Consider the following 71,446-nt stretch of genomic DNA (forward strand, 5'->3'; position numbering starts at 1 on the left):
AAGACTTTTGGAGAGGAGTTTTGTAAGCCCGAGCATAGATGACTATCACTGTAAATAAACTCCAACGTGAAAATCTGAATGTATAAAGCACAAATCAGGAACAGCTTTTCACTCAATCAAAAAGGCATGTGGTGTTTCAGTAATAAAAAAGCATGAAGTGTGGAGACACGCGGCAGCGTGGGTGCGATTAGACCCGCCCCTGCTGGTGAACAAGCCCTGGCCTTTGTCCCTCGAAAAGGCTTTTGTCTCAAAAAGTGGGTTTTTCTTGGGAACGACTTGGTCATAGAAGGAGAAATAGCATTCTGTGTGAATCGGTGAGGGCTGCCAGAATGAAGCACCGCAGACCCAGTGCTTACGTAGCAGAAACACTTCCTCACTGTTTTGGAAGCAGAAGTCCAAGGTGGAAGGTATTGGCGGGGCTGGTTTCTCCAGAAGCCTCTCTCTGTGGCTTGTGGATGCTGTCCTCCTCCTGGGTCCTCACATGGTCTTCCCCTGTGCCTCTCCGTGTCCTCATTTCCTCTTATTAGAACACTGGTTATATTGTTTTAGGGCCCATGCTAATGACCTCATGTTAACTTAATTACCTTTTAAAGATCCTGTCTCCAAATACAACCACAGTCTGAGTTACTGGGGGTTCGGACTTCACCTTGTGAATTTTGTTGGCGGGGACACAAGTTCCTCTACACCACATTGCTTCTCCCAGCCCCCAGAATGGTTTCAGCCTGACTTAGCAAGTGAGGGCTCTGAAGTTCAAACAGATTTTCACATAGAAACATGCACTGGCTCTACAGGTATAAAAATAAACCTAAATAGGAAAAAAAACAAAAACACAAAAAAACAAACAAACACGAACTGGCCTTGTCTAGTTGACACTGGAAACCAAAAAGTATGTGAGAGAGATTTCAATCAACTTTGAAGTTTATTTTGCCAAGGTTAAGGACGTGCCTGGAAGAACAAAACCACGGGATCACAGAGGCGGTGTGTGGTCTGTGCCTTTCTCCAAGGGTGATTTCCAGGGCTTCACTGTTGGAAGGGGAGAAGCGGGCTGGAGCGGGGAGGGGAGGGTGTGGTCATTACTGAATCTACAGGCTGCAAGGGAAAAGGAGCAGACAGGGAATCGTCAGTTACGTATCGTATGGTCTCGTGCTCAGTAAATCTGCGCTTCACCCAAGATAAGGTGAACGCAGAGCTGCTACCTGAGGAGATTTTAACCTTTTCTCTGTAGCTCTCTGCTGAGGAGCAAAAGGAAAGGCAGCTTCCTGCATGACTCAGCTTTCAGCTTCATTTGTTTTCCTTTTGGCAGAGTGAACTGGGGTCCCAAGTTTTTCTTTTCCTTTCATGACACCGTCTGAACACCTGTGTCGTCTCAGAGTAGTGACCAAAATGCCAAGGCCTCATTCGGAGGATAAGCACTCATCTGCCCAGCCAGACCCAAGGTTTTCAGAACACTCCTTAGCGTGGACTCTGGGTCTGGAGCAGAGTTGGGGTGGGCGCCCACCCAGGTCCCGTCCCCTGAGTGCTGGGCCACTGGCAGGCTCAGCATGAGACTCAGACGCACAGCCCTTAGATCACCCACACATCGGATTCTCCTGCTTAACGCTCTGTCCCTGTCCCTCCCCCAGCACAGTTGGGGGTCTTCGTCTGGTTCCTGGTCACTCTCAGCTCAGCTCCAGCCCCCAGGGGTTGTCCCCGCCTCACCACTGGGTCTCCAAGCGCCAGGACTGTCACCACTGGGGCTCCAAGTGCCCAGAGGCCGAGCTTCATCATGGGTGGAAGATGAACTAATTTTGTAATTAACAAAGCATAAAGGGGGATCACTCTCCATGCCATTTAGTGGGGGAGCTTTAAATATCTTGCTCTAACACCTGACTAATGTGCCATGCTTCTGTGAGCAAAAAGTGGGTTGTTTGTGCCTCATAAACCGGATTCCTAATCCCAGAATACTCAGGCAGAGGGCTTCCTCTCATCAAGGAAAACACGTTCCCGAGTCTCCTGTTGATTTTGACTCTTCTTGTTACAAGGCTGAATCATCTATATTCCCCTTCATAGCCTGCAGTTATTTCTTGTTAAAATAGCCATAGGTAGTTGGGCTTTCAGTCAGATTGTTGCTTGTCTTTAGGGGGTAACTCAAATGGTTTATTTAATAACTACAAGCTTTGTTGCAAATATCATTAACTGGTCAAGATGTTGAATAAAATAAACTGTTCAGATGGCTGGTATGTTTGAAGAAAGTAGCTCTGGGAGGAGAGCAGCAGAAACTCCTTTGCTGCAATGAACATGGGAGGAGGTGCCTGAGGACCCTAACGGGGTTGATAGAGGCTCCAGTACAAGAATGGGAGATTTGCTGTCACATGGAGAGGAAGCCACATCTGGATTTAGCACCTCAAGAAACAAAGACAATTTTTCCAATTGAAGTCACTTTAAAAATAAACTTTGGGCTGGGCGCAATGGCTCACGCCTGTAATCCCAGCACTTTGGGAGGCCAAGGTGGGTGGATCACGAGGTCAGGATATCGAGACCATCCTGGCTAACACGGTGAAACCCCGTCTCTACTAAAAATACAAAAAATTAGCCAGGCGTGGTGGCGGGTGCCTGTAGTTCCAGCTACTCAGGAGGCTGAGGCAGGAGAATGGCATGAACCTGGGAGGCGGAGCTTGCAATGAGCTGAGATCGCGCCACTGCACTCCAGCCTGGGCGACAGAGCAACTCTCTTTAAAAAAATAAAAATAAAATAAAATAAATAAACTCTGAAGATGATGGAGCTTTTGCTGGCAACGTGGCTCATGCCTTAATCCTAGCACTTTTGGAGGCCAAGGTGTGAGGATTGTTTGAGCCCAGGAGTTTGAGACCAGCCCTAGCATTGGAGTGAGACCTCTTCTCTACAAAAAAATAAATAAAAAAAATTAGCTGGAAGTGGTGGCATATGCCTGTGGTCCCAGCTACCTGGGAGGCTAAGGTGGGAGGATAGCTTGAGCCCAGGAAGTTGAGGCCACAGTGAGCTATGATTGCATCACTGCACTCCAGCCTGGGCAATAGAGTGAGATCCCGTCTCAAAAAAAGACAAAAAAAGTCCCTGGCATTCATATGGTGTGACTTTGAAAAATATCTGCTTTTCCTTAATTGCAGTGTGGGGAGGGGGGTGGTGGGAAGCAGAAGTGAAAAAGCTACAAGATGCAAATGAGTGGACAGTGGTTCTATCTTGTGACTTAAAGAATGCTCTGTCCCATTGAAATATATGTCTTAAGTCTTTGTCCAGGCAGCAAAGAGTGGCTTATTTGGTTTCAAGCTAACTTTATTTGTTGGCTTCTGTATTTTTCATCTCTAAAGAAAGTGGAGTATATTTCTTCTGTTGGTTTATGAAGTATAGGAAAAGAATGAAAGCAGGGATGACTCCAGAAATATGTGCTTACCCAGCATGGTGGAGTTCTGAGGTGGCTGGGCAGGGCCAATGATTGGCTTTTGAAATGATTGTGCTAAAAGTCACTCATTGAATTTACGATTAGTTGTTATTTCTTGGCAATCACTAACATACTTGTGAATTCTCATTGTGTGAGAGAATCTAACTTACAAATCGTTTTCAAATGTAGTGAGATTTTTATGTATACTAAATTTAGCAATTAATGAGGAATGAACACAGAAATTAATCATTTATTGAGTCTGATTTTGCTATTTCCATAATTTGCAGCCAATAATTTTTTCAAGTCCTAAACATTCTCAGAGGTCGATGAAACCCTTGTCGGCCTGCGGCTTTGTGCCTTAGCGTCTCAAGAATGAAATGTGTTCAGGTCCCCCGTCCCCCAAGGAAAATCCCAACTCTATTATGTTGCTTTTTACAATTGGTTTTTCCTGGTTATTGAAGGGGATCCCCATCAGGACCCCATGAAGTGGACAGAAGTAGGATTAACCCCCCTTTAGAGGGGACTGGCCTAGAACTAAGATGCCAGGGGCAGCCAAGTCCTCCTTCTGCCCAGGGTCCAGGCCCACCCACCTGGCCTCTCACTCCCGTCCCTCTCAACTCTTCCATCCAACAGCATTCCCCGTATCTGTCCCATTTTCCCGTTCTGGCTTTTGGTGAGGCCAGAAGTCCCCACAGGTGAAAGAAACTGGATAGGTGGGGCTGGGTTGATGTCCACTGTTTCCTGGAACCTTCGTGCTTTCCCCGAGGCTGGAGCAGGGGTCACACGCTTTCCTGTGCTGAGTTGGAGCCAGTTGGCCTGGGATATGGAATGGCTTTCTGGGCACATGTCCCACCTCAAACCCCAGTCCCATTCTCAAATCTCACGTAAAGTATTAGCAGGGCATGAGCAGGAGAGCCACACAGCGTCCATGAAGTGCCCTGGCCGTGGGGCCTCAGGGCTGCAAGGACATTTGGGTTGGCATAATATTTGGGCTTAGGTGAAAATGCATTTACCCAGCACCTGCTAAGGGCTGGAGCCCCTGCCATGTATGGGTTTTGCAGCTAATTAAGTTCTCATCCCAGTGGCAGGAAAGGCTGCTGTCATTACCCCTGTGTTATGGAGGCACACCTCCTTGTCCAAAGTCCTGCGGGTGGAAAGGCAGCGACTGTTACTGGGTCCTGGCAGTCTGACTCCAGAGCCTTGGAGCCCAACTCCAAAGGAAAGGTGAAGAGGAAAGTGGCTCTTGGGGAGGGGACAGTGATGAGTGGGAGAATTCGTTCCTTGATTCTCTTTTCTTTTCTTTTTTTTTTTTTTTTTTGAGATGAAGTCTCACTCCGTTGCCCAGGCTGGAGTGCAGTGGTGCGATCTTGGTTCACTGCAACCTCTGTCTCCCAGGTTCAAGAGATTCTCCTGCCTCAGCTTCCCAAGTAGCTGGTACCACAGGCACAAGCCACCACTCCTGGCTAATTTTTTGTACTTTTTTTTTAGTAGGCATGGAGTTTTACCATATTGGCCAGGCTGGTCACAAACTCCTGACCTCAAGTGATCCGCCCGCCTTGGCCTCCCAAAGTGCTGGGATGACAGGCGTGAGCCACCGTGTCTGATCCGTCCTTGATTTTCAACTGGAGAAGTGTGTAGGTGGGGCAGCCTGTTAGGAATGCTGGAATAGGGTTTTTGAGAAAGGTTTCACAGGAGACTGCTTACTAAGGTATGGAGAGGGCTGACAGGAACCCATGAAGGAGGGTGCAGACCCCTGGGCTGGCTGCGGTGGGGTTTTATGTCCCACAGCCTGAAAGTGCAGGAGAAGCTGTCACGGGGATCCGGAGAGATGGCAGGGCTGAGGAGAGGGCTCTTGGTGATAGCTGTGGCTTTGGTACAGGGGTAGCCAATCCCCACATCCCCCCAGGGAGGTGACTGGGGGATAAATACCCTCCTTCCATTTGTCTTCCATCCTGGGATCTTCCACCAGGGTCTTGTCCTGGCTGAGCACAACCAGAATCTGGAGAGAAGAAATCCTCATGATACACAGGTCAGCCATACTGGGCTCAGAGCATGGCAGAGCAAGGAGAGGCTAAAGGAATGCCCTAGACAAAGAAGTTTGAAATATCCAGCACACGGCCATTCAATGAAGACACGGTGGGGTCCAGCACGTGACCATTTGACCATTTGGGTGAAGATGCGGTGGGGGAGACTCATACCTCCACATATTCATATGCATGCTCACAGTGCATATGTTGTTTCTGGAATGATACACAGAAAAAACTGGTAGAAACCTCCCAGGAGGAGAAGTTGGGAGGAAGGCTGCCTATGTCTCATTGTATAACTTTTTTCTACTATTTGATTTTCACTTGTGCGTTTATTATGTATTAAGTCCACCCATCAACCAATCATGAACAAGAATTGGTGTCTGAGTTCTTTGGGCTTGGGGTGTAGCCAATAGGGAATGCTTGTGATCTAGGCTGGGCCCATCACAGTGCTCCCCTCCTGGCCACAGAGATTTGCCCAAAAGGGTTGGCACATGACCTGCTCTTGACGGATGAGAGCCTTCTCTGGGTTTTTCGGCTTGGCTCTGGGAGAGAGAGGCTCTTTCCTTCTTCCTCTGATTAAAAAGCTTATTAGGATATGGGTCTAGAGTTGTAGGTGCTGGTAGTCACTAACATACGTGGCACTATTATGTTGAAACATGTTAGCTACTGATAATCTCAAATTTTCATCCCCCAAATGGCAATTTCATCTAGCTCAACCCCATACATGCCAGGCCTCAAGGAGAGTGGATTATACAGGGCGTGTTCACCAGGAGGGTGGGGATTTGGGGGCCGTCTTAGAATTCAACTTGTTTTCCACACGCTAACTCATTTACTCTTCATAACCATGTTATCAAGTGGAAATTATTGTTATTAACCTCATAACCATTATAGATAGGTGAAGAGAAAGAGAGATTAATTAAGTTCCTAGTCCAACACCACACAGTGGTCCTGCTTGCCCGGCTCTCTCAGTCTGCTGTGAGCCCAGCATGGAGCCTGTCTACACTAATGGGGTGAGGAGGAGAGGAAGGCAGAGTGCCAGGGTTCCCAGGGGCTAGGATCCTGGTTCTCCTCCTCTCTAAGGCCAGCACCACCTCAGCTCAGCTCTCAATTTAGTTAGACCCAGTAGGCGAGGCCCCCGCCAGGCTTATACAATATCAGGGTGATACCTGGCCTTTGCAATTGAGGTGACCTGACTTCGAAATCAGTCATTTCCCTGGTTGTAGTCAGTTGAATAGTGAGTGACTCCCAGAAAGATATGTCCATGTCTTAACTCTGGAACTTACAAATGTGGCCTTGTTTGGAAAACGGGTCTTTGTAGATGTCATTAATTTAAGGATCACAAGATGTGAGCATCCTGGATTTAGGGCGGACCCTAAATCCAATAACTGGTGCCCTTAAAAGAGAAAGGCAGAGGGGAGTTTGAGACACCAATGCAGGGGAGAAGGCCGTGTGAAGACAGACAGAGATTGGAGGGATGCTGCCATCGCTAAGGAGCGCTTGGAGCCACCAGAAGTTGGAGGAAGCAAGGAAGGATTCCCTCCTAAAAGCTTCAGAGGGAGCAGGGTCCTGCCAACACCTTGATTTTGGACATAGGGTCCCCAGGACTGTGAGACAAGAAATTGTTGTTGTTTGAGGCTACCAAGTTTGTGGTAATGTGTTTCAACAACCCTAGGAAATGAGCACACTTATTACCTCTTTTCTTGTAAACCGAGTGCAAAGGGGGCACCAGAAATGGGACAGAGCCCTGAAGCAAGACCTGGGTTTGGTTTTCTTTTGATTCCGAAAATAACAGCCCTTTAAGGAATCAAGAGGTTGGGGAGAGGTTGAGGCTGAAGAACGTTGAAGAACAGTGAAAGAATCTTGGCTCATCTGGAGGATAAGAGAGAGTTCTAGAATGGAGAGAAGATAGACCTGCTCTAGAAAAATTTTCTGGCTGGGCACAATGGTTCGTGCCTGTAATCCCAACACTTTGGGAGGCTGAGGCAGGCGGATCTCCTGAGCTCAGGAGTTCGAGACCACCCTGGGCTACATGGCAAATCCCCGTCTCTAGTAAAATACAAAAAATTAGCTGGGCGTGGTGGCGCACCCCTGTGGTCCCAGCTACTCAGGAGGCTGAGGCACAAAAATCGCTTGAGCCCCGGAGGGGGAGGTTGCAATGAGCTGAGATTGCACCACTGCACTCCAGCTTGGGCTACAGAGTGAGACTCTGTCTCAAAAAAAAAAAGGAAAATTTTCTAATTTCCACAGGTTTTCAATGAGTTTCTACTGCAGACAGAATCCTAAGGTGGCTTTCAAGATTCCGTCCACTGGTGGACACGCCCCATTGAATCTCCTTCCTTGAGTGTGGGTAGGTCTGTGTACAGTCAGGTACACAGCGGGACAGTACACGGTGGGACAATTACCCCCTCAATTGTGGTCTGTGACGTGACTCAGCAGTAGCAGACTAGAGAGGGGTTCTCACACTGGCTTTGAAGACATAAGCTGTCACTGCGAGGGCACCAGGTGCTGAGGACATGAGGATGGCCTCTAGGATTTGACGGTGACCTTCAGCCGACTACCAGCCAAAAAACGGGACCTCAGATCTACATTGCCAGGAGCTGAATTCTGCCAATGGCCTGGATGAGTTGGAAGCGAACCTGGATCCTCTGCTGATTGCAGCCTCGGCCCATGCCCTGACGAGGTTTCTTGCCAGGTGAACAGAGGACTCAGCCAAGCTAGGCTTGGACTCTCCACCCATGGAGAAGGTCAGATGATGAATATGGATCATGTTGCTAAGTTTACGATACTTTGTTATACAACAATAGAAAAGGAATGCAGTTTCTGACCAAAGTTCCTCCCAAATTGCAACTGAATAGGAATGGGTGAGCTTGAGCCTTGATTTTGTGCTTTTTTGCTGATTTGGTGGTTTTTTATGACCAAGTATTAAAAATGGGTGTATATTTTAAAGTCATATTTTGAGACAAATCACACAGTTTAAAAAACAAGTTTAAAAGTCTCTAAAGAAAATAGAGAACAGATGAGCAAAAGTTGATCAGTGTTAAACATAAATGTGTTCCAGATGGGAATGGAAATTGCTTGCTTATTGTTGTTGGTGTGGCCAGCAGCTCCCTTCAGAAGCCTCTCAGGTGGCTTTGTAGCAGAAAACCTCCAGAGAGACATCTTTCCAGGGACGCCTTTCCCTGGTGCCATCTAGAGGGCAGACTTCTAGCAAGTTCCGCTAGCATGGCACCACAGCCACTTCTCTGCAGTTTTACAAGCCACAGTCACACCCTCTTCAACAAGACCTGGATCTCAGCTCAGGGCAAGGGGGTTTCTCTGGGTGTACCATTCCAGTCCTTGGGGTAATGGTGGTTGTTCATATCTGCTATTCATATATTCTGTAAAATTCTCTTTACTTCTTGCCAGCCAGTTCCTCGTACCCCGACCCTGTTGTCGTTACTGATTATTTATGTAAAACTTTTCATGTTCAAATCACTCTATGGTTTCTCTCCTGATTAGACCCAGACTGATGCACTGTTCCCAGCAGCAAGTGGCACTATGTGCCAAGCACCAGGTGATAATTTCAGAGAGCTGAAGTGACACAGGCCTGTCTCCAAAGAGTAAACATAATGCCCAATTCAACACTTGAGAAAAGAAGGGAGAAGTATACAATAAAATATAAAAATAAATAAAAAATAATACCCAAGTTAAGCAGACAGAGCACGGGGCTACAGGGTAAGAGACTGGGTTCCAGACCTGATTCTGCAACTAAGTATGTGATTTGGGGAGGATTGTCCCATCACTCTGTTTCCTCATCTGTAACTACAGAAGGTAATGGACTCAGAGGCTTTCTATTAGAGTAAAGCTAAGCTGCAGTAACAAAGTAACAAATCACCCAGTGGCTTAAAGCACATAGAAGTTTATTTGCTCTCAAATACCAGTCCTCAGATGAAGGGTCCTTGGTGATGGAACTGCTGTGCTCCACATGATCATTCAGGGATCCAGGTTCTGTCCATCTTGTTGCTTTGCCGTCATATGGACTTTCACCCTCATCTGCATGGGTGCAGTTCATAGGAAGGTGAAGAGCAGGGAGGAGGCCAGTGTCTTAAGGCCCAGACTTGGGAGTGGTGTCTGTTACCTCCCCTTACATGCCGGCAGGGGGTGCGCTTAGCCACGCGACCACATTGAATTGCACAGCAGATTGGGAAATGGAGTCTCTAGCTGAGCAGCCACATGCCCTTGATCACATGGAAGAAGTGAGAGCGTGTTGGGGGGCAACTTTCAATGTCCCCAACCCCTGTTCCAGCTCTGCCAGACCCCTCTATGTGTTGCGGGGCATGATTGCATGTAAACTCCAGACCATGTAGGTAAAGAAGGAAAACATCTCCGGCAAGGTGGGAAATACATGCCTCATCATTCTGCTTTTGCATTTCAGAATCAAGATCTGAAGAGCTTGCAAAAAAGTTCTTTTAGTGCTGAAAAGTAGGAAGGTGGCAGATGTGACTAACAAAACAGTCCTTGTGCATCTGCTAGGGAATACAGATTTTCTTTTTTTCTCCAATATAACAAATTAGAATCCATCTGGGATTTGAGAAGTCTGAGCTAAGGTTTCTGGATCTGTTTGCATGTGGAACAATGATGAAAAGAAGAAAATGATAAGTCAGTTTTAAAGAACTTTTCTTGTGTTTCAAGTGGAAAAAAGGCTTGAGAATTTTTTTACATTTTACTCTGGTGTAGAAGGACGGTGATATTTAAAGAGTTAGAATGAGCATTAAAACAAAGACATGAAAATAATTGAACCCATCAATTGTATTTTTATATGCTGGCAGTAAGACCTTAAAAATAATAATGTATCTAATTCTCACAAAAATATGTTAAAATGAGGACTATCATGTCCATTTTAAAGAGATGAAATGGAGGCAGATAATTTGTGTAAAGTCAAACAGTTAGTAAGTCTTGGATCTGGGAGTTGAAGTTAGATCATTTGGCTCGAGTCTATCAGAGACCTGCAACCCTTTTCTGTAATGCATCATATAGTAAATCTTTTGGGCTTTGCAGACATGCAGTCTCTGCTGCAGCTGCTCAGCTCTGCTGTGTAGCATGAGAGCAGCCATAGACAATATGAAAATGAGTGAGTGTGGCTGTGTTCCAATAAAACTTTATTAATGAACACTAAAATTAAGTTCATAGAATTCCACATCACAAAATATTTTTCTTTTTGAATTTTTTCAACTACTTACAAATGTAAAAACCATTTTTACCTTGTGGGCCATTGTTTGCTGACCCCGGGTCTATGCGGTTAACCTTGACCTTTTTCAACATGTTAAAGAGGTTAACCCACATTTACCGAGAGCCACTGCCCCGGGCACTGTGTGGGGTGCTCCATGTCCTGGTCCACGGACTTGCTACCTTCATCTAGAGGTACCTCCTGCTACCGTTATTCACACTTTATAGATGAAGAAAGCAAAGCAGTCCTACTACAGGTGGAACAAGGACACGCAGCCAGCCAGGAACTGGGCTGACATCTGCTGATGGACAGGAAGGAAGGATTTGGGTCAGCCATCAAGACTCTCTCAGGACCTGAGGAAAAGGGCGGGAAACTTAGGAGCAAGATGGCAGGAGGGCAGATGCTCCGTGAGGATGGCAGGAAGAGGACATGTATGCTTAATATTCTGGAAAATCCTCTGGGGTAAGGCCAGGCATGGTGGCTCATGCCTGTAATTCCAGCACTTTGGGAGGCCAAGGCAATTGGATCAATTGAGGTCAGGAGTTCAAGATCAGCCTGGGCAACATGGTGAAATCTCGTCTCTACTAAAAATACAAAAATTAGCTGGGCATGGTGGCGGGCACCTATAATCCCAGCTACTTGGGAGGCTGAGACAGGAGAATTGCTTGATCCCGGGAGGCGGAGGTTGCAGTGAGCCAAGATCGTGCTACTGCACTCCAGCCTTGGTGACAGAGTGAGATTCTGTCTAAAAAAAAAACTATTCAAAATCCTCCGGGATAAAACTCTTTGTTGAAGGAAGCTTTGATCAGCAGTGAGCACATTGGGCACACTCGTTGCTGCCCCTTCTCATCCCTCATTCCCTCTGCTTTGGTCAGGTGGTGCCCTCCTTCCATGGGTAGAGCCAGAGATGGTGGGTTCTGGCTGGTCGGATGGGAGTGGACAGAGACCCGGGGTCCTACCGGCTTCATGACTGTACGTGGTGGGCCCTGCACTGTGTGTCTCCTGGGATGGATCAGGTGCAACCAGAGAAACCTTGAGCCTTCTCCAGATACTTGAGTGGCAGCTGAGTTCCTGCAGCCTCTGTGAGCTCCCTTCTGAGCCTCTGGCTCCCAGTTTCCCAGTACCCCTTCTGTATTAGCTTCCTGGGGCTGCCCCGACAAAGTATCACAAACTCAGGGCCTTCCGCAACAGAGATTTATTCTCTTACAGTCCTGGAGGCTAGAAGTTTTTGGACTTCTAGCTTCCTGGACTTGATTGGCAGGGCCACACTTCCTCCTAAGGCTCTGGCTGGGGTGGGGGGTCCTTCCTGCCTCTGCCAGCTTCTGGTGACTGCTGACAATCCCTGGCATTCCTTGGCGTGTGGGTGCATTACTCCAATCCCTGCCTCCCTCTTCACATGGTCTTCTCTGTGCGTACGACTGCGCATCCTCTCCTCTCGTAAAGGGCAGCAGTCGTTGGACTTAGAGCTCACCCTACTGTGGTATGATCTCATCTTAATTACATCTGCAACAGCCCTGTTTCCAAATAGGGTCACATTCTGAGGTTCTGGCTGGACATGAATTTTGGGGTGGGGAACACTCTTCAAGCCAGTAAACCTTCCTCCCCAAATCTTGCTAGGTTTCCCATGCCTAAAAGAAGTGCTAATTGGAGAAAATAAGAACAGTTTTCTACTTATCTCAGGAGTGGGAAAAGATGGCAAAATGGCATGGCCAATTTTGGAAAGAATATGTAGGGTGTTGTAAAGATATGTGATGATTATGAGGATGATGTTTTCACCAATATTTGCAGCCTCTTGTCCACACAGAAGGATTAGGAAGATTAATGCCTTCGAAATCAGCTATATTTTAGCACTCTGTTTTTACTGTTGTCATGATTTTCCTGGTGTCCTTGTTTTTGAGGTGGCTGCTATAATTATGGTAACGTGTGTGAGTATGTTAGAAAGATGTTACAAGTGATTAAGCTACAACTTAGTCACTTTGGAGTGTGTAATAGTTCTTTCAAGTCCCCAGCATATAAGGGAAGGTGACACTGGTCTACAATGACTGTCTCCATGCTTCCATGCAGAAATTGAGACCCAGAGAATGTAAAGACTTGCCCAAGTTCTGTGAGTGAGTCAGTGCTAGAAAAACCTTGAGCCCAGCCCTCCAGATGTGATGACTATTCTCTTTCAAATATTTCTACAGGATTAGAATGGTGGCTCAGGCTTGGCTCAGACACCCCACATCTTTAGGTGAGTGGCTTTTAAATTGCCGCTTGGTCACGCCCACTTGGCAGAGCTGCAAACACGGGCTGCAGAGTTCACACCCGCACCCTCCTCTCTGGAAGTGGAACGAGAACAGGGTGGGCAGAGGTGGGGCTGCCACACCTGCTTCCCTGGAAACCTGAGGGAGAACACAGGACGCCAGGCTGGGACTCGGCTGGCAGCTGCTCTGGGGGCAGCCCCGCCGACTCTTTAGGCCCACCCTTGTTTGCCGTCTCACCCTGTGACTATTTCCTGGGCACCATGGGAGGGGAGGCCTCTTGCCTGAGCTCCTGTCCCTACTGTCTCCTCTCACTAAATGCACGGCACAGCTTTGCGGTAATAGGCTGGGACATGTCAACTCTTTTTTTTTTTTTTTGAGATGGAGTTTCACTCTTGTCCAGGCTGGAGTGCAATGGCACGATCTTGGCTCACACAACCTCTGCCTCCTGGATTCAAGCGATTTTCCTGCCTCAGCCTCCTGAGTAGCTGAGATTACAGGCATGCGCCACCATGCCTGGCTAATTTTGTATTTTTAATAGAGATGGGGTTTCTCCATGTTGGTCAGGATGGTCTTGAACCCCCAACCTGAGGTGATCCGCCTGCCTCGAAGTGCTGGGATTACAGGCATGAGCCACTGCGCCCAGCCAACATGTCAACTCTTTAGGAGAGCTTGAAGACAAAAATAACCCATGTCTGAGCATGGGAGGTGCTAAAAATAGGAACTTCTTAGCTTCCACAAGAGCAGATAAATGAATAAATAGGCTATAAACCAATGTAGTTATTTCAGCTGGGGGATTTTATTTTCTTTTGATTGTCCCCTGGAGCTACGAAATACACAAATATAGATTGACGGATTTTTTTCATTAATTCGAAAAGCATTTAATGGCTGTCATCTATGTGCCAGGCAATTGATGTGCAGCCAGACTTCCAGGAGGCTGGAGGGGGATCCAGAAGAACCTCCTGGGGAAGGATTGTCAGGAGGGGACTGGAGACCAGGGCCATCCTGAAAACCCCATTTCTGTTCCAGGAAATTCCTAGGATCCCCTGGGAGGCACAGCCTGGAGAATCCTATTTTTGGTTGCTGAATGGATGCACACATTGGAATTGAGACTGCGTGTGCTTGGGGTGGGTCAGTGAGGGGGAGGCAGTGGGGTCCAGGTGGGAGCCGTATGGAAGCCCTCCCCTCCCCATCCTCCAGGCATGCCAGTGAGTGTAGCCTTATGTTGAGTGTGTCCTCCAGTGTGAGTGGCTCCTCCTAGTGTGGTCCAAGGACCTGCAGCATCGGCATCCCCTGGGAGAGCCTTGGAAATGCAGAATCTTGGGATCCAGCTCAGACCCAGAGTCAGAATCAGATTCCCAGGTGATTCGTGTGCGCATTGAAGTCTGAGAGGATCTGCTTGAGAACTCCACAGCTGGGGCTGACAAATCCCCCTCTGACCTCAAACTTACCTCCTCCTTCTAAAAAAGCCAGAGAACCCTGCTCCCCGCCCACCCACAGCTCTTTCCAGTGGATCCAACTTCCTCTCACATCCAGTTTGAGCAGGGGGAGACAGAAAGGGCCTCTTCTCTGCTTCCAGATCGTCTGTTTCTTCCGTCAAACACCACAGTTCCTATGAAACCCACAGCAGTAGCAGACCTGGGTCTTGTCAAGAGCTATGAAGGGTCTGAGATTTTACCTACTCCTAGGCTAAAAGTTAGCCTGCCAGTTTGACAAATGCTGCCTAATGACACGAGACTCCCGGGGCAGAGACAAAGGACTTTGTTACTCACAGCACAGCAAGCAGCATAAGTTTTGCTTTAAAATGTGGTGTATTAATGCAATATTTGAGTTATAGTAAGGCCAACAGATTAGGAAATGATTGTCATTGAAAGGACAGTTTGTTACCCCCAGTTCCCAGGAGGAGGGGCCACCCTGAGCTATGCAGGGCTACGTGCATTGTCAGCAGGCTCAGGAGACAGCAGACATGTGGGCAAAAGCCTTGTTTGTGTCCCTAGTTGTCTGGTACTTGCTCCCAGGGTGATTAGGCAGGTGGATAGTGGCCTGAAGTGTGAAAACCCAATAGAGGAAGTGTCTGGGGCATGGGCTTGCAATTGGTTGGTTTGCATTTGAAAAGCATGTTTGCAGGAGGCTGGTTTACTATCTCTGGGGATTGGCTAGTACTGGGTGGGGCAGTCCCTCCAGGGTCAGCAAGGTCCCAGATATCAAAGCATCAGAATACAGAGAATGGAAGACATGGTTAATACAAGCTTAATGTTTGCACTGGTTCCTTATGTCCCCAAAACCCATGGAGGTGACTTGAGGGCCCAGGTGGATGCTGCCGCGCAGTGAGTTTGCATCACCGAGGGAAAACCCTGAGCTCAGAGGATGCAGATGCTTTATAATGGGCAGTAAGCAAACACACCTAACCTTTGCCCCAGAGGGAGACATTATCTTTATAATATTAGGTAATAACCAAACCTGCTCTCTGCTCTGTAGGGAGACACCACCTCTTTCCTTCTCCAAGGCTGTTTGCTGCATCTGAAAAGACAATCTGGAACAAGAGGACAGTCAGGCCAGCCACGGTGGTTCATTCCTATAATCCCAGCACTTTGGGAGGCCAAGGCAGGTGAATCACTTGAGGTCAGGAGTTCGAGACCAGCCTAGCCAACATGGGGAAACCCTGTCTCTATTAAAAATACAAAAATCAGCCAGGTGTGGTGGGTGCACCTGTAATCCCAGCTACTCGGGAGGCTGAGGCAGAAGAATCGCTTGAACCTGGGAGGTGGAGATTGCAGTGAGCCGAGATCATGCCACTGCACTCCAGCCTGGTGACAGAGCAAGACTCTGTCAAAACAAACAAAAACAAAAAACAAAACAAAAAACAAAAAAAACCCAAAACCAAACAAAACAAAAATGGTTAAAATTCTACACTTTCTTATCATAGTTTACTGCAATTAAAAGTCAAAACAAAACAAAACAAAAACCTTAAAAGATAAACCTTTTCGAACGCTGCTGTTATTTCCTGCATCATAAACAGCTCCTCTTAGGAAGGCCTTTCTGGTAGGTTAAAGACCTGCTCCAGAAAACACAAAGTGGATCAGAAAAACAAAAAGTGGATGTCACTCATGGACATTTTGATAACACTAATGTCATGTACATTTCTTTCCCATAAATTCTGAGGAATTTTTAAGTGGCATGTGGGGCTCTGAAAGGTTAGGAGAGATCAGGTTTTAGGGGAGTGGGGAACTCTGATGTAATTGTCTAAGGGCCCAACAAACTTGGGTGCCAGGGCCCTGGCGTGAGGGCAGAGAAGGGGCTCTTGGAAGTGGGGTCCTGGCGGTAAGGGGAGAAACGGATACGGTAGTGAGTAGAATAGTTTCCCCTCAAGTTTCAGGTCATCTCGGAATCTGTGAATGTGACCTTACTCGAAAGTTCTGTTTTTGCAGTTGTAATCAGTGAAGAATCATGAGATAAAATCATCCTGGATTTAAGGTGGGCCCTGAATCCAATGACTCTTGTCCTTATACGAAAAGAAGGATGACAACACTGAGTCACTCTGAAAGCTCAGCGTGGTGGAACTTAGCAGCATGATCCAGCTGTGAGGAAGCAGCTTCCAGGTGTGCTGCCAGCTGCTGACCTAGGGGGTTCACCAAGAGGGCCCCTCCCTGCCCAGTGCCCTGACTCTGGGGTCCAGGGCTGCACACTTGGATGACAGAAGGACATGCCCAAGCTTACCTGGCTGCTCAGAGAATACAACCAGACAGTCAGCACTGACTACTCACACGCTCTTGTTTATTAAGAGACTCTGACCCGTGGGAATGGAGTCATCAGAGCCAAAAGCACGTGTGCAAAAGAAAATGAGCGTTTTCACCTTTTAAGCGAAGATTGTTTGGGGGCTGAGAGGATGCTGGAGCCTGCGCTAACTCCCTGGGCCAGCGCAGCTGCCGCGTGTCCTCTGCGGGGGTCTCCAGGCTGGTGCTCCCAGCGAGATAAACCAGGGATTACGTCTAGAGGGTCAGAGCATCTGCACCTGTCTAGACAGAGGCTCTAAACTGGGGCAGTGGGGTGAGGTTGGAAAGAAGCAGATGGGATAGATACACGGAGTTGGAGGGAGCCTTCTTCTATTTAGGGGCATCTCAGCAGATCTCAGCTGCCAAACAGCCAGCCCCAGGCATTTCCCTGTTGCAGAGGTGGGTGCCTGTGCTATCCAATGATTCCCTCGGCTCACAGACAGGGATGGGGTGAAGAAATAGCAGGAGAAGATGAGAAGGAAAGGGTGAGTGAAACAGAGGAGGTGGGGGAGGAAAGAAAATGTAAATGACACACAAAATGCTCTGAGATGCTTACTGGATACCAGACACTGTCCTGAATGTTTCGCGGGCACTGAGTCCTCCTGACAAGCCCATGAGGGAGGGCTTTTATTTCCTCCATTTTCCAGAGGTGGAGGCTGAGGCAGGGAGGTGGGTTATGGCCTTTCTGAGAGCATTCGCAAACATTCACCGAAACACAGTATGTTCACCAACAGGGAGTTCAAAAGCCACACTGAGAGTCTGGGTTGTCCATCAATAAAAGGCGTTGGGCATGTTCTATGATCCGAAATCCACTAGGACCCTGGGCTACCAGGCCCAATGTCTCTCTGGAGTGCCTACAGCCTAGCCAGGGGAAAGAGAGATGCTAACTATAACAATGGGATGGGATAATGTTGTTGTCCAGATGCAGACACTCAAGTGTTGGGAGGAAACAAAAGCACTGGAAATTGTTTGAGCCCAGGTGTTCGAGACCAGCTTCGGCAACATTAGTGAGACCCCCCGCTCTCTACAAAAATTAAAAACTTAGCTGAGCGTGGTGGTGCATGCCTGTAGTCCCAGCTACTTGGGAGGCCGAGGTGAGCAGACCGCTTGAGCCCAGGAGTTTAAGACCAGCCTGGGCAACATGGCGAAACCTTGTCTCTACAAAAAATACAAAAAATTAGCCAGGCATGCTAATTCATGCCTGTAGTCCTAGTGACTCGGGAGGCTGAGGTGGGAGGATCGCCTGAGCCTAGGAGATCAAGGCTGCAGTGAACCGTGATTGCACCACTGCACTCCAGCCTGGACGACAGAGTGGGACCCTGTCTCAAAAAAGAACCACCACCAAAGAACTGGAAGAGTCCTGCAGGCACTTGGGATTGCTCAGCAGGCACCTGGGAGAGCTTCACAGGGGTCTGGAATAGTCCAGCAGGTGCATGAAAGAACTCCAGCTATATCTGTACCTTGGAAGAGTCAAGTGCAGGAGCTAAATTTCCATGGGAAGAGGTGAGGGACATGGAGTTAGATTGGAAAGGTCTCTGAATGGCAATAAGGAGGATGATATCCTGTAACCCAACATGGCTGCTATCCGAAGATTTCCAAAGTTGAAATGTGTTAGGACTTTTTCCGTTGCAAAAGATAGAAATCAAATTCAAACAACTAGACTGAAAAGGGAATGTGTTAGGACTCTGGAGAGCTCTATGGACCGTAGTGACTGCAGGGACATCAGGAAGTATAACGTGGCTCACAAATGGAGCCGAGACGCCCTGTGGCTCCCACTTTGATCTAGGTTTCTCTGTGCCTGGTGTCATTCCTGCCCTGCAGGTGGGCATTCTCCATTTGGCAGGGAACCTCTGTGTGGCAGAAAAATTCTACAGGGCAGGGTACCAGGAGGCAGGCACTTCCATACGGCAGGCTGTCATGAGCCAGGCACCTCCAGGCAGCAGTACTTCTCTGACATCATTGCGGGTTAGAGATCCCTGAAAAACAGATGGACAATTTCTCAGCCTTGATTTTAAAAGCCCCAAAGAAGGAAGGATTCTGACTGGTCTAGTTTTAGTCACGTGTCAACAGCAGACCAATCAACTGTGGCCAGGGGCACAGATGCTTTACAGAGGCAGGCCTGTGTCATGTGACCACCGCGTGACCTGCGTCATGTGATGGGTGGGGGGAGAGGGTGGGCATGCTGTGATTGGCAGCCTCCTTCCCGTGGGAGGAGACCTTTTATAAAGGGAAGGGAAGAGCGCCATGTGGATAAACAGATGTTCACCGCAGGAATGGCCCGAATCAGATGGGTTTTAGAGATTACTGGGAAGGCAGCCCCAAGGAGGGTGGGTCTGAAGCTCCGTGATCAGCCGCAGAAATATTTCTCAACTTTGCTCAACACAAGCGCACTTACCCCACCCCTAGATAAGAAAAACAAGCCAAGCCTTTTTAGAATGTTATCTGAAATTCAAAATAGATTAAGTCTCAGGAAGATAAATAAACCAAATGAGCACTGCTTGGCTTCCAAACCACACGCCCATCCCCTGGGGAGGCAGGCAGCCCACACTTCTGCCAGGAGAGAAAAGACCAGCTCTTGAATGGAATGAACAGTTGCATTGGTGGGAGGGGAACAGGCACTGGAGTTGATTCTACACGTGCTTCTCGCTGTCATGGGCCCAGGACTGCCGGGCATCTGGTAAACATGCAGATTCTGATGCAGAAGGGCCAAGGCTGGGCCTGAAGGTCTGCTTTTCCAACAAGCTGCCAGGTGGGGCGGGGGGGGGGGGGTTGCTGCTGGCCCTGGCACCCCACTTTGAGTAGTGAAGACTTACGGCCTAGAATCTGCAGATTTGAATGAGATATTGGCGAAGAGCTGCGAGCTAGCCCTCAAGGAAGCCACTCAGGTGGCCAGCGGTGGTGGTTCCATCTCAGATGGAGCTGGGCATGACTGGGCCAGGCAGATGTGTGGGCCTTGGCCGAGCCTGGGCCGGCCCCTACTCTGGGCTGCTCACACCCATCCCTGGTCACACGGAAAACTTGTGTCAGAGCCAGCGGGGAAAGGAGTGAACTTGCTCTCACTTCATACTTGGATCAGAGCCCGAGGACCTCAGTGGCGGCCCCCTTGGGGTACCTGTGGGGGCTGAAAGAGACAGAGCAGGCTTCCTCCAGGCCCCCTGGGCAGCTTTACCCGGCAACAAGGACGGGTGTCCTAAGCCAACCCCTCTGTGTAGGTAGAATAATGGCCTCCAAACATATCAGGTTTTAATCCCTGGAACCTGTCATTGTTACTTTACGCGGCAAACATTTTGCAGGTGTGATTAAATTAAGGCGCTTGAGATGAGGGGATTATTCTGGTGGAGAGGGACGCAGGGGGACATTTCACACAGAAGAGGGGAAGCGATGTCACCATGGAGGCAGAGGTTGCAGGGGTGCTGCCCTGAGCCGTGGAAGCTGGAAGAGGAAGGAACAGATTCTTCCCAGAGCCTCCGATGGGAGGGCGGCCGTCCAGCACCTTGATGTCACTGCCTCTGGCCTCTAGGACTGTGTGGAATAGACTTCTGCTGTGTTCAGCCTCCCTGTGTGTGGCAGTTTGTTCCCGCAGCCACGGGAAGTACATGCACCACCCCGCCGCCGGGTGCTGGGGAGAGGTGGAGGTCTGGGGGGACGTCCCGGGGGGCTCCGCTTCTCTGCTGTCTCTTCAGAGGAGGGCTTCTCTGAAGAGAGGGGCTGTTGGGAAGGGGCTTTGGGGTGTCTGCATCTGTTGAAATGGGGGCTCCGCGTGGGGCAGCAGAGCCCCAAGGTCGGGAGGGTGTTCAAGGCTGAGCGCAGCAGCTGCAGAGGAAAGAAAGCAGGAGGCTGAGCCTGCGCCTCCCGGAGGGAGGGCCAAGGAGGAGCAGGGAGGTCTGTGCCCAAGGATCGGCCAAGCCGCAGCAGGCTGTCCCCACTCACGCCTCTCTAACCACCCTCATGCCCTGGCCCACGACCTGACCTCCTCCATGGCCGCGGCCCAGCCCACTGCTGCCCCAGTGATTCCCTCATAGTCAGCTGCGGGCAGGGCTAGGGGCCTCCCTCCCCTCCAGGGTCTTCCCTGGGACACCAGCCTGCTCCTTGCAGAGTGAATGAAAGGCCTTGTTAACTCAGGCCTTCTGCATCCTACCGCCAGGAGCCTGCTCAGTGCGCACTTGACAGAGACGAGGGGAAGGGAAAAAAGCACAATAGCCCGGGCGAGATGGCTCATGCCTGTAATCCCAGCACTTTGGGAGGCTGAGGCGGGCAGATCCCTTGAGGTTGGGAGTTCGAGACCAGCCTGGCCAACATGGTGAAACCCCGTCTCTACTAAAAATACAAAAATTAGCTGGGCGTGGTGGTGGGCACCTGTAATCCCAGCTACTCAGGAGGCTGAGGAGAAGAATCACTTGAACCAGGGAGGTGGAGGTTGCAGTGAGCTGAGATGGTGCCACTGCACTCCAGCCTGGGCAACAAGAACAAGACTCTATCTAAAACAAAAAAAAAAACAAAACAAACAAACAAACAAAAAAAACCCAAAAAAACCACAACAAAAAAGCACAATAATTATATTTCAAGATCTTCTGGGATACAACAGATTAGATTTCCAAGAAAGGGTTTGTTTGAATGAATCATTGTGCAGATAAAAATAGTTCTTCAGGGTGGGGTGTGGTGGCTCAAGCCTGTAATCTCAGCACTTTGGGAGGGCAACGTGGGTGGATCACCAGAGGTCAGGAGTTCAAGACCAGCCTGGCCAACATGGTGAAACCCCGTCTCTACTAAAAATACAAAAATTAGCTGGGTGTGGTGGCGGGCACTTGTAGTCCCAGCTACTTGGGAGGCTGAGGCAAGATAATCACTTGAACCCGGGAAGCAGAGGTTACAGTTAGCCCAGATCACACCATTGCACTCCAGCCTGGGCAGCAGAGTGAGACTCTGTCTCAAAAAAAAAAAAAAAAACAGAAAACAAAACAAAACAAAACAAAAACCCTCAGGTGGAGTGAATGAGCCTAATTAATATTCCAGAAACAATTTTGACAAAGGTGGCATTACAGATTGAATTTTGTGTCTCCCCAGAAAAATACGTTGAGTCCCAACCCCCAGTATCTCAGGCAGTGGCCTTATTTGGAAACAGGGTGTTGCAGATGTAAATAGTTAAGATGAGGTCCTACCAGACGACAGTGGGCCCCTGATCCATGATGACTGCTGTCCTTACACGAAGACAGCCAGGTGATGATGGAGACACAGAAAGAATGCCGCATAACAGCAACAGAAACAGAGATTAGGGGGATGCAGCTGGAAGCCCAGGGATGATGAGGATTGCCAGCAACTCACAGAGGCGAGGATGAGGCAAGGAGGAATTTGCCCTACAGGTTTCAGAGGGGACAAGCCCTATGCACACCTTGATCTTGAACTTCTGGTCTCTAGAACTGTGAGACAGTAAGTTTCCATTGTTTAAGCCCCGATCTGTCATACTTTGTTAGTGCAACCCAAGCAAACTGACAGGGGCGATGTCTGCCCCTTCTTTGCTCTACCCTCTGCCACCTGCCATGGCAGCCCCCCATGGCCCCTTCTCAGGTGGTGACCCCCTTCTCCTTGGTGGCACCCTCAATAATCCCCTGTCCTGTGTCTGAAAATGGGCAATCACCTTTATTAAAGAAATGAGGCTTTTCTCGCTCCCCAGCCATCTTAGTGGCTGCTCTTGGTTGGGGTCCGTCCTGCATCTAAGGCAGGAATTTGGTGGCTGCAAAGAAGAAGAAAAAGTTCCTGGAGTCGATCAACTGTAGGCTCCAACTCGTTATGAAAAGTGGAAAGTATGAGCTGGGGTACAAGCAGACTCTGAAGATGATCAGACAAGGCAAAGCAAAATTGATCATTCTCACTAACAACCACCCAGCTATGGAATGTTGGCCAAAACTGGTGTCCATCACTATGGTGGCAATAATATTGAACTGGGCACAGCATGTGGAAAATACTACAGAGTGTGCACACTGGCTATCATTGATCCAGGTGATTCTGACATCATTAGAAGCATGCCAGGACAGATTGGTGAAAAGTGAACCACGCAAAATTTTCCTTTAATAAAATTTGCCTGAGCTTGTTAAGAAAAAGAAAGAAAGAGAGACAGAGAGAGAGAAAGAAAGAAGAAAGAAAGAGAAAGAAAGAAAAAGAAAGGAAGGAAGGAAAGAAAGAAAAACGAGGGAGGGAGGGGAAGGAAGGAAGGAAAGAGGTGAGAGTTGGATGCAGGGAATGCGACCCTCAGGGACCCGCTTCGAACAGCCCATCAGACCCACTTTTGCCCTTCAAAGGAGGTTGAGAAGCTCCACGCTGTTGTCCATACAGCTATTCCTGCTCAAGCTGCAGCTGGGACTTTTATAAGAAACTGCCTTTTAGAGCCAGGTGACATCCCACATGAAGAAACCAGGGTCGGTGCAGTGGCCCATGCCTGTAATCCCAGCACTTTGGGAGGCTGAGGTGGGAGGATCACTTGAATCTAGGAGTTTGAGATCAGCCTGGGAGGCATAGTGAGACCTCGTCTCTACAAAAAATAAATAATAGAAAAATTAGCTGGGCATGGTGGCACATGCGTATAGTCCCAGTTACTTGGGAAACTGAGATGGGAGGATGGCTTGAGCCTGGGACGTGGAGGCTGCAGTGAGCCGTGATCATGCCACTGCACTCCAGCCTGGGTGACAGAGCGAGACCACCGTCTCAAAATAAATAAAACCAGGAGTGCCACTTATTGTCACATTTGGATTTGTTTCTAACATCGTGCTGAGTTTGATCACCCACCTCAATCACCTGATGTGACTTGAAACCACTTTTGGCTATTTCCAAAAATCAGCTCCGCACTGGGAGGGGTTAGGGCTGCCCTTTAAGGAAACATTAAAAGCTCAGTATCTTCCTTTGGTGGCTCCCTCAGGGGCGCTAGCTTCTGACTCATCAGCATCATTTTAGCTCTCTGTGGGTTCAGAAATAGAGGAAACAGCACTTCCTTTTGGTGAATGCCTTTGTATTATTATTATTTTTTTTTCACCATGATACTGAAACTAGCTCATCCTGGGAGAGTCAAAGGAAGCTCATATGTTTTCCCTGAGCTGGGCTAAATTCCTGATTCTTCTAATAGGAAAGATCCAAAACTTCCCACGGAGTTTCCCCTCGTCTGCACTGAGTCACATACCTGTGGGCTTCGAGCTAACAGACCTTTTTTAATCAAAGAGAAGATGAAAAAGGCAACTTGCTTCTGTCTCATTTTTAGATCTCTTTTAGCCCCATTTCTTCTCTTTCCTTCCTCCATTTTTGGGTTTGTTTGGTTTCGTGCCTGAATTAAATGTTAACAGGAGGAGCAAGTTTTATACATTGCCTGAAGTCATCATTGTCAGAGAAACAAATGCAATCTTTAGTGAGACTAGCAACGGTGGGAAGAAGACGCGTGGGTTACAGCAAGCACAGTTCCTAAAGCTTTTTGCATTGAGTAGCTGTGGGGTCCAGGGCCCCATCTCTCTGGCCCTCACTTGCTCATGAGCAAATAGAGGCTTCAGGTTGTAGTAGGTTGTCTCAAACTAGGGACGTATATTCAACAAACCTGCACCTTATTCAAATGTAGATTCTGATCCTTAGGTTCTGGGTGGGGCTGAGATCCTGCACCTCTAACAAGCTCCCAGATGACAAGCATCCAAGATCACACTTTTCCTAGCTTCTAGCAGAATCTCAGGCTCATCCCAGCCTCTTGAGCCAGAATTCAAATTTTCACAAGAGCCCCGATTCATTCAGATGTGCATTAAAGTGTGGGAAGCCCACGCTGGATCACTGAGGGAGGTCGCAATTGCACCTGGGGAACCATCCTGGAGACCCTGATTTAGTTGGTAGGGAGTGGCCTGGACATCGATTGCTGCCTATTCACAGTGGTTCTTGATTTTGCTGCCTATTAACATCACCTGGGGAGCTCTGAAAGGCATCCCCGTGATATTAATAGGCAGCAAGATCGGGAACTACTAGGCTGTGGGGTCCTCAGGTTCTAATCCATGATGTCATTGGTTTTATCAGGGCGATTTTTCCCGGCCACATTAGGCAGGAGAGGTGCCTGTGCATCTCAGAAGCATCTATGGAACGCTGCTTCTGAACTTCCCAGCACACTCAAAACAGGACCTGGTTTACAGCAAAGGGCCAGCTGCTGGCAACATCATGAAACAAACATACACTATCCTCTACCCAGGGTTCCCTTCAGCCTATAGGTGCCCGACGGCCCCTGCTCTGCGCTCCAGCCTGACATCAGGAAACCCACGAATGGGAGAAAATCTCATGGCACCTGTTTACAGGTGAGTGAACATTTAAGTCAATGGGTTGCCCTCTCCTGGGGAGCTCTAATTGTAGAATTTAAGAGGGCAGAGTGAAGCCAGTGGGCTCTGGAGTCCTGCCAGGTTTGAGTCACAGTTTGGCCACTTATGAGTCCCTCTCATTACCCCACAAGAGCCCGGCGTCCTGATGCATAACACCCACCACCCGGCTTAGGGAGGGCTGACAGAGTGAATTACTGACAGAGGATGGCCCTTGGTTGTTTCTGCTTCCTTCACTTTCCCATCACTGCCTTGGAATCTGGAGAGACTCATGCTGGCTTCACCTGGACAGGCATCCTGACACGCAAGCGAGGATTGTTCCCACCAATTTTCTGTGAGAGAAACAAGGGTTCGGTTGATTCCTGGCAGCACGTTCGTGTGGGGATGCACGTGGGGGTGCAGGGCTGGACTTGGGAGATGCTTCAGCTGATAGCACACTTTTCCTTTGGGGAGTTTTCTTCCTGCTGTTGTAATACCTGTCTACAAACAAAACCTTCATTGGTCAACAGTGAATCATTCATTTATTCTGTGCATAGACCTATGGCGTGAGATGCATTTGGAAACCTTGAGAACAGCTGTTCCCAACCTCAGTGCTTGGAGTAATGTCCGAGGACGTTTTTGGTTGTCACAACTGGGGCAGGGAGCTGTTGCTGGCATCTAGTGGATGGGGTCCAGGGATGCTGCTAAACATCCTGCAGGGCAGAGGCTAGTGCCACCACAGAGAATGATCCAGTGCAAAAGGTCACTGGTGCTGAGAATCCTACTTCAGACCCAGGGCAAGACTGATTGGATGTGTTCATTTATATCTGCTCTTGTAGCCATTCAGTCAAGAAATGAGCACCTTGAATGACTATTAAATCAAGACAGGTTGGGTGTGGTGGCTCACAACTGCAATCCCAGCACTTTGGGAGGCTGAGGCAGGCGGATCACTTGAGGTTAGGAGTTTGAGACCACCCTGGCCAACATGGCGAAACCCTGTCTCTATTAAAAATACAAAAATTAGCTGGGCATGGTGGTGCATGCTTGTGATCCCAGCTAATTGGAAGGCTGGGACACGAGAATCACTTGAACCTGGGAGGAAGAGGTTGCAGTGAGCAGAGATTGCACTGCTGTACTCCAGGGTGACAGAGCAAGACTGTCTAAAAAAAAAATCAAGACAGGTCTCTGAGACTCCACAGGTCAATGGAAGATGAACAGAGGGGCGGTGGGGCTGCCCACCACCCATGTGGGAGGCGTGGGTAATGCCTAGGTTGACCAGCTGCCCATGCTCTGAGGCAGTAGTCTCAGGGCAGGGTGTGCACACCCCCAAGCAGGGCAGCACTCACTTATGGTACAGAAGGAATCTTAGAGCTTCCCCTACTCAGGAATGAAATGAGCTCTAGCCCCTGCCATTGCCTCTGCTCAACACTCACCCACTCCAGGCTTCAAAAGGAGGCTGCCCACATGGACAGCTCGGAGAGACTCCAGGGCACGTGGTTGATGGAGAAGCCAGATGCAGAGTGGTGCACTTGGGGGTGCGGTTCAGGAAGCTGCGGGGTGAGGGTGTAGTGGAGCGTATCAGTGCAAGGATACCCTGAGACTGGGGGTGACATTGACTCCACAGGCACGGGAAGGGGCTTGGAAACAGACTGAACTCAGATCATGCATGTCATGAGGGGAGGGGCTGGGGGCTTGGGGTTGGGAGAAACTGCCTCCACTGCTGAGGGCACCACTTCCTGGTTCAGCCCCGGCAGGCCTGCAGATCCCCCTACACCCTCTCTCTGAAGACGGCCCATCTGTGCCTGGACAGGTTGGCATGTGTATTAGATTCTTAGGGCTGCCACAGCAAAGAACCACAGACTGGGGGGCTTAAATAACACAAGCGTATTTTCTCACAGTCTAGAAGGCTGGAATTGCAAGGAGCTCAGGGCGTCAGCAGGGCTGGTTTCTCCCGAGGCCCCTCTCCTTGGCTTGCAGGTGGCTGCGTTCCCATAGTGTCCTCACCTGGCCTCTCCTCTGATGTCCCTTCCTCTTCTTAGAAGGATACCAGTCCTGTTGGATTAGGGTCCGCCCTAAATACCTCATTAGGACATAATTACCTCTTTAAAGACCTTAACTCCAAATATAGTTTTATTCCGGGGTTCTGGGGGTTAGAGCTTCAACATGTTGATTTTGGGGGACACACTTCATCCCATAACAGTGTGGGCTGCCATTCTCCACTGGCCCCCTATTCTGGAGACACACCTCCTAGAGAGTTTCCTACAACATGCAGGACATCTAGTTAAATTTGATTAAATTGTATTTCAAATGCTGCATGGGATACACTTACACAAAAAATTATTTATCATTGATCTGAAATTTACATTTAACCCAGCATTCTATATTTCTAGCTGCTGAATCTGGCACCTCTACCCACTGGGAAACCTCCTACCCATGGCTTCTCACCTGGGCTGCCTGGGTCTGGGACGGACACAGAAAGGTGGAGGGAGGAATTGGTGTCTGGAGGAGCAGCTGGTATCTGGGAATCCTTCAAGGGCCCTGGCCTCGTGGCTCTCTCAGGACAACCTATAGAAGCCACTAAGATGCTGGGGTGGCCTGTAGTTTGATGGAAACTGCAGCATCTGTTTAGGTGAATCCTGGAGGTACTTCCTGTTTCTCTTCCAGTTTTCACATCTCTGTAGAATGGGAAATATCACAAAATACCAAACCACAAACAAATGATCCAATTTCCAGTTGCAGAAAACCCATGACGTCATGCACATCATGATGATGAAAATATGGGTGCCCAATCCCTTACCTACAATTCTGAAATCCAAAACACTCTGGGAACATTTTTTATGTGTAAATTTGGAGACAAAACCCATTTGGGGATAAAATTGATTTGAATGGACTTGGGACTATTTATAGACTTTCTTTATCCATTGGTGAGAATAGTGATACTGTGTTTTCTGGGGGGCACTGTCCAGACATGTGGGGGGTTGTAGGAGATTGGTCAGGGTGGTGGGAAAAATTGTAGAAAGATGCAAACCTTCCTGGAAGGCCAGGAGGTTTTACAAAAGCTTTGGAAAAGGATTTGGGCTGAAGGCAGGCAGATTCTCTTATCCGGTACCTGAAAGCTTAGGTTACATAACAAGGGATGTAAAGAAACTGATCTAGATAAGTTAGTTTACTTAGGCCTCGGAACCTGGCCTTTAATCGCCTGTGTGCAGGACTGCTCTCTCTGGGGGAGCAACCATGTTAATTACCCACAAGTGTGTTGACTCAAGGCCTTTGTCATTAAATCTGTACTAAATAAATGCCCGCAGCACCAGCTTGTCAGGGCCGCGGCTGCTGACTCTTTACAGCACCCTCCTCAGTGTCTGTGAGCGGCCCGGTCCCCTAGCCCACTCTTTTACTGGATACCTGTGTCTGAGTGCATGTGTTCATCTGTTGTTCGGCCAGGATCTGCAGGTGAGACCCAGCAGTGGGTGGTAAGTGATATTCAGGATATGTCCTGTATTACCAGCCTACAGCTCCCCAAACTCAAATGCCAAAAACCCACAGCTTTCTGGATAAGGGATTGTGCAGCTACAACAGCAGACAGGCACCGAGCTCTTAAGCCGTGGGAGGCACAATGCTAAATGCTTTAGGTTTCTTATCTCTTTAATCCTCATAATCTGAGAAATGGATACTTTTATTTGCATTTTTGGTAAGCTATTCTTGTGTTGAAGTATGACATGCCCACAGAAAAGCCCATGAATCAGGTGCCCAGCTGGAAGAATTATTAGAAAGTGAGCCCACACCCATGACACCACCCAGTGCCATCTCTCAGCAGTGCCCCAGAGGCTCTCACCACAGCCTGCCACCATCATTACCTCCCAGATTCTCACTTTCATCACCAAAGATTCATTCTGCCTAGAAAAAAAAAAAATTCTGTCATTTATTGAGCAGTTACCATGTACCAGGAACTTATATTACTTCTCACATTGACTCTATCAGGGTGAGTATTCTATTTTTTTTTTTTTTTTTTGAGATGGAGTTTTGCTTTTGTCACCCAGGCTGGAGTACACTGGCGTGATCTCGGCTCACTGCAACTTCCACCTCCTGGGTTCAAGTGATTCTCCTGCCTCAGCCTCCCGAGTAGCTGGGACTACAGGCACATGACACCACACCTGGTGAATTTTTTTTTTTTTTTGAGATGGAGTCTCACTCTTCACTCTGTCACCCAGGCTGCCCCGGGCTGCAGTGCAGTGGTGCGATCTCAGCTCACTGCAACCTCTGCCTCCTGGGTTCAAGTGATTCTCCTGCCTCAGCCTCCCAAGTAGCTGGGACTACAGGTGCATGCCATCATGCCTAGCTAATGTTTTGGTTTTTTTTTTTTTTTTTTTTTTTTTTTTTTTTTTTTTAGTAAAGACAGGGTTTCACCATGTTGGCTAGGCTGGTCTCAAACTCCTGACCTCAGGTGATCCATCTGCCTCAGTCTCCCAAAGTGCTGAGATTACAGGTGTGAGCCACCATGCCCGGCCAGGGTGAGTATTCTTATTATTTCATTTTACAAGCAAAAAGAAGCCAGAGCTGAGAGCTGTTATGTCATGTTCTATTCTATATCATATTATGCATCATATCATGTTATGTATCATAACCTCAGCTCAGTGAATTTTCACAAACAGAACACACTCTGCTAACTAGCACCCAGATCGAGGAACAGAATATTAGAAGCAGCAGAGAAACTGCCCCCTCAATCCCACAGCCCCGCAAGTCACTACCCACTCCCAAAGGTAAGCACTGTTCTGACTCCTGACACCTTTTGCCTGTTTTTGAACTGCCTGTCAATGGAACGAAATTGTCTATTCTTTTTGGTGCCTGATTTTCTCTCAGCATGATGCTCATTAAGCCCATCCACATTGCCACGTGAGGCTGGAGTTTGCTCTTTTTTAGTGCTGAGTAGAATTCCACCATTATTGAAACACACCTCTATTTATTCACCCATTTTCCCCTTGGAGGATGGAGGTTAGAAATGTTTTCACTTTTTAGCAATCACCAGCAGTGCTGCTCTCTAAATTCTTGCGTGTCTTTTGGCGGACACACACACGTTTCTGTTTAGCATATGTCTTGGGGTGGATTGGGGGCATCACAATAGTGTGTGTGTGTGTCTGTTTAGCTTTTCAAAAACTTCCAAACTGGCCAGGCATGGTGGCTCACCCCTGTAATCCCAACACTTTGGGAGGCCGAGGCAGGCAGATCACTTGAGGCCAGGACTTCAAGACCAGCCTGGCCAACATGGTGAAACCCCATCTCTAACAAAAATAAAGAAAAAAAAATCAGCCAGCTATGGTGGTGCATGCCTCTAATCCCAGCTACTCAGGAGGCTGAGGAAGGAGAATCACTTGAACCTGGGAGGAGGAGGTTGCAGTTAGTGGAGATCATGCCACTGCACTCTAGCCTGGGTGGCAGAGCAAGACTCCATCACAAAACAAACAAACAGGCCATGTGAAGATGAAGGCAAAGATCAGGGTGATGCCTCTAAAAACCAAGGAACCCCAGGTTTTCCCTGCCAACACCAGAAGTTAGAGGAGAGGCCTGGCAGATTTGCTCTCACAGCCTCAGTAGGAACCAACCCTGAGGACACATTGCTCTTGGACTTACAGCCTGCAGAGCTCCGAGGCGAGGTACTTCTGTGGTTTAAGCCCCTCTGCTCATGACATTTTGTTACTGCAGCCCCAGCATACTCCCCACGGAGTGATGCTTCATGTTTAAAAAGACATCTGCTCTGTAAAGAACACTCATCTGGCCGGGCGCCGTGGCTCACGCCTATAATCCCAGCACTTTGGGAGGCTGAGACAGGCGGATCATCTGAGGTCAGAAGTTTGAGACCAGCCTGGCCAACATGGTGAAACCCTGTCTCTACTAAAAATAAAATTAAAAAATTAGCAGGGCATAGTGGCATGCACCTGTAATCCCAGCTACTCAGGAGGCTGAGGTGTGAGAATCACTTGAACCCAGGAGGTGAGGTTGCAGTGAGCCGAGATTGCACCACTGCACTCCAGGCTGGGAGACAGAGTGAGACTCTGTCTCAAAACAAAACAAAACAAAACACTCATCCTAGTGTTCCTTGAGGTGGTCTGATTAGCAGCTAAGGTGTTTACAACAGCTTTCCCTTTTCAAATTTGATTTCAGAAGCCATCAGCTGCATGATTTGTTGTATGTCTGAGTGCTTGAAGTGAAGGTTGATAGTTGATAGGAGCTGGCTGATTCTGGTCTACAAGTGTGGCTGGGCTGACAAACAGGCATCCACCCACTTGGGCTGGGTCCCGGTAGCAGCCTCAGGAATTGAGATTCCTGCATCTCCCTTCATGGTCTTTATCTTCCAGGCCTCCCTCTCCCTGTCATGTCTCAGGCGGGGACCACGGCAGAGGGTGGGCCACACCATCTTTCGAGGGCGGCTGGGCCCCTGCTGGCAGCTGGACGAACCTTATTTGGTGCAGTGGCTCACGCTTGTAATCCCAGCACTTTGGGAGGCCAAGGTGGGTGGATCACTTGAGGTCAGGAGTTCAAGACCAGCCTGGCCAAGATGGTAAAACCCCATCTCTACTAAAAATACAAAAATTAGCCAGGCATGGTGGTGCATGCCTGTGGTTCCAGCCACTCGGGAGGCTGAGGCATGAGAATCGCTTGAACCCAGGAGGCGGAGGTTGCAGTGAGCCGTGATCCATCACTGCACTCCCGCCTGGGTGACAGAGCCAGACTCCATCTCAAAAATAAAGAATGCTGTTCTTCCTGGGCAGAGAGTTTCTCTGTTCTGGAGGTCATCCAGCAGCCCGGCCCCAAGGTGATCTCTCTGGATGGGTGAGGGGAGGAGCGGTCTCCTCCAGCTGGAAGCATCGAATCAGGACTATCACTTCCTAAGAGCACGCGGCCCAGAACTGGGCTAAAAATAGTACAATTTTTAAAAATTACACTAAGCTTTGATTCCAGAGTGTATTGGTTTCCTGGGGCTGCTGTAACCGAGTGCCACAAACTGGGTGGCTTAAGACAACACACATTTATTCTCTCACAGTTCTGAAGGCCAGAAATCCTGAAGCAAGGTGCTGGCTGGGCCATCCTCTCTCCCAAGACTCCCCGGAAGAAGCTGCTCTTGCCTCCCCTCATTCTGATTGTCACAGCGTCCCTGGTGTCTTTAGTTTGGAGCTCCAGTGTCTGCCTCTGTTTTCACGTGGCCTTCTCCCCGTGTGTCTGTGTCTCTGTGTCCAAATTTCTCTCTTTTTTTAGGACACCAGTCACTAGATAAGGGCTGACCCTCCTCCAGCATGACTTCATCTAAATTTGACTGCATTCACAAAGACCCTATTTCCATGTAAGGGCTCACTCTGAGATTCCGGTGGACATACATTTTGGAAAGACACTGTTCAACCCAGTAGAGAGTCTTTCCTGTTTTGAAGTAAGTTTTTGCTAAATTCAATTTTAGAATGCCTTTCTCCACTTCCTTGAGCTTGGATAGTTTAGAAATTTCAAAATTTGCCTGTTAGGGTAATCTCTGTATCTTAACATAATGTAAGTTTATTTTGGTCACGTGAAGTTCAAAATGAGTGATCTTGAGGGGCAGTTGGTGTCCATCTAAGCAGTGATTTGGGGGCCTGAGCTCCTTCTATGTGGGATGCCCCAATCTTCCATGTGGGAACCCTCCAATCTTCCATGTGGGGCCCAAGGTCCCTGTGCTCCCCTGTGTCAAGCTGAAGGGGAAGAGCATGGCGTGTGGGGAGCCTCGATGGGCCAGGCCAGGAAGTACTGCTCATCCCATCCATGCGTATTCACTGGGCCAGAATTCAGCTACAGGCCACACTGAAGCCGGGAGGGGTAGGCTGGCCGTGCACCCAGGAAGCAGAGGAAGGGGTTGGGGAAGAGCTGCAGCTGAGGCTGGCGAGTCAGGATGGCGCCTGGAGGGCAGCTCCTCCTAAGACTCATTTCCCTTCGGTTTCCCCTCTTCTTCCGCCTCTCCACCTTGCTAGCCCTGGCGGGTCTCTAGTCAGAGGGTCAGTTTCCAAACCTCATGGCACGAGACCCTTCCCCACTGACATGCAAACAGCAAAGGAGCACCTCCCATTTAAGGGGAGACTGAATGATCAAATGCTAAAGGAATGCATCTTTGGGGGTGCTGTGAAAGCCCTCAGTGAATCTGGGTGATCCAGCCTGGTGGGTTGTGGGGGCCCTGAAGATGCGCTTCTCACTAAACCTCCCTGTATGCCCACTAGGAGCCCACTGCATCTCAGAGCAGGGAATGGGACAGTTCCCCTGGGGCGGGGCTGGTGCTTAGGAAGCTGGGCCCAGGTAACCCGGACGGAGTGCTTGGAGTCTTGTCTGAACAGGCTGCTCAGGCTGTGCCACACAGTCCCAGGGCAGGTTACGCTTGACACCCACCCCCTCACTGGCCACTTCACCTTGCCAGTGGTTTTCAAACGTCCGGCCATGCCGGTTGAAACCAGTGCTTAAAAAATGAAACAGTGCCGGGTACAGTGGCTCATGCCTGTAATCACAAGAATTTGGGAGGATTGCTTGAGCTCAGGAGTTGGAGACCAGCTGGCAACATAGTGAGACTTTGTCTCTACTAAGAAGTAAAAAAAAAAAATTAGATGGGCATGGTGGTGGGTGCCTGGAGTCCCAACTACTTGGGAGGCTGAGGAGGGAGGATTGCTCGCCCAGGAGGTTGAGGCTGCAGTGAGCCGAGATCACACCACTGTATCCAAACTGGGTAATAGACTGAGACCCTGTCTGAAAACACACATACACACACACACACAACGTACTAGAAAAATACCAGGTACATAGAACACAGTGAGCGAAAGTACTGTGTCATTAAACCTTGATTCCACGTTTATATGTATACATTCTGGGTTGTGATATGAAACATTTCTTTCCAAGTGAGGCAATCAAAAACTGAAAGCTGGCCAGGCACAGTGGCTCACCCCTCTAATCCCAGCACTTTGGGAGACCAAGACAGGAGAACTGCTTGGGGCCAGGGGTTCTAGACCATTCTGGACAACATAGACCCTCATTCTATAAAAAATTAGTTTAAAAAATTAATTTAAAAAATTAGCCAAGTGTGGTGGCATGCACCTATAGTCCCAGCTACTTGGGAGGCTGAGGTGTGAGGATCACCTGAGCCCAGGAGGTTGAGGCTGCAGTGAGCTATGATCATGCTACTGCACCCCAGCCTGGGCAACAGAGTGAGAGAGATCCTGTCTCAAAAAAAAACAAAACAAACCAGTCCAAACAAATTTGAAAGCCACTGTCCTATGTGGAAGAATTTGGAAGTCAATGATAACACAGGGAGGTAGTAATTATTTTCCAGGTTTCAGAAGTGCTTGTGGATCCTGATAGGAGAGATGCTGTGATGGTGTGAGATCAAGGAGGACTCTGGGCTGGGTTGAATCGGGGCTGTACCACTTCCCTCAGGAGGTCCTTGTGAGGGCGACTCCATTGTCTGGGCCTCTACTTTTCCACCTGTAAAATGGGCTAAATATCTACCTTGATGGGGAGGAGGAGGATGAAATAGCTCCTCACTATTGAATGCTGCCTGTCCTAGGATTTGTTCTGAGTCTTTTGTGTGTATTACATCAGTCTTTCTTCACAATATCCCTCTGGTTAAGTGCTAGTACCGTTAGATTTATCAGTACAGGTAAAGACACTAAGACACGGAGAGGTGAAGTCACCTGCCCAAGTGAGCTGATGTCAATGAAAATCTGTATCATGCCAAATACTGTGTCTGGCACATAGCAAGCACAGAGCAAATTTTAATTTTCTTACCCTTAATTTTGCTTCAATCGCTTTAAAGGATCCTCAGATATAGGCAGACGAACAAGCTGGTGGAAGATGTGTGAGAAGCACACTTCAAACTGCCAGGAAGCCGGCTTCTACGGAGTCCCAAAGTGTGAAATTAGCTCCTCTTCTGGGAGGGTCCCTGGAAACAGTGGCTGCTCCCTGCAGGAGACAGAGTCCCTGCAAACTCTACTCTTCAGCATCAGAGGAACTGCAAGGGGAGTCAAAGAAAGGGGACCCTCCTCTCCAGCCCTTAGGGGAAGACTCATCGATGGCTCCAGGGAGGAAAGAGAATGATGGGCCTGGCTCACAGTACACTACCTTATTGCTGGTTTTTAAAGATTAGAGGCCCAGGAACCCCCAGTCCTACTCCACACCCTGCAACACAGATCAGCTTCAAGGGGTCTCCACCTCCCCTGCCCACAATGGCCAGCCCCACTCCTCCAGGAGAGACTGTGGCCCCCACTGTCTGGAGGCCAAGGGAGAACAGAGCTGCATCTCCCTGGGGGAGATCAGACAAGTAATTAGACCAAACTGCAAGAGGCAGCTATGTCATTGCTTCTCAGAAATGATAAACAGAGCACAAAGAGAGGATTGCATCACTTCTTCCCAGGGGCGCTGGGACATTTGCTCTCAGAGTCCAAGCTGGGTCGCATTTTAATCAGAGGGGGGCTGTGGACTGATTCCCTGCTGAGTGCAGAAATGTTTCATCAGCAATTAGTGTGAGCACTCCGAAAGGAAGCTACACATTCTCCTTGCCTTGTTCCCACGTTTGCTTGTTCCACGTCGTGTCTTTATACTATCTTAACTGTATAATGTCATTTATGCCATATTTTAAAACAGTTGTCTTTTTATAGAACCCATGACCTGGTTTGACTTCATTAACAAAACTTAGTAATTTACCTTGCACAGTGCCTGCCCATGTTGGATATGAAATGAGTATTTGCAGAATAAAAAGATGTTGATGACAATAATAATATACATAATGACATAATAATATTAAAGGAAAAGCTAACTTGCTGGGGTCCTCTCTTCTGCCTCCTGTCTAAAGAGGGCTGCCTCCGCAGTGAGCCTGGACGTGGGACTACTGCACGCATGACCCTGCGGACATCAGTCTGGGAGCAGGTGGAGGCGGGTGGCGGAGGAAGTGGTAGAGGAGGAGACGTCAGGAGCTCCCTGAGTCAGTGCTCCCACAGAAGGAAGTTCATCAGAAAATCACAGAGGGCCTGGGACCCAAGGTCCCCCATCCCTCACCTCCCCCCCCCCCCCACCAGCAGAGATTTGTTCCTGAGCATCTGTGTTTTAAAGTGCCCATGTGGCCTCCAGCTGCCCGCTCCAGCACTTGCAAGTTTGGAGTCCAGGGTCCCCAGACTGTGGGGTGGCAGTGAGCACACTGGCCTCCTGAAGTAGTGGGCAGGTCAGAGGATCCCAGACCTGGCTGCTCAGAGCGCTGTCTGCCAGCTGGGGGTGACATTCCTGTCCTGGCTGTGACTGTCCCCTCAGCTTCCGCCTTATTCATCCCTGATGGGAGGCCGAGGTGGAGCCAGGAGAGCTCTGCCCATGACTGTGCTCCAAGAGGCTCCGCCTCCGTGTGCACCCAGAAGACCCACAGGAGAGCTGTTGTAGCCTGCAAAGCGCTACTGCCTGCACGACTGCACGGCCAGCTCCACGGGCTCCTTGGAAACGAGAGCGGGAGCAAAGATGGGGGCTACAGGGCCAGGTGAACACCTGGGAGCCGTCTGTGTCCACCCCTGAGTTCTACTCGTTTGCTAGGGCTGCCCTAAGAAAGTGCCACATACTGGGAGGCTTATAGCACACAGGTGATTTTCTCACCCTCCTGGAGACTGGACGTCCAAGGTGCGGCAGTCTGGTTTCTCCGGAGGCCTCTCTCCCTGGCTGCAGGTGGCCGCCTTCCTGCTGCGTCCACCCTCGGCCTTTCCTCTGTGCAACAGCGTGCCTGCAGTCTCTTCTTCTTCCTATAAGGACCCCAGTCCTAGTGGATTAGGGCCCACCCTAATAGCCTCGTTTAACCCCCATTCCCTTCTTAAAGGTCCTGTCTCCAAATACAGTCACATTGGGGGTTAGGGCTCCAGTGTACGAATTTGGGGGGACACAATTCAGTGCACAGCAAGAGGAAAATCACTTTCACAGTCACACAGCACTTCCAAGCTGTGTGTGTTGCCTTACGTGTCCAGCACCACGCGTGAAGTATTGTCGCAGCTGTTTTCGTTAGGATGTGTGGGAAGAGCACGTCTGTCACCAGTTCCAGCCCCCAGTGACTAAGAACACTTCCCTCTGGCTCCACCTCTGCCTCACACTGGACTGGGGCTAGAGCTCACAGCTGCAGGTGCCAGGCCTGAGGGCTGCAGGCTTGCTGCCATGCCCAGGGCACGGGCCATCCATCCCATATTCCACCCAGGTGCAGACACACCAACATGAGTACCCAGGAGGGCTGCAACCCCCGGGCGCCACCGAGACCCCCTCTCAGCCTGGCCCCCTCCGTTCTTTCATTTGAGTAATGCAGGTTCTCTAGGTGCTACATACAAAGCTGTGCAAACTCAGCTTCCAGCTTTGTGCAAAGAGACTCTTGTGAAGGGGGGTCCTAAGACTACCTTTGGGTTTGGCGACTCGCTAGTAGGACTCACAGCACTAAGAACGGCTATTAGACTTGTGCTTACACTTTGAAAATACAGATTTAAATTAGCAAAGGAAAAAGGAACATAGAGCAGAGTCCAGGAGAAAGTCGCACAAGCTTCTGGTGTCCTTGCCCTGCGGGGCTGAACAGATAGTGTTTATTTTCCCCAGCAATGATGTGTCACGGCACACTTGAGGTGTTAGCCACCAGGAAAGCTTACCTATGCACTGGTGTTCTGGTGTTCAGGGTTTTCACTGGGGTCAGTCACATAGGCATGCAGTGCCCATGTGACTGACCTCGGCTACTCGCACCCCAGCCCAACAGAGGTGAAATTAATAGAGCATGGCCCAGAGCCTCGGGCACGTGTGAACAGGCTTTCGTCATAAATCACACTGTTGGCACAAACTAAGGATGTGGCCCAAGGCCTCAGACACACAAAGCCACCCTTATCAGGAGGGACACTCCAAGGACTCAGGGGTCATCTCTTAGGAGCTGATCAAGGCTGTGTGCAGGGTTTGGTCAACTCAGACCTGCTGAGTCACCCTTGACATCACAGCTGACATCCCTAAGTCTCTTTGGCTGGGACATGTGGGAGCTGCTACTGTCAGTATCAGAGGCTTTCAATTCGATTCATGTTTGACAGTATGATTTGGGAGAAATTATATATTTTATCCTAATTTTCATTTATTTCATTATCAGTGAAGCAGAACAACTCTACGTGTTTTATTGCCATTTGAATTTCTTGTGTACTTTGTCTAGTCATTTGTTCATACATATGTTGAGTTATTTACATTTTTACAATTTATAGGAGCCCTTATGAATTGTGATATAAGCTCTTTGTCATATGCAGCAAATACACTTCTACTATTTCTTTTAACTTTATTCTTTTTTGTGAGCAATACAGAAATGTATATTTTTTGATGTAGTCAGCTGGTCAATCTTTTCTTTCATGATTTCAGATCTTAGTGTTAAGATCACAAAGGTTTTCTGCTCCCCAAACTATATGCTCTCCAATATATCTTCTCATGCTTTATTTTTAAACACGTAAATATTTGATCTTTTGGAATATTGTATTATATTATATTTATTACGTTATGTTACATGCTATGATATTATACATTTCCTAGGGCTGTTATAACAAATCACCACAAACTGAGTGACTTAAAACAGCAGAAATGTATTCTTTCATGGTTCTGTTTGCAAGGAGGCAGCAGGGCTGTGCTTTCTTGAAGGGCTCCAAGGGAGCGTCTATCTGTTCCACCGCTTTCTCTTCACTTTGATGTCACCAGCAATCTTTGACTTATAGAAGAATCACTTGAGCCTCGGCCCCTCTGTCTTCACACGGCATCCTCTTTGTGTGTGTGTGTCTCTTTTCCTCTTCTTATAAAGATGTCAGTCATATTGGATTAGGGCCCTCCTAAAGACCTCATCTTAACTTGATTACGACTGCAGAGACCCTATTTCCAAAAAGGCCACGTGCACTGGTACCAGGGGTTAGAACTTCAACGTATCTTTTGGGAGGACACGATTCAATCCATAACATATATGGTGTAACAAAACTTCATTTGTTTTCCCAAATGCTTACCTAATTGTCGTAATGTCATTTATTGGACAATCCATCCTTTATCCATGGGTTTATTTCAAGACTGATTATTCTGCTCCAGTAATGTATTGGTCAGTTCTGCTGAGGTCACATACTGTTTGACAAAGCATTGGTGTAAAACCACCCAAGATAAGCAATTATGGGCCGGGCAGGGTGGCTCAAGCCTGTAATCCCAGCACTTTGGAAGGCCAAGGTGGGCGGATCACGAGGTCAGGAGATTGAGACCATCCTGGCCAACATGGTGTAACCCCGTCTCTACTAAAAATACAAAAAAATTCGCCGGGCGTGGTGGCGGGCACCTGTAGTCCCAGCTACTTGGGAGGCTGAGGCAGGAGAACAGCGTGAACCCGGGAGGTGGAGCTTGCAGTGAGCGAGCCGAGATCGCGCCACTGCACTCCAGTCTGGGCAACAGAGCGAGACTCCGTCTCAAAAAAAAAAAAACCAAAAAAACAGATAAGCAATTATGGAAGGAAATTGGAGGGAAAAGTCAGCTAGCCTCGCACTGTTAGTATGATCAGTCTTTCCCAGTCGTGCAGTCTATAATGGGAGGCCTGTCTGAAAATTCTTGCGCTTCTCATTTTTATGCCCTTGTTTGGACTTGGGCTGTTCCTGCAACAGTTGGTTATGTCCGATTAAAAAAAAAAAAAAAAAGAAGGAACTTGTCAGGTGCGGTGGCTCATGCCTGTAATTACAACACTTTGGGAGGCTGAGGCTGGCAGATCACTTGAGGCCAAGTATTTGAGACCAGCCTGGCCGACATGGTGAAACCCTGTTTCTACTAAAAATGCAAAAACAAACAAACAAACAAGGAAACAAAAAATTAGCCTGGTGTGGTGATGCATGCCTATATTCCCACCTATTTGGGAGACTGAGGCAATGAGAATCACCTGAGCCTGGGAGGTGGCAGTTGCAGTGAGATGAGATTGCGCCACTGCACTCCAACCTGGGTGACAAAGCAAGTCTCTGTCTCCAAAAAAAAAAAGTAACTTCTTTCTTTCATAGCCACTACACTGGTATGGGGTTTGAAATATTGAGAGATATTAGTTTTAAACATCTGCACAGAGTAGTCCTCCAATTCCTGGAACAATCCAGGAGTGTATAAATTCTGGCAGAGCTATTAGAAGCCATACCAATACTAAGGGTTTAATGGCCAAGAGAAACTCAGTCATTCCTTTAACCTGGATCTATTGAGTGCCAGGCACTGTTCTAGGTGCAGAAGCTACAGCAAAGCCTGGGACAGACAAGGTTCTCTGTTTCCTTTCAGCTTACATTTCAGTGGGGGAAAGACAAGGATAAGACAAACCTAAAGAGGTACAGAATACCCTCTCCAGAAGTAAAGGGAAAGTATGTCACCTTGAAGTCCTGGGCAGAATCCGATCCTTTTCACAGCTTTATCCATCTTGTTGAAATATAGATTATTGGCGACATCCCCAAAAAGAGAGCTGTAGAAGAGAAACGCACTGGCAGAATGACAGACAGGTATTAGTGTGGATGACACTTGAGTCTAAAGACATTCTTAACAGCAATCTTCCATTGGTAGCATACTTTATTAGTTCATCAGAATTTTCATTCCCATTTGTGAGAAAGGGGAAACTGAGGATCAGAAAGATTATCTGGTGATTTGATTTCTGCAAAGACGATGCTTATTTAGCAATTCCTCCAGGAAGCTGTCAGAGTCCTCATCCATACAACAGATGCGCAGTAAGTGATGAATTTTGCTGTGAACACCTGAGTTGGAATTAGTCATTGATTGGGCTCCACTCCATGAGAAAATGAGGTGAGGGGGCCAGATAGACACAAATAATATATTTTCTTATTTCTTTCATTGCTTGTCCATGTTCCCATGGATTTTTTTTTTTTTTTTTGACAGAGTCTCTCTCTGTCACCCAGGCTGGAATGCACTGGCATGACCTTACCTTGGCTCACTGCAACCTCTACCTCCCAGATTCAAGTGATTCTCCTGCCTCAGCCTCCCAAGTATCTGGGGTTATAGGCACCTGCCATCACGCCCGGCTAATTTTTGTATTTTAAGTAGAGATGGGGTTTCCCCATGTTGGCCAGGCTGGTCTCGAACTCCTGACCTCAGGTGATCTGCCTGCCTCGGCCTCCCAAAGTGCTGGGATTACAGGCGTGAGCCACCACGCCTGGCCTCCCATGAATATTTTTAACATTTTATTTTGATATAATTTTAGACTTAACAGAAATTTACAAAAATAGTATAGAGAGTTCATATATATATCCATTATCTAGCTACCTATAATGTTATAAATGTATGTAACTATGGTACAATGCTCAAACCCTGAGGAAAAACTTTGATACAAGACTATTAACTAAGCTACAGACTTATTTGAATTACCCAGTTTTCTCCCTGTGAAGTAAAGGATTAACTCAGCAGGCTTGGGGTGTTCAAACCCTGCATCTCCCAGAGAAAGGACTGGCCCTTGACTACCTTCTGGGAGAAAAACTCTAAGCCCTTGAAATATCCTGCCTGATGAGACTCTTTGTTTACTTGGGCCCTTGGGCCCTGTCAGATAGTCGGTATTAACAGTGTGATTTATGGTGGGGAGCCTTGGGTCTTGCTCTATCTGTTTGACCTCTTGAGGGGCTGCAGACTGAGTAACTAAGGTCAGCTATGGAGGTGTTCCATGCCTCTAAACTGACTCCTAATAAAAAACCTGAGCCCCAGGCTTTGAGTGAGCTTTCTTGGTTGGCAATACTTTCTGTGTGTTGTCACACATCACTGCTAGGAGAATTAAGTGCTGTCTGTACAGTTTCTCTGGGCGAAGACAACCAGAAACTGGTGTTTGTCTCTCCTGGATTCTGCCCTCTGTGCCCTGTTCCATGCTAACTTTAATCTGTATCCTTTACTGTAATAAACCATAACTGTGAGCATGACAGCTTTTTAAAGTTCTGTGAGTCCTTCTAGTGATTCACTGAACCTGAGTGTTGTTGTGGGGACCTTTGGTATGCTACCTAACATCCTTTTCTTTCTTTCTTTTGTTTTTTTTTGAGAAAGTCTTGCTCTGTCACCCATGCTAGAGTGTAGTAGAACAATCTTGGCTCACTGCAACCTCCATCTCCCAGGTTCAAGCGATTCTCCTGCCTCAGCCTCCTGAGTAGATGGGATTACAGGCCTGAACCACCATGTCCAGCTAATTTTTGTATTTTTAGTAGAGACAGGGTTTCACCATGTTGGCCAGGCTGTTCTCAAACTCCTGACATCAGGTGATCTGCCCACCTCGGCCTCCCAAAGTGTTGGGATTACAGGCATGAGCCACCATGCCCGGCCCTAATATCCTTTTTCTATTCCAGGATACAATCCAGGGTCCTTTATTGTTGGTCTCCTTCATCTCCTCCAATCTGTGACAGTTCCTAGTGTCTTTGTTTTTCATGACCTTAACACTTTTGGTGACTACTGGTCATTTTGTAGAATGAACCTCAATTTCAGTTTGTATGTTTGCTCATGATTCATTGAGTTCATGTAATTTGGGAAAAAATGCTTTATATCAGATAACTGGGATTTTTAAGGAGAATAAGCTCTTCAATACCCCTGTACACACACACACACACACACACACACACACTCACTCACTCTCTCTCTCTCTCTCTCTCTGTCTTTCCCTGTCAGCTGGAATTCCCCACTGCACTAAGCCTCTCTTGCAACACTGGCTCTCCACCTCTACTTTCGCTATTCAGTTTTATTGTCAAACTTTGGGTGAAAGAGAGCCAGTGGTGGCCAGTGTTAAAGAGAAGAACTCAGCTTTCCCTGTTAACAGACGCCCTTGTGCATATGGTGGTCATAGCACTCCTCACCTTCCTTAATTGACCCTTGCCCCAGGTAGCTGGAGATTGCTGGAGCAGGGATGTGGCAGACATTGACTCTTTTGTCTGCTGAGGGTAATAGTCAACCTTCTTCTGGGAGCTGTTCCTTCTTCCCACCAAAACCACGTGGCTCGAAAGAGAGCTGCCATGATCTAACAGACTCTCCCCACGTGACCACCACTGATTGGTCAGAGCTGGGCACCTGACCCTACTGGGGCCTATTAGAGCCCTTCCCTGGGATTTCTGGGCTTGAGAGGAAGCAGCACATTCTTCCCCTGGAGGGTCCTTGCTTGTGGAAGAGCAAGGCTAGAGTAGGAGGGATGGAATTCAGACAGAGGCGGAGATGAGCACTGGAGAGGGAGCCTGGCTTTGTCCCAGGTGTATCTGGAGTCCCAGGTATGCCCTGCACCCTTCCTCGATAATGGGAGCCTCACTAATACATAGACCACATTCCATCCTGTCTGCATACCCGACACATGGAAAAGGCTGGACACTCCCTACATCTCATGATTAGCCAGTGAATGAAACGAAAAGGGCCGAGTGATACTTCATCAGCATTGCAGTTTTTCTCAGGGTCCTCTCTGCCTTCATGTTTCCATATATGGGATGTGGTAAATCAGAACCAAACATGTTGAACAGCATTCATTTTAACAGGCGTCTTCAAGAGACTGTCTACGTGATTAGCAAATACCATCTGCCCGCTTAATGAAATCAGAACAGTCAGTGTTTTCCATCCTCAACTCAGGGATTAAAGAGGAAAAGCCGGTGTAAGCAGGTCACCTGGGTTAGCACAGCTGTGGAGAGGTGCGTTGAACAGATTGTACAGCTCAGCCCTGCCCGACTTAAGAGGAGTCAGGACACAACCCCAGATGCCAAAGGAAAAGAAAGGAAAGAAAGAAAGCAAGAGAGAAAAGAGAAAAAGAGAGAGACAGACAGACAGAAAGAGAAAGAAAGAGAGAAAGAGAAAGATAGAAAGAAAGAGTCTAGATTTTACTTCCTGAACAGCTCATTTTATAATAGATAAATAATTCAAGACAAAATAAATTGGTTAGAAAATAATAATGTTTGTCCACTCTATGGCTACGAGGGGCAGAAATAGGAAACCTGTGTATGTTTTGCCAAAAGAGAATCTGTTTGCTCATTTAAACCTTTTCCTTCTGATTATAAAACATAGACATTATTTTATGGATAACTTTCAAAATAAGGGAAAATATAAAGTGTGTGGGGCAGGCATCACTGAGCGTAGGGAGAGGGTGTGGTCATTCTCTGCTCATGCCCAGCCCGGTGAGGGCTGTGTCTGGGTGACTGGCAGGGTTGGGGGTGCTTCTGGAACCCACTGAGGGGGCTTTTGGGAAGGGGATGCAACGGGGAAGAGAGCTTGGTTCTCGATAATCTATCAGCTTTTGGAACAGCAATGTTCGTTTCCTTAGGCTGTGTTAGTTTCCTAAAACTGTCCTTAAAAAAGTACCCCAAACTGGGTGGCTTAACATGACAGAAATTTATTCTTTCACAGTTCTGGAGGCCAGAAGTCCAAAATCAAGATGCTGGCAGGGCTGTGCTCTCTGAAGCCTCCAGAAAAGATTTCTCCTGGCTTCTTCCTAGCTTCTAGTGGTTGCCAGCAAGCATTAGCATTCCTTGGCTTGCAGCTGCATCTCTCGAATCTTCTGTTTCTCGAAGTCTCTCGAATCTCTGCTTCTGTTTCCATGTGGCGTTCTTCCCTGTGTGACTATCTCTGGGTATCTTGGATAGTCATATTGGATTAAGGGTCCATCCTGCACAACTATGACCGTGACCTAACTTAACTAATTACAGCTGAGTGTGGTGACTCACACCTGTAATCCCAGCACTTTGGGAGGCCATGGAGGGCAGATCACTTGAGGTCGGGAGTTTGAGACCAGCCTGGGGTCTCAAACTCCTGACTCCTGAGGTCTTTGCAGTAACTGGTACTCAAGGGGAATGCTGAAGAAAAAAGGCGGCCGGGTGCGGTGGCTCACACCTGTAATCCCAGCACTATGGGAGGCTGAGGCGGGTGGGTCACTTGAGGTCAGGAGTTTGAGATATGCCTGGCCAACATGGTGAAACCCCATCTCTACTAAAAATACAAAAATTAGCCAGGCATGGTGGCATGTGCCTGTACTCCCAACTACTCAGGAAGCTGAGGCAGGAGAATCGCTTGAACCCAAGAGGTGGAGTTTTCAGTGAGCAGATGGCGCCACTGCACTCCAGCCTGGGTGACAGAGCAAGACTCTATCTCAGTAATAATAATGATAATTTAACTAATTACATACACCACGATCTTCTTTTCAAATAAGTTCATAGTGTGAAGTTCCAGGAAAGACATGAGTTCTTGGGACACAATTTCAGTCCAGTGCAGCCTCTCTTACCCACACAAACCTCCCTGGCACTGTGGAGTGGAGGGCAGCATGGCCCCATCACGGAGAAAGACTCCTCCGGGTGGTGGGGAGTGTTCTGCTGAGACCCTACCAGGCTCCGGGGAAGCCAGGGCAGATCCACAGTGGCAGTGGCCTCTGCCGGAACATTTGGGGCATTGCTGTTCTAGAATACCACAGGAAGCTCTGGCCTTGGTTCCAGCGGCAACAGGCCTCAGGGGCCCACCCTGTGAGCCCCAAAAAGCAGTCTAGGTCCTAGAGGGTGGTTCCAGGGGGCTACCAGAGGCAGTGGCTTCAGTGGGGCTGTGTTCTCGATCTTTTAGAAGCCCTCACAGCACTCTGCACTCCCTTCACAATACCGATAACAATTCCAAGGAATAAATAACCATGAGGTTAGTTCTTTAGTGTCTGTCTCAGCAAGAGGGTGACCAGCTGTCTGCTAAGTGGGGCCACCAACTTGTCTAGTTTGTGCTAGGCCAGATTTGGTTCAGCACTGAAAGTACCGCATCCCAGAAACCCCCTCAATTCCGAGCACACCAGGACAGCTGGTCACCCTCCTTAGCAGACAGATGGGAATCTCATGTGCAGAGCCATGGTGTCTATCTAATCCACTCTATCTCCTGTGTTCCTGTTTGTCAATGGTACCTTGCACAGAACATGCATCCAATAAATATTTGCTGAACAACAATCATAATAATGATTATCTGAAATGCTCAGTAAATATTTGCCCAATGAATGCCCCCTGCCAGTAAATAAAGAATTCTTTTCAGCATTTTAATATATTACCAATAAATGAGACCAACTGGATTTACAGACTCATCCAAGAAGCAAAGAGATTTTTGTCCAAATAGAAAATGCCAAGTAGGGTAAGTTTAGCAGCATTCAATCCTCTAACAAAAGATCAGCAAATGGCCTAGGGAGGTTGGGTCTGATTTCCTGAATCCGTCTTTAAGTGGAGATTATGGATTTCCAGATCCTCTCAGATAGGAGGGGCCAAAGCAGGAGGGACAACTGCTGGACAGCATTGCAGTGGGAACGAGAGCTCGCATTGCACATCCCAACACAGCAGTTTCACAAACCTTCCCTTGGATGGGATACATTAGACTGTAGACATGGAGGGATGGTGTGCTTCTCTGTTTTTTTGAAAATGAGTCTCACTCTGTTGCCCAGGCTGGAGTGCAGTGGCACAATCTCAGCTCACTGCAACCTCCACCTCCCAGGTTCAAGCTAGTCTCTTGCTTCAGCCGCCCAAGTTGCTGGAATTACAGGCATGTGCCACCATGCCTGGCTAACTTTTGTATTTTTAGTAGAGATGGGGGTTTCACCACATTGGCCAGGTTGGTCTCGAACTCCTGGCCTCCAGTGATCTGCCTGCCTCAGCCTCCCAAAGTGTTGGGATTACAGGTGTGAGCCCCTGTGCCCAGCCTGATGTGCTTTCCTTGCCTTGCCTTTCCTCTTTCTCTCTTTCTCTCTTTCTTTCCCTCCTTCCCTCCCTCACTTCCTCCCTCCCTCCCTCTCTTCTTTCTTTCTTCCTTCCTTCCTTCCCTTCTTTCTTTCTTTTTCTTTTCTTTTCTTTCTCCTTCCTTCCTTCCTTCCTTCCTTCTTTTCCTTTCTTTCTTTCCTTCTCTCTTTCTCTCTCTCTCTCTCTCTTTTGAGACAGAGTTTCGCTCTTGTTGCCCAGGCTGGAGTGCAATGACATGATCTCTGCTAACTGCAACCTCCACCTCCCGGGTTCAAGCGATTCTCCTGTCTCAGCCTCCTGAGTAGCTGGGATTATAGGCACCTGCCACTACGCCCAGCTAATTTTTGGTATTTTTAGTAGAGATGGGGTTTCACCATGTTGGCCAGGCTGGTCTCGAACTCCTAACCTCAGGTGATCTGCCCACCTCAGCCTCCCAAAGTGCTGGGATTATAGGCGTGAGACACCACGTCTGGCCTGATGTGCTTTTCTTAAGGATGCACACAAAGTAGGGCTTTGCAACCAGGCCATCTGTGTGCTTCTTTACTACACTGTTCTCCCATTTCACTTTACCACAGCCACAGCAATGAAACCCAGTGGTCAGTAGCTTCCTGAGCTTGAATCCAAGCTCCAAGTCGTCTAGATCAATCGTAACTAAGCAGTGGCCACTTAGACCATTGAGATGTGAAGAAAGAGCCAGGCTGGCAGGTCTTGCTTGCTCCTTGCGTGTCTCCAGGGCAGCCTAGAACAATGACCCTTGGCCAGCCCTGGTGAGTGCAGTCCCCAGGAAGGTTTTGATGTCTGTGATTAATGATTTTGCTCTATACCCCTGGAGGAATGGGCCACATGCAACCAGCTTGTCAGGATAGTTTGCACAAACATCAAGATTGATGATGTGTACGTGGTTTCACTGCTGGGGTCCTGAGTTTCACTTGGCATAGCTGATAGCTAAGCAGAATGTGTCTATGTGATCAACCACCCAAAAAACCTTGGACCCTGAGACTGGCATGGGTTTCCCCGGGTCTTCCACACATGTCCTTGGAGTTCTCTGCCAGACAAAAACCACATTCTGAGTGGTCTCAGATGAGGAGGCATGAAGGAGCCTGAGCTGGACTGTTCTGGAACGCAAACAATTTGTATCTTTTCCTGTGGCTTTTTCTCTGCATCCTTTGCTGGAATAAATGTTAGCCATGCATATAACTTGCTATTGAGTCTTGTCAGTCTTTCTGGAAAATCACCAAACTTAGCACCACAACACATAGAAGAAAACAGGGATGCTCCGCCCCTGCTTATCCTGCCAGATGCTGCCCTTGCCCCTTCCCCCGCCCCCACCTCCTGACTCCACCCAGGTTTGAATGAGGACTGTGGGAAACAAGGTTTAGAATGGTTACCGGCAAAACCAGAGCTGGAGTTCTAAACCCCGTGGAGGTGGGTTTCCTCTTCGGCTCACAGCCCCAGTGTCAACTCAGCTGGAAAATGCGGCAGGAAAGCACGAGGCCTAGGGCAAGGGGGGGCAGGAGGGTGTGGATGCCTGGGGAGCAGATTTCAGGGTTGATTGACTTTTGGAATCTCTGGGATTTGTGAACTCTGGTTAATTTCTGTAAATGGAGCCACAGGTCTTCCCTGGATCCCTGTTACTTATTACTGGCTCAGCCAAGCAAACACTTTGGGTTGAAGTATCCTCTAGCCCTGCAAGTCCCCAACCTCCACATGTGTGCAAATTTCTGTTTTACAGTCCAGAGGTACATTGCAAATTCATTCTCTCTCTCTTTTTATCTATCTGTCTTTATTTATTTTATCTTATTATTATTTTTTTTGAGACAGAGTCTCGCTCTGTCACCCAGGCTGGAGTGCAGTGACGCTATCTCAGCTCACTGCAACCTCCGCCTCCTGTGTTCAAGTGATTCTCCTGCCTCAGCCTCCTATGTAGTTGGGATTACAGGCATGAGCTACCACACCCGGCTAATTTTTGTATTTTCAGTAGAGACAGGGTTTCAGCATGTTGGCCAGGCTGGTGTCGAATTCCTGACCTCTAGTGATCCACCCACCTCGGCCTCCCAGAATGCTGGGATTACAGTGGTGAGCCACTGTGCTCGGCCCTATCTATCTATAATATTCTGTAGGTATAAACTGATGAGCACAACCATGGACAGAAATGTCAATAAAATGATTAAAATGTAAGATAACTAAACATACCAATAAAACAATTTATTAGGTAGGTGCAAAAGTAATTGTGGGTTTGCTATTTCAATGGCAAAAACTGCAATTACTTTTGCAGCAAACTAATAAAAAGCAAGCCACTCAAATAATTACATGCACACTTGCTATTCAGATAAAGCCCTGATATTTATTTTGCATAAAAAAATAGCTTATAGGCCAGGCTCACACCTGTAATCCCACCACTTTGGGAGGCTGAGGCAGGAGGATTGCTTGAGGCCAGGAGCTTGAGACCACCCTGGGCAACATAGCAAGACCCTGTCTCTACAAGAATAAATTAAAAAGAAAAAAAGATAGTTTATCCAGAATAGCCCAAACAATTTTGAAAAAGAAGAACAAAGTAAGAAGACTCACACCTCCTGATCACAAAACATGCTGCAAAGCAATGGTAATCAAAGCAGTTTGGCACTGGCATAGGATAGACATATAGACCAATGGAACAGAACTGAGAGTCCAGAAATAAATCCATGTGTCTATGGTCAACTGAATTTCAACAAGAATGCCAAGACCATTCAATGGGGAAAGAATGTTTTTTTAACAAATGGTGCTGAAACAACTGGAGAGCCACATGCAAAAGAATGCATTTTAGACCCATAACTTACACCTATACAAAAATTAACTTAAGGACCAAAGATTTAATTGTAAGAGCTAAACCTCTAAAACACTTAGAAGAAAATATAGGGAAAACCACGACACTGGATTTGGCAATGGCTTCTGAGATAAGGCACCAAAAACACAAGAAACAAAAGAAAAAAATAGGTAGATTGGACTTTACCACAATCAAAATCTTTTTTTCCATCAAATGATACCATCAAGAAAATGAAAAGACAACCCACAGAATGAGAGAAAATATCTGGAAACCATGTATCTGATGAGGGTCTACATACAGAATACGTAAAGAACTCTTACAACTCAACAACTATAAGACCAACAACCCAACTCAAAAATGGGCAAAGGGGCTGGGTGCAGTGGTTCACACCTGTAATCCCAGCACTTTGGGAGGCCAAGGCAGGTGGATCACTTGAGGTCAGGAGTTTGAGACCACCCCGGCCAACATGGTGAAACCTCGTTGATACTAAAAACACAAAAATTGGCTGGGCGTGGTGGCTCACACCTATAATCCCAGCACTTGGGAGGCTGAGGCAGGTGGATCACCTGAGGTCAGGAGTTCTAGACTAGCCTGGCCAACATGGTGAAACCTCGTCTCCACTAATCATACAAAAATTAGCTGGGCATGGTTGCGCATGCCTGTAATCCCAGCTACTCAGGAGGCCGAGACAGGAGAATCGCTTGAACCCGGGAGGCGGAGGTTGCAGTGAGCTGAAATTGAGCCATTGCACTACAGCCTGGGTGACAAGAGCAAAACTCTGTCTCAAAAAAAGAAAAGAAAAACATTACCCGGGTGTGGTGGTGCACCCCTGTAGTCCCAGCTACTCTGGAGGCTGAGGCAGGAGAATCACTCAAACTCAGGAGGCAGAGGCTGCAGTGAGCTGAGATCATACCACTGCACTCCAGCCTGGGTGACAGAGTGAGATTCTGTCTCCAAAAAAAAAAAAAAAAGAAAGAAAAAAAAGAAAATGTGCAAAGGACTTGTGTGGACATTTTCCCAAAGATGATATAGAAATGACCTCAACAAGCAAATGAGAAAATGTTCAATATCACTAACCACTAGGGAAATGCAAATCAAAACAACAATGAAATATCACTTCGCACTAGGATAGCTATAAAACAATAAACAAAACCCAACAGAAAACGAGCGTTAGCAAAGATATGGAGAAATTGGAAGTCTTGTAACACTGGATTTCCATATGGCCCAGGAATTCCACTTTAGGTGTATACCCCCCAAATTGAAAATAGGTGTTTAGGCAAAAATTTGTACATAAATGTCTATAGCAGCATTATTCACAATAGCCAAAAGGTGGAAACAATCCAAATGTCCATCAGTGGATGAGCAGCTACGCAGAATGTACTATCTCCATCCAATGGAATATGATTTCACCTTAAGAAGGAATAAAGTACTGATACATGCCACAGTATGGATGAACCTTAAAAATCTTAAGCTAGCTGAAAGCAGATAGTCACAGAAGACCACATATTATATGATTTCATTGTATGAAATGTCTACAGTGGGCAAATCTCTAGAGACAGAAAGTAGATTCATGGTTGCTCAGGGCTGGGGAGATGGGGGAATGAGATGAAATAGCTAAAGGGTATGAGGTTTCTCTTTGTGGTGATGAAAATGTTCTAAAACTGACTGTAGTGATGGTTGCACATATCTGTGGCTATAGTGATTTTATTTTATTGAGATGGAGTCTCACTCTGTCGTCTAGGCTGGAGTGCAGTGGCATGATCTCGGCTCACTGCAACCTCCGGCTCCCAGGTTCAAGTGATTCTCCTGTCTCAGCCTCCTGAGTAGCTGGGACTACAGAAGCCCGCCAGCACACGTGGCTAATTTTTGTATTTTTAGTAGAGATGGGGTTTCACCATATTGGTCAGGCTTGTCTGAACTCCTGACCTCAGGTGATACACCCATGTGGCTATATTTAAAGCCATTAAATTGTTCACTTTATTTTTTATTTTTCAGAGATGGGGCCAGTTGCCCAGGCTGGAGTGCAGTGGAATGATCATGGCTCACTGCAGCCTCGAACCCCAGGGTTCAAGAAATCCTTCCTCCTAAGCCTCCAAAGTAGCTGGAACTACAGGTGAGTGCCACCACCCCTGGCTAATTTACTTTTTACTTTTTGTAAAGACAGGGTCTCGCTGTGTTGCCCAGGCTTGCCTTGAACTCTTGAGCTCAAGTGATCCTCCCTCCTCAGCCTTCTCAGTAGCTGGGACTGCAGCTTTGTGCCACTAAACTGGGCCTGAATTGTACACTTTAAATGGGTAAAATTTAAGGTAGGGGAATTATGTCTCAAAAAATTGGTTTTTTGGCCAGGCATGGTGGCTCACACCTGTAATCCCAGCACTTTGGGAGGCCGAGGAGGGTGGATCACCTGAGGTCGGGAGTTTGAGACCAGCCTGACCAACATGGAGAAACCCCGTCTCTGCTAAAAATACAAAATTAGCCACGCGTGGCAGTGCATGCCTGTAATCCCAGCTACTCGGGAGGCTGAGGCAGGAGAATCGCTTGAACCCAGGAGGCAGAGGAGGTTGCAGTGAGCCGAGATCATGCCATTGCACTCCAGCCTGGGCAACAAGAGCAAAACTCTGTCTCAAAAACAAAAAATTATTATTATTATTATTATTATTATTTAAAAAAGAATGGCTTTTCTTCCTTTAGCCAACAGGACATGTCCACCTTCTGCTTTCTCTGTCCTCCCATTCCCACCCCAACGCGGGTTGTCAGTATTAATTAAGAAAGGCAAAAAAAAAAAAAAAAAAAAAAAAAAAAAATAGCTGGGCACGGTGGCTTACTTCTGTAATCCCAGCACTTTGGGAGGCTGAGGGGGGTGGATCACTTGAGGTTGGGAGTTCGAGACCAGCCTGACCAACATGGAGAAACCCCGTCTCCACTAAAAATACAAAATTATCTGGGCGTGGTGGCACATACCTGTAATCTCAGCTACTCAGGAGGCTGAGGCAGGAGAATTGCTTGAACCCAGGAGGTGGAGGTTGTGCTGAGCCAAGATCGCACCACTGCACTCCAGCCTGGGCAACAAGAGCTTAACTCCAGCAAAAAAAAAAAAAAAAAAAAAAAAAAAAGGCCAAAAAAATTTTTATTTTTTTATTATTTTATTTTATTTTTTTTGAGATAGAGTCTTGCTCTTTTGCCCAGGCTGGAGTGCAGTGGTGCAGTCTTGGCTCACTTTAACCTCTAATTCTCGGGTTCAAGCAATCCTCCTGCCTCAGCCTCCCTAGTAGCTGGGATTACAGACACATGCCACCATGCCTGGCTAAGTTTTGTATTTTTAGTAGAGACGGGGTTTTGCCATGTTGGCCAGCCTGATCTAGAATTCCTGACCTCAAATGACTCACCCTCCTTGGCCTCCCAAAGTGCTGGGATTACAGGTGTGAGCCACTGCACCTGGCCAAAAATTGGGTTTTACAATAAAAGAAATTCTGGTCCAATAGAACAAAGATTCTTAGCCAGATTCGGATCTCAGATCTCTTGTGAATTTGATAAAAGCAGCTGTCCTCCTTAGCTTGGAAAAATATAAACACACACAGAGTTGAGTATGCAATCTCAGTGGGTTCATGGATCCCTGTAGCCCATATTCAGACTCCAGGTTAAGACTCTCACAGGACTGAGCACATCCAGCATCCACACTGCAGCTTTTGAAGGCCATTCTCCAGTGAAAGGAACCAGAGCTCCTCGGAGAAATGGTCATTCCAGGAAGAGAAAGAAAAACATGAGCCTGGAGCATCTTGCAGTGCCAGAAATTAAGGAAACGCTGAAAGAAATAAAGGAGGCCTTTTCAAAGGGCACAGGGGCCAACTGAGGAGCTCCCACTGACCAGATCCGAGACAGTTAGAGAATCAGAATACATAATGACAGTGATGAATGGCAGCCCATCCAAATGCGTAAGAATCCGTGTGTCCATAATGATCATGAATGAGTGAATGAAGAAGGGGAAGCTCTTCCTCATAGTGGAAAGCCAACTAATCATCACAGAAGGGAGAATAGGCTTAGAGAAGCCACTGTTTTACAACCATAATTGGTCACCAAGTCCAGCAAGAATCCTTAAGAAATGCTAAAGCTCTTGGTTGCCAGGTTGGGGAGGAAGGAGACATTGACCTAGTCTCAAAGTCCCTCCCACAGATGACCTGTTAGTTACAATGGAAAAGAGAAGATTGTAGCACAGCTGGCAGACACCACCTTCAACTCAAGTCAACGTTGTCACTAAGAGGGGACTGAGGCCGGGTGCCGTGGCTCATGCCTGTAATCCCAGCACTTTGGGAGGCCGAGACGGACAGATCACCTGGGGTCAGCCTGGCCAATATGGTGAAACCCTGTCTCTACCAAAAATACAAAAAAATTAGCTGGGTATTGTGGCGAGTGCCTGTAATCCCAGCTATACGGGAGACTGAGGCAGGAGAATTGCTTGAACCCAGGAGATGGAGGTTGCGGTGAGCTGAGATCATGCCATTGCACTCCAGCCTGGGTAACAAGAGCAAGACTTCGTCTCAAAAAAAAAAAAAAAAAAAAAAAACAACGGGTCGGGGGTGCGGGGGACTGAGCCCAACTGACATCACGTGCCTGTGATGGGACACACAAGGAACAGAGACTTCATTGTCTATTCCCAGCAAACTCAAATCTAGTAACAAGGAGACCTCAGATGGCTCCATGGGGCAAAGAATCTGGGGAAGGGCATCCCAGATCTTCCATACGATTCTCTTCAGTAACAACTTCTGTGGCTCCTGCAAAAATATCAGTGTCGTGCAAGACAAGCAAAGCTAAAAGACGGTGTCAGATGAAGGGAGACCAAAGAGAATTGGCCACTAAACATGATGTATGATCCTGGTTTGGATCCTGGACTGGAAGAAAAATGCTATGAAGACATCATTGGGTCACTTGGTAACCAGGTAACCACATTCCAGCAATGAGAAATTTCCTGGCTCAGATAACTGCCCTGTGGTTATGTGAGAGAACACTCTTGTTTGTTGGAGATCTATGTGGAAATACTTAGGAGTAAAGGGTATGATGTCTGTAATCTGCTCCTAAATGGATCAGGAAGAAAAAGAGATGTGTATTTATATAGAGAAACAGAGATGATGTGGCCAAATGCAGCAAAATGTTGACAATTAGTATATCCAGGCCAGGCGTGGTGGCTTGCACCTGTAATCCCAGCACTTTGGGAGGCTGAGGCAGGTGGATCACCTGAGTTCAGGAGTTTGAGACCAGCCTGGCCAACATGGTGAAACCCCGTATCTACTAAAAATACAAAAATTAACTGGGTTTGGTGGTACGTGTCTGTGATCCCAGCTACTCAGGAGGCTGAGGCAGGAGAATCACTTGAACCTGGGAGGCAGAGGTTGCAGTGAGCCAAAATTGGGCCATTGTACTCCAGCCTGAGTGACAAGAGCGAGACTCTGTCTCAAAAACAAACAAATAAACAAAAACAATTAGTATGTATGGGTGAAGAGTATGTGGGAAGTTTTTATGTTTCTTGCAAATCTTTTGTAAGTTAGCCATTATTCCACATGAAAGTTATTGGCCGGGCGCAGTGTCTCATGCCTGTAATCCCAGCACTTTAGGAGGCCGAGGTGGGTGGATGACGAGGTCAGGAGTTTGAGACCAGCTTGGCCAACATGGCAAAACCCCATCTCTACTAAAAATACAGAAATTAGCTGGGCGTGGTAGTGGGTGCCTGTAATCCCAGCTACTCAGGAGGTTGAAGCACGAGAATCGCTTGAACCCAGGAGGCGGAGATAGAGCAGTGAGCCGAGATCAAGCTACTGCACTCCAGCCTGGGTGACAGAGTGAGATCCCTTCTCAAAAAAAGAAAAAAAAAAGTTATTTTATGTTAAAAATAAAAATCAGTGAAGTTTTTGTAATAAAAATAAAATATAATAAAATTTAAAAACTCTCCAAAATCTCTGCCATAAAAACTGTAGCGACAAAAGTCAGCTCCTTTAGGGGTAGTGCAGCCTGCAGAAGCTACCACGTCAGCCAGGTGGTCGGCAAACGGCACAGACGCTCACTTGGTTCCGACACCAGCTGGAGTCCCTGAGGCCTGGAGCCTGTCCTGGAGAGAAGAGCATTGTTTCCTGGCATAAGAGAAGTAGAAGAAAACCACTTCTGGGATGAAGGGAGCTCTAGAAGAATCCAAGAGCCTAGAGGCTCCCCATGGGTCCTTAGTGTTAGTGGCCAGCTGTGACCCTTCCAGTCTGCAGACTAGCTAACCACAGGGCCAACTGCATTGATTGAGCACCTATTGAGTGCAGGGGCCTGTGTGTGCTAGGAGGCCCCCCTGTTGGCTTGCGTGTGTGTTTGCATGTTTGTGTGAACCTCATTTCCCTGAGGAGCCAGGTGAGAACGACTATCTTGTCAAAATGCCATTGCTAGCTGTGACAGGTGAGCATTGATGGTACAACAGGTGCAAGAAGCTCTTTTATGCCAAGGAATATTCAAAACATTTCACTTACATTAAGCCATTCAACAGCCTCCTGCCCAGCAGCCCCATGGGGTAAGTATCACTATTACCTCCTATTTTACAGATGAGAAGTGAAGTAACGCACCCAAAGTCACCGAGATCTGAGGCTCCTGGTCGACACAAAGGTGGCGTGCCCAGCACAACAACACACACCTCACTCTTTGGTCCTGTCCTCTTGGGGTCTTTTTGTTTGTTTGTTTGTTTTTGAGACAGAGTCTCACTCCTGTCTCCCAGGCTGAAGTAGTGGTGCTATCTCTGCTCACTGCAACCTCTGCCTCTGGGTTCAAGTGAATCTCCTGCCTTAGCCTCCCGAGTAGCTGGGATTACAGGCATGTGCCACCACGCCAGCTAATTTTTATATTTTTAGTAGAGACGGGGTTTCTCCATGTTGGCCGGGCTGGTCTTGAACTGACCTCAGGTGATCTGCCCACCCTTGTCTCCCAAAGTGCTGGGATTACAGGTGTGAGCCACCGTGCCCGGCCTGTCCTGTCCTCTTGGAACAAAAGTCAGCTCACCTCTAGGAAGCAGGCTCCAAGAAAACACAATCATGGCCACGTCCTTGCACAGAAGTCGTGGCTCCCTCCCGACTGGGGCAGTGGGCATCTCCTGGGGTCAATGCTCAGTTATGAATACATTGCTTAAACTTGATCGTTGTGAGTTCCACAACCAATTGGGAAAAAAGACTGGTTTGGTCAGTTGGCATTTCAGGAGTATCTAAAATATTGAAGTGTATTTAATATTTCAGTGTACTAGCTCCAGCTTTTGTGCGTTTTCATAAAAAAGTTGCTGCCAAACATATTTTGAATACCATTTGTGAGGACGTATGGCTCTTTCCACACCACTCAAAGGCCAGGGAAAGCAGAGTTGGAGGAAACCTCCTTTCCTCTCCCTCTAGAGAGTCATTTAAAAGTAGTGAGTACTTTGAGAAAATGCTTTTGACTCTTGGTCCTTTTTTTTGAGTATTAAATCAGTTATAGCCACACAGCAAGCCTGCATCTCCATTCTTCATCCAGGGGCCACCAAAAAAAAAATAAATAAATAAAGCAGCTGAACAAATATAAGATTCTGTACCATTTCCACCCCCTCCCCACCCCACCCACAGCACAAATGCTGCTTGTTTTTGGTCAATGGTCAAATGATAACCTGAAAGCTCAAGTTCTCTTTTTTTTTTTTTGAGATGGAGTTTGGCTCTTGTTGCCCAGGCTGGAGTTCAATGCCGTGATCTCGGCTCACCACAACCTCTGCCTCCTGGGTTCAAGTGATTCTCCTACTTCAGCCTCCCGAGTAGCTGGGATTACAGGCATGCGCCACCACGCCTGGCTAATTTGTATTTTTAGTAGAGATGGGGTTTCTCCACATTGGTCAGGCTGGTCTCGAACTCCCAACCTCAGGTGATCTGCCTCCGACCCCCTAAGCAATTGCAAGTTGTAAGAGCTTTGGGTCAGAAATGCAGTTGTCTTCTGATCACCCAATTGCCAGGAAAGATGCCACAACAACACAAGAGGGAGGCCACTGTCAGTTCCAGCGTCATCCCCACTAGCACCACTAGGGGGTCAGGCCACTCTGGCTACCATGGAATGCTCATATGGTAGCCCGAAGTCACGGTTTTCCATTCACAGGGACAATGTGATCAATGAAGTAAGCAGTCAATACCTTTAGGACCTCAAGGTGAACCCTAATTGGGACACAGAAGTTTCTGGAAGAGGTAGACTTGGGCAAGGCGGGTGAGCAGCAGGTTGTGTTTACCGAAAATGGCCACGACACTGCCTCCTACACTCGTGTTCTTCTGCAGTATGACCGCGTCATTCCCCCATGCAGAAGCGGAGTCTCTCCATCCCTGGGAACCCAGGCTGGCCTGTGGCTCCCTTGTGACTAATAGGATCGGGTAGAATCATGCTGGTGTAGCGGTGCAATCTGAGGCCAGGGCAGAACAGGCCTGATGCTGAGGCCTGGTTCCCTTGGAACCTTCCCTTCAGGGAGCTCCTGCTCAGAACTCTGCCTCTGTGCTGTGAGAAGCCCAATGTACAGGAAGCAGCCAGGCACCGGGGCTCATACACAGGCTTGGATGAACCTGGCTTCCCAGACAAGGGGTTAAGAGGGAGGAAGCCCCCGGAGGATGCCAGCCATGGCCATTCACAGCTTCCCGGCTGAGGCTTCATCCTCTCCAAACTCCTGACCTGCAGAATCCCTGGGCATGGGAAAATGGTGCTTGTCTGATGCCATCAAATGTGGGATGGTTGTTACGCAGCATAGATAACTATGGTAAACCCAGTGTCATAAGCACTGTTGGGTGACGGAGGTCTGGGAATGGGGACCCTTGGTGAGGCAAGGCCTTTTGGATTCTGGTTAGGAGAGCGAGCTCTAGAGCTGCCTAGGTTCAAATCCAGTCTCCGCCACTTGCCAGCTCTGTGACAGCGGGAAAGTGACTTAACCTCTCTGTGCCTCGCACGTCTTCCTCTGTGTAGTGGAGGTGATAACAGCACCCACCTGGGCAGGCTGTTTGAGGACTGAGTGTCTTAGTGCCCGAAGAGCACTGGGCTCACGGGAAACGCTCATTCGGTGTCACTTCTGATGGGCACAGGCCTAGGCCTCGATTGGATGGCTGGAAGACTGTGCAGGTCTAGAGGGTGCTTAGACTTGGCAGGAAATTGTATTTCTTTGTCTCACTAACTAAACTGGGAGAAGACAGTTATCTGTCTGTCTCTCATCATCTGTGCATTGAGGATGTGGGGCATAAAGAAAAATGCTGTATTTTGACTGGAAGGAGTTGCAGTTTCCTGAAAAAAGCTTGCTGGTGGAATTGAGGCTGACATCAGGCCTGAGAAGGGGAGGGGAGGGCATTGGGGAGTGAGAGGGCCAGGCCTGGGCCAACAGGTTGGTGTTGCTTTAGTGGGGTGCATGCACACGTGTGTGTGTGTGTGTGTGCACGTTTGTGCCTGTGTGTATGTGTGAATAGAGAGAGGTGGCCCCTGGAAAGAGTGACAGATGCTCAGTCAAAACTCAGATGTGAGGCAGATTTAGACAATGAAGGGCCCAGTAGACCACACTCAAGAAAGGCTGTGGCAGGGATCATGATCTGTATTAATCCATTTTCACACTGCTATGAAGAAATACTCAAGACTGGGTAATTTATAAAGAAAAAGAGTTTACTGGACTCACAGTTCCACATGGTGGGGGAGGCCTCCCAATCATGGTGGAAGGTGAAGGAGGAGCAAAGGCACATCTTACATGGTGGCAGGCAAGAGAGCTTGTGCAGGGAACTACCCTTCATAAAACCATCAGATCTCCTGAGACTTACTCACTATCGCGAGAACAGCAGGGGAAAGACCCGCCCCATGATTCGATTACCTCCCACTGGGATTACGGGAGTGATAATTCAGATGTGGGTGGGGACACAGAGCCAAATCATTTCATGATCCAAGCCCACGTTAGTCAGGGCAGCGGGCAGCGGGCAGCGGGGGGGAGACGTGGGAAGGGCACAAAAGGAAACAGAGTCAAGTCTTCTTCCAGGTGTTCTGCCCTTGCCGGGGTTGGGGGGGCCCTCTCACACCACCTCCCACTCACCTGCAGGGCTGGGCTGGTGCATCAAGAGGGAGGTGGAATCTCATTCTCCTTGTGTGAGTGTACATGGGAGTGTGATTTCACTCCTGGTTTAACTTCTCCCTTGCCCTCCAGCCCTCAGCTTCACTTTTTCTGGTGACAAAATAATGACAATTTTCACATCGCCAGGTTTCCTTCAGCATCTGCTAACTGCCGACTGCCTTAGACACCAAACACATGTTATCCAGATGCCTGAAATCGCCCTACCCTGGGGGGCTGTTGAGTAGTTTTAAAGACCTTGAAAATACTTTGATGAAAATGCTTCTGATGATAAGCACCTATTGTGCTGCAGATCTGTTGTGTGCTATCTGCCTTCATTAAAGATGGGGATGTGAGGGTTTTCCCACAAAGAATCCGAATTGCCACTGCTCTCCGGCTTGGCCAAAAAAAGAGATTTATATTATCATCACTTTTGGCTCCCAAATGGTTAAGCATCCTTGCACCTTCGTTGGGACATAGCAGGTACTTAATAAATGCTTGTGGGATGAGAGTGAATGAATCACTAGATGGAAGGCACTGGCAGTTAGGAGGAGCTCATTAAAACCTTTCTAATGGAGCTCTCCCAGCCTGCAGCGGCTGTGATGGTGAACACCAGCCATGCAAAGCGTATGTCTGCTTAGTACCCCGAGTCTACAAACCGGAGGGAAGAGAGCCGAGAGAGCAAGCAACAAGTAATGACTGCTGCCCCTCCACAATCCCACCTGCCCAGCCCGGCATCTGCCACCCGGCCCTCCTCACCATCTGTGCCCAGGGGGCTGGCCATTGCCAAGCCTCCCCACGTGGCCTTTCCAGAAGACAGTACCATCACTGACCTCACTGTCATTGGCCCCATTTGCCGGCAGCTCTGGACACCAGATGGGCCTGGCGTGGAGCCTCATTGCTGGTGGTTAAGCAGTTTAGCTCACTTCCTACCTCAGCATCTTTTGAGGACCCAGCCTGCCCAGGAGGATGCTCACTTCTTTCTGTTTTCCTTTGGGAATTCTGTGAGGCTGCTTCAGGCCCTGATTCATCCTGTACATTTTTCTCCCAAGGGCATGCGGGCCTGAGTGTGTGGCTTGCCTTGTGCAGATGGCCGGGGCCTCCCGCTGCAGACCAGGAGAACACGGCAGGCACCAGATTCTTCTCGATCTTCAGAATGCAAAGGTCCCAGAAAGGAGTCACCTTGAGAGCTGAGATGCAAACTTCCGTGTCCCTAACGCTTGAACTGCTTTCAAACCTTGTGGCAAATTGTTTTGCATATATTCCCATTAACAAATAAACAAAACAAAACACACTTCATTTTTGGAGGGTTGATTTGAATTCTAGAAACAGCCGAGTCACTCACAGCCGAGTCTGGGGCACAAGGTAGGTGAGCCAATTTGGATAAGGTATTTTTAGGTGAAAAATGAGGAATGATTTTAAAGCAATCCAACTGATTTTCATAAGTGACCCTTTGCCTGAATTTGGTGAGTATGACAGACATCTTGGGCAAAGGGAGTTGTATTGTTCTAGAAGTATTATTTCCCAAGATAGCCCACAAAGACATTCATTCAGATGGGAAAACTGAGAACTTTTTTTTTCTGCCACTTCGAGAAAGAAAATTTGTGTTCTTTTCTTTTTTCTTTCAACCAATCATATTCATTTATACAAGTATACAAGTACTGTATACCAGAATGATCAAGGTAATGTCCCCCCAAAAGACATTAGACCATCCTGTAAAGATGTCCTTGCTTTAGAAAGGAATCAATTTGTTGGTATGTGTTGACCATTTCCCACTTTCTTTTCTGTCTTCATGCAAGTAGCAGTGGCCCCTGAGTGACAGAGGTACAGGATTGGCCCTTGTTCTTCTCACCTGGCAAAGCCACCGTGCCAGGATGCATTCACTACCTTCCTCCTGATCAAATGCATCCATGCCATTCTGAGTTTCTAGGGCAGACCCATGGTCAGTCCATCCAACATCCACGCCTCCTCTCTGCCTTACCAAGAGAACCTTCATTCAACCCTGCAAAACTCATCCTCCTGGCAGCCAAGGGCTCACTGATTGGAGGCAGAAGTCAACTGACTTCTGCAAAATCTTAGCTTTCCCAATAAAAGACAGACATGCTCACAGCTTCCTCTTCTCCCACTTCTTACTTTCTTGAAGATAGACATGATGTCTGGAGCTATAGCAGCCCATTTGAAACCAAGAGGAAACCAGCCTGAGAATGAAGAGCCAACCTGACAAAGACAAGGAAAAGTCTGCATGCCTGATGGCATTGTCCAGCAACAGAAGCAAGACCAGCAACCTGTGACTGCTGGGCTTCTCAGCATATGGGACACACAAGACCCTCTGCTCCTAGCAGCAGATACAGATCAACCTCATACAGGGTGTTCCTTTGTTTAACATGGTAAGTGCTGTGTGGCAGTGTACCTGGGTACCAAACGCACTTCCAAACCTCAGCTGAGTCTATTCATTTAGAGAAAGGGTAGGAAGAACCACGAACTTAAAGGCTGATAATTCTCATCTTGAGAGAATTCTGGAATCAATAGTTCTAACATGTTTAGTTTCTGACTTAAAATGCACTAAGGCAGTGGGGCGTGGTGGCTCACGCCTGTAATCCCAGGACTTTGGGAGGCCAAGATGGGTGAATCACCTGAGGTCAGGAGTTTGTGACCAGCCTGACTAACATGGTGAAACCCTGTCTCTACTAAAAATACAAAAATTAGCCAGGCGTGGTGTTGGGCACCTGTAATCCCAGCTACTTGGGAGGCCGAGGCAGGAGAATTGCTTGAACCTGGGAGGCAGAGTTTGCAGTGAGCCGAGATCGTGCCACTGCACTCCAGCCTGGGTGACATAGAAAGACTCGGTCTCAAATAAAACACAACAAAACAAAAAATTTGGGTCGCGCATGGTGGTGCATGCCTGTAATCCCAGCACTTTGGGAGGTCGAGGTGGGGGGATCACTTGAGGCCAGGAGTTCGAGACCAGCCTGGCCAATATGGCGAAACCCTATCTCTTCTAAAAATACAAAACATTTAGCTGGGTGTGGTGGCAGGTGGCAGGTGCCTGTAATCCCAGCTACCTGGCAGGCTGAGGTGGGAGAATTGCTTAAACCTAGGAGGCGGAGATTGCAGTGAGCCAAGATCATGTCACTGCACTCCAGCTTGGGTAACAGAGGGAGACTCTGCCTCAAAATAGTAATAATAATAATAATAAATAAAATTTTGAATTGACAAATGACTTATGCTGAGGAGGCCCTAATCTTCTCACAGGCAGCAGGACAGGAGAGTGAGTGCTCGTTTAGTTTTCTGTTCTGGGGAGGGGCAAAAGGAATCTGGTTTTTAATCTGTGCCTGCTGTGTCCGAGAGACTCCACTTACATCACCTCATTTAACTCCCACACCCACTTTGACAAGGAAACTTTATTCTCTCTCTTTTATATTTTCTGAACCTAAGTCTCAGAGAGGTTGAGTAATTTGCCCAAAGTCACACAGCTGGTTGAGCAGATCCGACTCCCCAGCATTGATCTCTCCCACAGCAGCAACCCAGCCTTGCATGTAATGAGACTTGAGTCATAATCGCTTTTCTTTTCTTTTCTTTTTTCTTTTTTCTTTTTTTTTTGACACAGGGTCTCCCTCTGTCAGTCAGGCTGGAGTGCAGGGTGGTTAACATGGCTCACCACAGTCTTGACTTCCTGAGCTCAAACCATCCTTGCACCTCCTGTGCAGCTGGACCCACAGGCATGTACCACCATGTCCGGCTAATTTAAAACACTTTTTTTTTTTTTTTTTTTTGCCATAGAGACAGGGTCTCACTTTGTTGCCCAGGCTGGTCTCGAACTCCTGGGCTCAAACAACCCTCCTGCCTCAGCCTCCAGAAGTGCTGGGATTGCAGGCGTAAGCCACCGCACCCTCCATCTTCTTGATGGAAATCTGTCAGTGAAGAACCCGCAAGTGACTGGTAATGCTCTATTTTCTCAGTCACAACCTTAGATGCACAGGTTTTATTTTTCTTTTGGTGGGGACAGGAGAGTGGGAGCCAAAATTTGTCACTGTAAAGACTCCTACCTTCCTGTCCTCACCAAAAGAAAAAGAAAACTTTGCATCTGAGGTTGCAACTGAGCAAACAGAACATTAACTTAGGGAAATTTCTCCATCCGTGCATTAACTGAAGGAAACTGCTGTGTTGCTCTCTGCACTATTTAGAGAGAATGTGAGTTAGGAACTGTTGGAAGAGACATTAATAGATATGAAATTTTTGTCATGATGAAACTAATGCTGTGTTAATAAGAAACAGATGAAGGGCCCATCTGTTTCATTCCTTTCTCTTCTTAAGAAGATATAGCAGAATTATGGTTAAGTAACTCTGAGGACAGTTACATGATAGCCTTTCTCATGTCAAATGTGTGGAAACAGAGTGTAAGGTCGAAGTTTCAGGTATTGTAAATAAATATCTTGTGACCTGAACAACTTTTTAATTAGCTTTATTTCTACCAAAAAAAAAAAAAAAATCCAGAATGCTCTACTGCAGCCAAGTAAATGAATACATGTAGGGTGTCTGTGTCAGGGCTGGAGAATGACAGGGCTGGGCAAGTCCAAACCTGCCTCTTCTCGCGCCATCGTCCCACATGGCGCCCCTGAGGAAGTAGCAGGAGCAGAAGAGGGGAATGGATTGCCCCCTATGGGCTGAATTGTGTCCCCCCCAAAATTCATCTGCTGAAGTCCTAAGCCCCAGTACCTCAGTATGTGACTTTATTTGGAAATAAGATTGTTGCAGATGTAATTTGTTAAGATGAAGTCATGCTGGAATAAGGTGGATCCCATAACCCAATATGACTGGGTTTTTAAAATTTTTAATTTAATTTAATTTAATTCTAAGTTCTGGGATGCATGTGCAGGATGCGCAGGTTTGTTACATATGTAAATGTGTGCCATGGTGGTTTGCTGCACAGATCAAACATCACCTAGGTATTAAGCTCAGCATGCATTAGCTATTTATCCTGATGCTTGTCCTCCCTCTGCCCCCACCAAACAGGCCCCAGTGTGTGTTGTGTCCCTCCCTGTGTCCATGTGTTCTCATTGTTCAGCTCCTACCTATAAGTGAGAACATGCAGTGTGTGGTTTTCTGTTTCTGCCTTAGTTTGCTGAGGATAATGGCTTCCAGCTCCATCTATGTCCCTGCAGAGGACATTATCTCATTCCTCTCTATGGCTGCATAATAGTCCATGGTGTATATGTACCACATTTTCTTTATCCAGTCTATCATTGATGGGCATTTGGGTTGATTCCATGTCTTTGCTATTGTGAATAGTGCTGCAATGAACATATGTGTATATGTATCTTTATAGCAGAATGATTTCTATTCCTTTGGCTACATACCCAGCTATGAGATTTCTGGGTCAAATGGCGTTTCTGATTCTAGGTCTTTGAGGAATCACCACACTGTCTTCCACAATGGTTGAACTAATTTATATTCCCACCAACAGCGTAAAAGCATTCCTATTTCTCCACAGCCTCGCCAGCCTCTGTTGTTTCTTGACTTTTTTTTTTTTTTGAGACTGAGTCTCGCTCTTGTCACCAAGGCTGGAGTGCGGTGGCATGATCTCAGCTCACCACAACCTCCACCTCCTGGGTTCAAGCAATTCTCCTGCCTCAGCCTCCCAAATAGCTGGGTTTACAGGCATGCACCACCACGCCCAGCTAATTTTTTGTATTTTTAATAGAGACAGGGTTTCGGCATGTTGGTCAGGCTGGTCTCAAACTCCCGACCTCAGGTGATCCACCCGCCTCGGCCTCCCAAAGTGCTAGAATTACAGGCATGAGCCACTGCGCCCGGCCTGTTTCTTGACTTTTTAATTATTGCCATTCTGGCTGGCATGAGATGGTATCTCACTGTGGTTTTGATTTGCATTTCTCTAATGACCAGTGATGTTGAGCTTTTTTCATATGTTTGTTGGCCACATGTATGTCTTCTTTTGAGAAATGTCTGTTCATCTCCTTCACCTGCTTTTTAATGGGTTGTTTTTTTCTTGTAAATTTGTTTAAATTCCTTGTAGATTCTGGATATTAGACTTTTGTCAGATGGCTAGATTGCAAAAATTTTCTCCCATTCTGTAGGTTGTCTGTTCACTCGGATGATAGTTTCTGTTGCTGCGCAGAAGCTCTTTAGTTTAATTAGATTCCATTTGTCAAATTTTGCTTTTGTTGCAATTGCTTTTTCCCTGCATGTGACAGACACACATGCAGGAAGAATGCCATGTGAAGGCAGAGGCCGAGATTGGAATGATGTGTGTACAAGCCAAGGATGCCAAAGATCTCCAACAAAGCCCAGGAGTGAGTAGAGAGGCCTGGACAAGTTCTCCCACACAGCCTCAGAAGGAAGCAACCCCTTCCACACCTTGATCTTGGACTTCCAGTTTGCAGAACTGTGAGACGATGCATTCCTGTGGTGAGAGCCCCCAGTGCACGGTGCTGGTTTGCAGCACCCAGAGCCAACCAATGCACCCCACGAGGAAGCTGAGCTTGACAACTAAGAGGCTGCAGTTTTCCAAGGTGGAGACGTGTTTGCTCATGTCTGTCCACGTTTTTCCTTTTATGGAATGGAGCCCTTGGTACACGTCAGGCAGCTTGCTGAACTTTTAGAAAACTGATCACACCTTCCCTGCCTTCCAAGAGTCCTCACTCTTGGGGACAGAATGTACCTCATTGGTGTGTCCTTAAGACTGTCTCCGTGTTGAGTGCTGGGTGATTTTAGGAGCATTTGTATGTGTATGTCCGTGTGTGCATGTGTGTATGCATGCATGCGTGGGTATAGATGTGTGAATGTGTGTGTGTGTATGAGTGTTGGGTGTGAATCTGTCTGCATGTGCATGTGTATTTGTGTGCATATGAGTGTGTGGCTGTGCAGGAGTGTGAGCGTGTGTGTGAGTGAGCTCTCACAGGAAGTCTGTCAGGGGCTTTGGCCCCTCGTCACTCTGGAAGTAGAGGCTGGAGAAAGAGAAACCCACCACAGGGTCTCTTGGCTACACATAGACAGGGCCTGCTGTACCTGGGGGAGGTTTGGGTCTGCGAGGGGGCACCTCACCCTCAGGAGGAGCTGAGTGTGTCCTGAGCCCCCCACAGTCTGATCCTCAGGGCCGGCTACCGGGAGGCTTAGCTTGATGCCCCGCTCACCAGGGAAGCCCCTGGGACTGGATCCCCAGGACCAACACCAGTGAAGAGGGGATAGGTGGGTTGAAACATTTTTGCAAGGAGAAAACACTGCATAGAACTCTATTGTTTTACAATTGGGGCTAATTTAACAAGACACTGTATGTCCACATAACAGAAAATTATGCAGCCATCAAAAGTGAAATTTGAGGAATTTTTAGTGCCTAGGAAGCTGCTTCTGATGGATGGAAAATATCAGAGTTCAAAATGGCGGCGACAGTGTCATTAGACTCAGGTGCTGTACAAACTTCCTGGGTTCGAATTTGGACTCGCCACTGGCCAGGTGTGTGTCCTAGGGTGTTACCAACCTCCCTATCCTGGTTTCTTCATTGGTTAAGTGGGAACGACAAGAGTACCAACTCCACGGACCGAAGGGTGGCATTTAAGGGGCTTTTGATGAAAAAGCCCTGATTTGTTGCATCTGATGACTTCCGTGGCAAATACTCCCATAATGGCCAATATTACGCTCCCAGTGACTTAACAACCTATTCACAAATTTCTGAAAACTTAAGTCACCCTCACAAGCCAGCCGGGGCTGACTCCAGCACAGCACAGCTAGGGGCTTTGGGGATTAAGTAAATACATGCTTTGAGCAATGCATAACACAAAAGGTAAATAGGAGCTATCACATCCTCTGCATCCTATTTCGACACACATTACCAGAAAAATAAGTAAAATAAAAAGAGCAATATGTGTGCAAACCATGGTATGTGGTGGACTGAGGGTGGTGATTACAATTCTGTTCATCTGAGGTCCAAAGGATAACTTAAAATATGTATATGGCTGGTTGGGCATGGTGGCTCACGCCTGTAATCCCAGCACTTTGGGAGGCTGAGGCGGGTGAATCACCAGAGGTCAGGAGTTTGAGACCAATCTGGCCAACGTGGTGAAACCTCATCTCTATTAAAAATACAAAAATTAGCTGGATGTGGTGGCCCATGCCTGTAATCCCAGCTACTCAGGAGGTTGAGGCAGGAGAATCGATTGAACCCAGGAAGTGGAGGTTGCAGTGAGCTGTGATCTTGCCACTGCACTCCAGCCTGGGCAGCAGAGTGAGACTCTGTCTCAAAAAAAACATATATGGCTAAAAAGAGGTTCACTAAAATGCTGAGAGTGGTGGGATCATAGACCGTATGTATAAGTTGGCAATTTGTCCTAGTTTTGCACAAGGAGCACATGTGATATAATCATTTAATGTCATTTAAAGGAGGGAGGAGTTCTGAAGGTGGGCGCTCTAACTTTTGGGATAGGGCCAAGGGAATGAAGCCCCCAGGGGCTTAGGGAAAGGCGTGGTCATCACAGAGAGTCAGGGAGGACTGCCTGGGCTGGAGAGGCTGCTGAAGGGCCTGTCCCCATCGCCACCCATTAGGTGACTCAGCTTTCATGACACCTTCACTCCTTCCAATCTAAAGGGGAGGCTTTTTCTTGGTACAACCTGCCTCTTGGATACAGTGAGAGGGAATCAGCCGGGCTTTCTGTCTGGGCCTGTGGGTGGTCCTGACACTGGATGTGCTGGGTTGAATAATGTCCCCCCAAAACTCATGTCCATTCATACCTCAGAATGTGGCCTTATTTGGAAATAGGGTCTTTGCAGATGGGGTTAGTTAAAATGAGACCATTCTGGAGCAGGGGGTCCTCATCCTTATGACTGGTGTCCTTATGAGAAGGGGCACTTTGAAGACAGGCACAGGGGAGAAGGCCCTGTGGCAGTGGAGGCAGAGACAGGAGCTGTGCGGCCACAGCCAGGAGCACCAAGGCTGGCCTGGCCACCAGCAGTGGGCAGAGAGGCTGGAAGAGGTCCTCCCTCAGAGCCTCCAGAAGGAACCAGTGTTGCTGACACCTGGAGTTTGGATTTCTGGCCCCCAGAACGGTGAGAATAACACATTTCTGTTTTTAAGCTACCCAATTTGTAATGTTTGGTTTTGGGGGCCCCAGGACATGAACACACTGGGCGCAGGCCAGGAAGCCCCCTAGGGTCCCCCCCACAGGCCCCCAACTCTTTACCTTCGGTCCCTTCCTGCCCTCCCTATCCTGGGGTCCTCCTTGAAGCCACCTCCACTCGAAGCTACCTCCACTCGATGCCATCCCCAGCACCCTCGGTCCTCTCCCCCTAACTGTAGTTCCCTCCCCGCCACCCCTTCCCCCAGCCCTCCGTCTCCTCCAACCCGCGCCCTGGGTCCCCTCCTCGCCCTGCCCCCCATGTCCCCGGGTCCCCTCCACGCCTCTGCCGGCGTCTCCACCCGGCTGGCTAACGCAGGGCTGAGTCCTCACCCAGCAGCTTAGGGCCCCTCAGAACTAGAGCGGCAGGAGATTAAGGGTTGCTAATTTGGAGGCAGGGACTGATGTTCTATAAAAAGCAGGGAGGCTTTGGGATCTGTTTGGTTTTTAAGTTTCTAAGCCATTTTAGAAACTCGTCCTACACACAAAATGGTGAGGTCCGGGGGATCTGTCTCTGCCTCGCCCTTTCCCCGCCGGGATCAGTCTCTTCCCCTCCCCACCTGCCTCCCGGGACCCTCCAGGAGGAGAGGGGCCTGCAGCAGGGAGAGGAGTGTCCTGTCCTGGAGGAAGAGCTGGGAGGAGAGGACCCTCCCACAGTTCTGGGTGGGAACGGTGGGAGGGTCCTAGGGCCTCTTGCGCCAGGGCCGAGGTGGAGGGTCGTGGAGGTGGGTGAGTGGCTCCACAGCCCGTGTGCCCACCGTGGCCCTGCCAACAGCCTGTGCATTTCAGAAAAGCATCATAGCCCGTGAGGTTGTGGCTCCTGTGGTCCCAGTGCTTTGGGAGGCCGAGGTGGGAGGATCACTTGAGGCCAGGAGCTCGAGGCTGCAGTGAGCTAAGATTGCGCCACTTCACTCCAGCCTAGGTGACAGAGCGAGAGCCTGTCTAAAAAGAAAAGAAAAAGGCTGGGCGCGGTGGCTCACCCCTATAATCCCAGCACTTTGGGAGGGCGAGGCGGGCGGATTATGAGGTCAAGAGATGGAGACCATCCTGGCCAACATGGTGAAACTCGTCTCTACAAAAAATACAAAAATTAGCTGGGCGTGGTGGCGCGTGCCTGTAGTCCCAGCTACTCGGGAGGCTGAGGCAGGAGAATTGCTTGAACCTGGGAGGCGAGGTTGCAGTGAGCTGAGATAGCGCCTTTGCACTCTGGCGTAGTGAGAGTGAGACTGTCTCAAAAAAAAGAGAGAGAGAGACGGGTGCGGGGGGTCGGGGGGAAAGAAAAGCTTTACAGGAGAAGAACTCCAAGGAATGAGTCTCTCTTGTTGGAATCATTGAGCCCCAGGGGGAAAATATTTTGAGTGGGGGCCTTCCAGAGATGCTGTGGAAGTCACCATAACACCCGCCAGAGACACACACACAGACATCTGCGCCTCTTGAAGCCAGGGTTAGCGAGGCCTGGGTCGGAAGAGCAGCACAGCTTTCTTCTGCTACAGAGGAGGCATTCAGTGCTGAAAAAGCCAGAATGTTGAAGATGGCTGCGAAATGTCATTTTACTCATTTTCCCATCTTTCTCATCAGGGAGCCAGGGAGCAAGCTCAGTGGCTTTGGAAAGCAGCTGTGTGGACCCACACGTGCATACACAGGCACATATGTGCACGCACGTGCCCACACACACCCATAAGAGAAAGTATCTGGTTGTCTCAGCTCCGTAGTGAGCAGGTTATGTAGAATCCGGAAGCCTTGAGTGAACCCATTCCAATTCCTCTCTGCTGGCGGAAAATACACAAAGTGGTTTTTGTTTTTTGAAATTCACTCGAAATATTTTTTCTGCCCATCACAAGCCATTTCATTCATAAGCCAAACGTTCCTCCCTCAAAAGCTCGTTCCCTATGACGAGGCCTTCGTGTTCTCGGAGAGGAATTCCAGGATGTTTGTTTGGGGACATAACATCTGCTGTGTAGCTGTGACAAGGAAGGATGCAAAGCCCTCAGGGCAGGAGGCACCCAAGGCAGAACGGTGACAGCAGAGTCACAGGGTGGCCCGCAGCTCCTGCCATTTGTATTACTACGTGTCCCCACGTAATTAGGTACAGGGAACCTGGGCAGGGGGACCCTGGTGTGGTGGGAGCGTCAGCTTAGGGATGGCCCTGCCGCTTGTCCTCTGGAGACTTGAGGCTGCTCCTGGCCTCTTAGGACACAGACCTGGATGGGAGGGCAGGAGGTGACAAAATCAGGGATGCCCCAGCCTGGACATGGCACAGGGAGATGTTTATGGGGCATCTTTGTCCCTTGACGTCCCTTCTCAGGAAACAAAGGGTGTCAGGCTGTCTAGCGGCAATTCCAGCCCTAATCCAGCCCTTGTGGGTGGGGTGGAAGGGTAGTGGGAAGGAGGGCAAAATGTTTGGCTCTCAGAAAAGGTGCCGCCTGTGACAACCCACCCTCCAAATGTCTTTTTTTTTGAGACAGGGTCTTGCTCTGTCACCCAGGCTGGAGTGCAGTGGTGCAATCATAACTCACTGCAGCCTTGACCTCTCGGGCTCAAGCAATTCTCCCACTTCAGCCTCCCAACCAGCTGGGACTACAGGCATGCAGCACCTCACCCGGCTAATTTTTTATTTTTTGTAGACACAAGGTCTCCTCCCTATGTTGCCCAGGCTAGTCTCAAACTCCTGGGCTCAAGCGATCCGTCTACCTTGGCTTTCCAAAGTGCTGGAATTATAGGCAGGAGCCACCTCACCCATCCCTAATGTCTTTTTTTTTTTTTTTTTTTAATTGAGATGGAGT

General features: G+C 48.1%; 2 long non-coding RNA genes and 1 pseudogene across 2 annotated transcripts; 1 reads left to right on the top strand and 2 right to left on the bottom strand.

The window, feature by feature from the left end:
- The first annotated feature begins 18,218 nt into the window (after positions 1-18,218).
- On the top strand, positions 18,219-22,691 carry LOC129036132 (large ribosomal subunit protein eL30-like; annotated as a pseudogene).
- Positions 22,692-27,052: 4,361 nt separating this feature from the next.
- Positions 27,053-36,262, bottom strand: LOC129037535 (uncharacterized). Its single transcript, XR_008502836.1, has 3 exons — positions 34,728-36,262; positions 28,802-28,841; positions 27,053-27,622 (listed from the first exon to the last, which is right to left on the bottom strand). It is a non-coding gene; the product is annotated as an uncharacterized LOC129037535 (long non-coding RNA).
- A 2,269-nt stretch (positions 36,263-38,531) lies between these two features.
- Positions 38,532-57,923, bottom strand: LOC129037536 (uncharacterized). The gene is made up of 3 exons (XR_008502837.1): positions 57,613-57,923; positions 40,331-40,437; positions 38,532-39,071 (listed from the first exon to the last, which is right to left on the bottom strand). It is a non-coding gene; the product is annotated as an uncharacterized LOC129037536 (long non-coding RNA).
- Between the last annotated feature and the right edge of the window lie 13,523 nt (positions 57,924-71,446).

Source organism: Pongo pygmaeus, chromosome 4 (genome assembly GCF_028885625.2).
Source record: "Pongo pygmaeus isolate AG05252 chromosome 4, NHGRI_mPonPyg2-v2.0_pri, whole genome shotgun sequence".
NCBI lineage: Eukaryota > Metazoa > Chordata > Mammalia > Primates > Hominidae > Pongo > Pongo pygmaeus.